This window comes from Salvia splendens, chromosome 5, assembly GCF_004379255.2.
Source record: "Salvia splendens isolate huo1 chromosome 5, SspV2, whole genome shotgun sequence".
NCBI classification, from domain to species: domain Eukaryota; kingdom Viridiplantae; phylum Streptophyta; class Magnoliopsida; order Lamiales; family Lamiaceae; genus Salvia; species Salvia splendens.
In genome coordinates this window covers 31,150,369-31,222,457 of record NC_056036.1, presented here as the reverse complement: position 1 = coordinate 31,222,457, position 72,089 = coordinate 31,150,369, and the positions used below count along the sequence as shown (strand labels likewise).

At 36.4% G+C, this 72,089-nt stretch overlaps 3 protein-coding genes and 3 long non-coding RNA genes across 7 annotated transcripts; 3 read left to right on the top strand and 3 right to left on the bottom strand.

Moving 5' to 3' along the window:
* The first annotated feature begins 23,828 nt into the window (after positions 1–23,828).
* LOC121803049 (heat shock factor protein HSF24-like) lies at positions 23,829–27,494 on the top strand. The gene is made up of 2 exons (XM_042202762.1): positions 23,829–24,398; positions 26,734–27,494. The coding sequence occupies exons 1-2, from the start codon at positions 24,195–24,197 to the stop codon at positions 27,334–27,336; spliced, it is 807 nt and encodes a 268-aa protein (XP_042058696.1). The 5' UTR covers positions 23,829–24,194; the 3' UTR covers positions 27,337–27,494.
* Positions 27,495–29,324: 1,830 nt separating this feature from the next.
* Positions 29,325–36,421, bottom strand: LOC121805372. Of its 2 annotated transcripts, none has more exons than XM_042205191.1 (12): positions 35,929–36,421; positions 35,735–35,836; positions 35,564–35,644; positions 33,924–34,033; positions 33,620–33,755; positions 33,427–33,525; positions 31,591–31,693; positions 31,099–31,505; positions 30,843–31,019; positions 30,566–30,763; positions 29,798–30,127; positions 29,325–29,685 (listed from the first exon to the last, which is right to left on the bottom strand). In XM_042205191.1, the coding sequence occupies exons 1-12, from the start codon at positions 36,184–36,186 to the stop codon at positions 29,593–29,595; spliced, it is 2,094 nt and encodes a 697-aa protein (XP_042061125.1). In that variant the 5' UTR covers positions 36,187–36,421; the 3' UTR covers positions 29,325–29,592. The 2 variants fall into 2 exon arrangements, with proteins under 2 accessions (XP_042061125.1, XP_042061124.1); XM_042205190.1 differs by having other exon boundaries at positions 31,585–31,693; positions 35,929–36,419.
* A 2,360-nt stretch (positions 36,422–38,781) lies between these two features.
* On the bottom strand, positions 38,782–41,252 carry LOC121805373. Its single transcript, XR_006051463.1, has 3 exons — positions 40,725–41,252; positions 39,584–39,646; positions 38,782–39,040 (listed from the first exon to the last, which is right to left on the bottom strand). It is a non-coding gene; the product is annotated as an uncharacterized LOC121805373 (long non-coding RNA).
* LOC121805374 lies at positions 40,014–41,369 on the top strand. The gene is made up of 2 exons (XR_006051464.1): positions 40,014–40,383; positions 41,243–41,369. It is a non-coding gene; the product is annotated as an uncharacterized LOC121805374 (long non-coding RNA).
* Positions 41,370–53,588: 12,219 nt separating this feature from the next.
* On the bottom strand, positions 53,589–55,552 carry LOC121803555. The gene is made up of 3 exons (XR_006051068.1): positions 55,198–55,552; positions 54,966–55,028; positions 53,589–53,732 (listed from the first exon to the last, which is right to left on the bottom strand). It is a non-coding gene; the product is annotated as an uncharacterized LOC121803555 (long non-coding RNA).
* A 6,527-nt stretch (positions 55,553–62,079) lies between these two features.
* Positions 62,080–64,259, top strand: LOC121804101 (protein FAR1-RELATED SEQUENCE 5-like). The gene is made up of 4 exons (XM_042203643.1): positions 62,080–62,310; positions 62,391–62,485; positions 62,637–63,658; positions 63,865–64,259. Exons 1-4 carry the CDS (start codon positions 62,080–62,082, stop codon positions 64,257–64,259), a joined length of 1,743 nt encoding a protein of 580 aa, XP_042059577.1.
* Positions 64,260–72,089: the final 7,830 nt, after the last annotated feature.

The window sequence follows — 72,089 nt, the reverse complement described above, 5'->3', positions numbered from 1 at the left end:
TTTTAACTATAGTAGTTAGAGACCGTTTTATTGTCTGGGTAGGCGGCGCCCAGTATGTGTAGTCCGTGTTATACTATGTCTGGTTAGGCGGCGCTCAGTATTTGTAGTCCGTGTTATACTATGCCTGGGTAGGCGGCGCCCAGTAATTGTTTGAAATTTAATATTAGATATTATATTCACAAAAACTAGTATCACACTCTTCCCCATAAAATATAAGTCTTGTTTTGAAACAAACGCGTCGTCCATCACAATTGTTTGATGCTCCTAGCCTTTTCGACCACGAGTTTTACACCCTCGCGTTTACTCCAAATCTACAAGGTTTAGGCTCATTCATAGATGCATGGTTGACATCGTGTGATGGGGTTGACTTGCTTAAATTATTTTGAGTAGCCCTCGCAACCAGAATAATTTATGGACGTATATTAATTAGATTAATAAACCAAGAATTGTAAAATTGTTGTTACAATTGGCTTGGAGGCCTACCTGGTGATATTATTGTAGTCGTCAGCCCTCGCAGAGGCTGCAATAATATAGACTTGGATCTTGGACCACTAAAATTTATATTAGATATAAATTCGTATTTTATGTTTGGGGGGACATAATATATGTTAAAATTAGTGGGAGCTAATCAATACAATAAACCCTTGTTTGATTAGTGTTGCAATTGTGATCTTTGTATGCTTTTCTAATTTGCTTTTCGTTTTATTTTCTGTTCAGATAATATGTCAAACTTATCTTATGAGTGTATGATGGAAACAAATAAATTGACTAGGTCAAATTTCACGGAGTGGCAGAGAGACTGCCCAAAACTCAAGGCACAAGGTGCAATGAGTGGGAGCTCAGCTATGTTTGTCATTGAGATAAATATGTCTATGAATAACTCACAATCCTGGGTATTGGATACCGCTTGTGGTTCACACATTTGTAATAATGTGCAAGGTTTAATTGACAGCAGGAAAGTGAGGCCTGGGGAAGTAGACCTACGTGTTGGAAATGGAGCAAAAGTTGCTGCCGAATGCGTGGGAACTTATAGATTAGATCTTCCCTCAGGACATAGACTAGATTTACATAATTGTTATTTCGTTCCAGTTATTTCAAAGAATATTATTTCCATTCCGATGTTGGACATCGAAGGTTTTTCCTTCCATTTTGCAAACAGCATGTGCTCGTTTTCTAATAATGGATTATTTTATGGAAATGCCTCTTTAGAGAATAGATTATATATGCTTGAATGCAAACGGGATATTCTCAATGTGCAAAATAAAAGACTTAAGCTATGTAATACGGATAATGCTACTTATCTTTGGCATTGTAGACTTGGTCATATCAATGAGAAAAGGATAGCGAGATTGAGAAAGTTAGACTATCTAAATTCATTTGATTTTGAATCATATGGTGCTTGTGAATTCTGTCTCAAAGGAAAGATGACTAATAAGCCACTTTCTGGGAAAGGGGTGCGTGCTAATGATGTGCTAGAGTTGATCCACACAGATGTGTGCGGACCGTTTCCAACTCAAGCAAAAGGTGGTTATTCATACTTCATTACTTTCACTGATGATTTGACAAGGTATGGATATGTGTATCTTATGAAACACAAATCTGAGCCCTTTGAGAAATTTATAGAGTTTAAGTGTGAAGTTGAGAAACAACTTGGGAAAAGTATAAAAACTCTTCGATCAGATCGAGGAGGGGAATACTTGAGCCGAGAATTTCTTGATTACTTGAAATCGCATGGAATTCAATCGGACTGGACACCTCCCGGTACACCACAAATGAATGGAGTATCTGAAAGGAGAAACTGAACATTATTAGATATGGTTCGATCCATGATGAGTTTAGCTAGTCTTCCTTTATTTCTCTAGGGGCATGCTTTATTGACTGCTATTTACATTCTGAATAGAGTTCCATCTAAATCAGTTGAGAAAACACCATATGAGTTATGGTATGGCAAAAAGCCTTGTCTTAACTATATGCGGACCTGGGGTTGTCCAGCTTTTGTTAAGAAACAAATGACTGATAAGTTGGAATCTAAAAGTGAGAAGTGTTACTTTGTGGGATATCCTAAACAAACTAGGGGATACGATTTCTACTGTCCTGAAAATCACAAGGTGATAACATCAAGGAATGTGACGTTCCTTGAAGACAGTTATGTCTGCAAGGAACAAGGTCAAAATACAGTAGATCTTGAAGAAATTCAAGAACCACAAGTTAACAATGAGGATGATGTATTGTCAAATGGTTTGAACAATAACTCAGTGGGAGTTTTTGATGATCTATTGGGAGGGGAAAATACTATTAGAGGAGACCTTAGAGGGACTCTCGAAGAACCTCCTCAAGACAATGAGATGCATCAAATACAAGATGATACAATAGTTGCATCACCTCTACCTCAAGAAGATCATAGTGATATTCCTGGGCCTACTCACAATCAGAATGAACAGCCCGAGCCAGAAGAAAACCAACTCAATAGGCCTAGAAGGATTCGTCGTGCACCTGAGAGACTGAATCTAATGGTTGAGAACCAAGATGATGAAGTTGATTTAGATGATGATGAGCCTAAGACCTATACCGAGGCGGTGTCGGACACCGATCGAGAGAAGTGGCTTGAAGCCTTGATATCTGAAATGGACTCGATGTACTTCAACTTAGTCTGGGAACTAGTTGACTTGCCAGATGGGGTTTACCCCATAGGTTGCAAATGGATCTTCAAAAAGAAGAGAGATGCAGATGGCAAAGTATAAACCTACAAGGCTAGGTTAGTGGCAAATGGTTATAGTCAGCGCGAAGGCATTGACTATGATGAAACCTTTTCGACAGTTGCTAAGATCAAGTCCATTAGGATATTACTTGCAAATGCTGCATACTACAATTTCGACATTTGACAAATGAATGTCAAAACCGCATTTCTCAATGGAGAATTAGAAGGCGATGTCTATATGACACAACCAGAAGGTTTTGTATCGAAAGAAAGGCCGAATGCAGTGTGCAAGCTAAAGAAGTCCATCTATGGACTTAAGCAAGCTTCGAGGAGTTGGAATATTTGTTTTGACAGAACAATCAAATCGTTTGGTTTTGTCAGAAACAAATAGGACCCATGTGTTTATAGTAAACGCGAGAATGGAAACGTTGTCTTCCTCATCATATATGTAGATGACATCTTGATTATGGGAAGCGATCGTTCCATGATGCAATCCGTGAAAGAATGGTTGTCTAGTTCCTTTATAATGAAGGATCTGGGTGATGCTTCCTACATCCTTGGAATCAAGATCTATCGAGATAGACCGAATAGGATGTTGGGATTATCACAATCCACCTACATAGACAAGTTGCTAAGGCGCTTCTCAATGGAGAATTCTAAGAAAGGTTTTCTTCCTATGGGACATGGCATTGTATTGTCAAAGAAGGATTGTCCTTCTAATGACAAAGAAAGAGACAACATGAAAAGGATCCCGTATGCTTCGACGATAGGATCTATTATGTATGCCATGATTTCTACTAGGCCAGATGTGGCTTATGCGCTTAGCATGACAGGCAGATTTCAGCAAAATCCCGGTGAGGAATATTGGAAAACTCTTAAGACTATTCTTAAGTACCTTAGAAGGACTAAAGAATATTTCTTAGTCTATGGTGGACAACCAGAGTTATCAGTTACTGGGTACACTGATGCTAGTTTTCAAACAGACCATGACGACTATAAGTCTCAGTCTGGATATGTTTTTGTCCTCAATGGTGGAGCAGTGAGTTGGAATAGTTCAAAACAAGGTACAACTGCCGATTCCACCACTGAAGCCGAGTATATTGCTGCATCTGAAGCTGCCAAAGAAGCTGTTGCTTTGTTAGAGTTCGTTAAAGAACTGGGTGTCATTCCGAGTGCCAATAGTGCAATACCTTTGTATTGTGACAACACTGGTGCTGTTGCGCAAGCAAAAGAACCCAGAGCTACGAACAGGAACAAGCATGTTCCCAGAAGATATCATCTGATCAGAGAAATAATTGAAAGATGCGACATAAAATTAGAAAGAGTACCCACTGATGATAACTTGGCTGATCCTTTCACCAAACCGTTATGTATAGCAAAACACACCAAGCACTTTGAGAGCTTAGGTGTTAAGCATGTCGGTAGATGGCTTTGAATTAGTGGGAGTTACAGTTTTATATGTCTTAGAAACATTTTGTGTTGAGACAATATTATTTGATCACATTATATGAAAATTGTATTTCCTATGGGTTTTGTGCACTTATTGGAATAATTGTTTTAAATGTTTGATTTTATTCTAAATATTTGTTCCCTTGAATTATGACTGTCGTTAATGGTGTGAGACATTAATGATATAGTATAATTCTAAAATAGCCCTAACCAATGATCATCAAGAATGGGATATTGGTGATATGTTATAGGTTAGCATGTGGTTTGCATCACATTCTTCGAGAATGTAGTTGTTCTCACAACTATGAGATATTAGATACTCGTGATGGACACATGGTATAATTTGGAGAGTATTGGTATACCATACTATTAAACTGTTTTGTTGAGTGTCTACAGTTTATTAGTACATGAAGTATGTAATAGTCTTTGGATCTGAGGTCATTACACATTTTGTTTGTTGAGTGGTGTACTTTGACCTTGTACAACGCTTTGCCTCCCCTCAGAGGATTAAGACACGGATTTGTGTTGGGTACATCATAAGATAAATGAAAATGGTAGTTGAGCCAAGAATGAGATTCATTCCTCGATTAGAATTTCGAGAGAACACTCAAATTCTCTATTTTACTTGACCATTAAGTCATTGGCCAATGCAAAGATATATTCAATTAAAGTAATTGAATATGATCGAATGGGTAATTTAATAAAGATGAGATAAAGTGATTGAGCTATTTGGATGACACATGACAAATCTTAGGCTCAATCGGGTGGTTCGTGAATGAAAGGATGTTACTATAAACTTTGTGTAAATGATTGTTTACCGAATTCACGTAAACGTCCTTCGTATATCGAGCTACGCTGCCAACGCAGTCTAGGAGTTTTGTGCAGACTTCGATTAGATCGTCGTCGATAATGAGGGCCTAAAGGGTCACACTATAAGTGTATTTTGATCCGCTCAAGGGTACAAAGTTGGAACTGCGTATTATTTCTAATGCTAGTCCAAGTGGGAGATTGAGAGGATATGGGCTAGATTAGATTAATATGGATTAAATAATTATAGTTGGGCTACAATTATAATTAGTCCATAAGCCCAACAATCATGAAACCCTAATGACTCTTTGTCTATATAATGGTTATTTATTCTCCATTGTGGGCGATGAAAAAATATCGTAACATTAGAGAGAAAATACGTAAAGCTTTGTAGAGAATTCCTAGCTTTCTCTATAGAGCGATTGTACCGAGGAATTGTTCCTGCATCGGATCAGAATACACGTGGACCTCGATAGTAGTGGATTCAACTTGCAGGACACAATCGTAGAAGAAAACACAACAACAAGTAAGATTTAGTTCCGTTGTATATTACATGCTCAACTTGCAATATGATTATGAATCTAGATCTGTTATTCTTGTCTGCAATTTCCGCTGCGCTCATTAGATGAATACAAGAATTCCTAACAATGAGAGATTTATTTATTATTGGCATACGATTGGCATAGATATAATCCAAAATGTAGTGGTAGGAATCTAATGTCCTTTTATTGTATATAAACAATGAGAGATTTATTTATTTTTTAATAATTAATTTTTATTAATATAAACAATCAAAGATTCAATCGTCTTATGGTAGAACAACATTTTGTTGAAATTGAAGGCAGACGATTGCATCGGCTCCTCTTAATAGTAATCATTATTTCAATACACATTTTGAACTAAGTTTCTACTTTTGACTCATCATACTTTTGATAACTTGAAATTTCAAGCCAAATTTTATTGACCCTCGATCCTAGTTTTCCAGCTTTTTTCATGGGCAATTGTAATTTTCCCCTAGTATCCGAGAATAAATCTATTATTTATAAATTACAATCAACATATGGTATTTTAAAAATTAAATTACTTGTAAAATCTATAATATGAAAACTGAGAATAGGGATTTTAAGGAAGAATTTTTTACTTTTTTTTATTGTTTAATGACGTGGACTCTATGATTATTTAAAAATATACATAATCCCACGTAAATTACATGTAGCATCAGACGAATCATGTCAACATTATGGGATAGTTCTTGATTTTAATAAATATTAGGGATAGTTTATGATGTTTTACATAAAAGGAAAATTTGTTTGTGATTTGGTGAAAAGTTGTATTGGAGAGGCTGATATGGATGTTGGAATCGGCTGGTGCAACGTCTCGACATGGGACGGTGATAAACACGGATTTTGCATGTTTTTAAGATTTATATTTGGCTCGTTTTAAATGTCAATAATTCAAACTATGTTAAAAATTGTGAAATATGACATTTTTAGTGAACAAATTAAAAAGATAAATAAGACATCTTTTATATATGGGACGAAGGTAGTAATAAAATATAAATGAATAAAACATTAAATTTACTTACTATATACAATAAAAGTAAAATAAAATAAATAAAAACAAGTAGTAATGGCATCGATTCAACAACTTTTCACGGAGTACTTAACATTCTTTCCTTTTCAAAGAAAAGTCTGTCAAAAAAATTTCTTTGAAAACATCAACATAAAAAAAACGATATCAAACATAATTTTATTTTTAACACGGATATAATTTTAAAACTAATTTTTTGACCTAAAATTTAAGTCCATCACAAATTTACAATCAAAATTTTAAATTTAGCCTTAAAGAATACAAAATTCTCAACCCAAATATTTAAAACCCAAATATACAATTCTAGCCCATCAAACTACAAAATTAACCCAGCCCAAATAAATAATTCTGGCCCATCCAACTATAAATCAACCTAAGCTTTCATACAAGATTATATATACTCCTTTGAGTAGGGGTGTCGAAACAGGTACCCGCACCCGATTTCGGCCGAAATGGCAGTCCCGATACCCGTCCCGCACTAAGTCGGGTATAACCCGATACCTGAGTCGGATATCCCGCACCCGACGCTGTGGTACCCGACCCGCAACATGTTTTTTTTTATTAAATCTTCTTATTTTTTATTATTTGTTTATTTTATATAATTTGCACACTTCCAAAATTCCAAAGTTCATATGAGCATCTGTACAACTAACGTGTAGTATATGTGCGGCTGCATCACATATTTAAGTTTATGCATAAATGTAATTAACAATAATACAATATATTAGAAACTGAAATATGCTCAAGACCAAGACAATAGTATATTATAAAACATACAAATTATTCACATGAGCCGCACATATACTCATTTCTTAACAAAAAAACTAAGAAATGCTCGGGAAACTAAAATATCATAAAAACACGCTGAACACAAATTACCAAATAACTATAACTTTTAACCTTCTTGCACTAATGATCCCAAACAAAAAAAAAATAGCATCAGTTGGGACCTAACAAAATATATAATCACAAATAATTTTTTTTAAATGATAACTCTCACGCCCTAAAAAGACATTTATATCAAATTACCCAAAATGATGATGCCGCCCTGCATGCAACCTGAAAGGATATGAGCTAGATTAGATTAATATGGATTAAATAATTATAGTTGGGCTACAATTATAATTAGTCCATAAGCCCAACAATCATGAAACCATAATGACTCTTTGTCTATATAATGGTTATTTATTCTCCATTGTGGGCGATGAAAAAATATCATAACATTAGAGAGAAAATACGTAAAGCTTTGTAGAGAATTCCTAGCTTTCTCTATAGAGCGATTGTACCGAGGAATTGTTCCTGCATCGGATCAGAATACACGTGGACCTCGATAGTAGTGGATTCAACTTGCAGGACACAATCGTAGAAGAAAACACAACAACAAGTAAGATTTAGTTCCGTTGTGTATTACATGCTCAACTTGCAATATGATTATGAATCTAGATCTGTTATTCTTGTCTGCAATTTCCGCTGCGCTCATTAGATAAATACAAAAATTCCTAACAGTGGTATCAGAGCCCGGGGCTTGATTCATAATTAATTTTGTTTCCTAATTAATTCGTGGATGATTTTAGAAATCAAAATTCTGAAATTGGATTTCAAAATTCTTTCAAAATCCTTTTTAAATATACGTGCCCATGCGAATTACCATCAATTCAACGCAATGCACAATTTTGAATTAAGCGGATATAAATTGTAACCTTTAGAAGATTAAAGCATCAATCTGTTCGCCTTCTTTACTAAATCAATTGAATTGCTTTGAGCTCGCAATTGTGATCGGTTCTCGAACAATTGTCGTAATGTGAAGAATCGACCACAACAACTCCGGCGGTAGGCAACGAACAGCAGCTGCGTCGTCCTCAGGCGGCGGCGGAGGAGCTGTCCTCGTTGGACAGCAGCTGCACAGCCACTGGACAGCAGCGGCGATCAGCTCCAGATCTTGGCAGCTGCGACGTCGTCTTCAATCTGCACCACGTCTGACAGCCGTGCTTACCGCCGGCTTGTGGATAGCGGCAGCCCCGACTTCGGTTGGGGCAGTAGCCAAGGCGTGAAGGCAACCCATGGAGGGGGCGACTGTTCTTTTCGCAGAACCCTAGCGGGTTTTGAAGATCCGGGTCGGATCAGAATCGTGGTTTTGTTCACTGTAGATCACATTAATTTAGAATTAATAATATTAATCAAGCCAATAAATTATTTACTATCATTATTTTGAATAATAATAGTAAATGTGTTTTAATATTATTTTAGAATTAATATTAAATATCTGTTTATATTAGTTTGGAATTGATATGGATTAGATGATAAATTTATTAATTGGATTATTGGATTAATGAGCTAGAATTTGTTAATATTATTTTTTGGAATAATAAATAATATATGTGTGCTTGATGATGATTTGGAGTCATTACTTGATTTATAATTAATTTAGAATTAATATAGATTTGATTAATTTCGTTAATTAGATTAACAAATTGAGACATAGTTATCATCTGGAAATGATAATATATACTCCACAGCACAATATTAATTTAGAATTAATATTAAATATATATAATTATGTTAATTTAGAATTAATATAATTAAATCCACATTTAATTAGAGAATAAAATTGGATTTTATTTGTTGAGCATTATTTGATATCTTATGTGATAAGCATGCTATTTGATTTTATGCTTATTTATTTTAACTATAGTAGTTAGAGACCGTTTTATTGTCTGGGTAGGCGGCGCCCAGTATGTGTAGTCCGTGTTATACTATGTCTGGTTAGGCGGCGCTCAGTATTTGTAGTCCGTGTTATACTATGCCTGGGTAGGCGGCGCCCAGTAATTGTTTGAAATTTAATATTAGAATTATATTCACAAAAACTAGTATCACACTCTTCCCCATAAAATATAAGTCTTGTTTTGAAACAAACGCGTCGTCCATCACAATTGTTTGATGCTCCTAGCCTTTTCGACCACGAGTTTTACGCCCTTGCGTTTACTCTAAATCTACAAGGTTTAGGCTCATTCATAGATGCATGGTTGGCATCGTGTGATGGGGTTGACTTGCTTAAATTATTTTGAGTAGCCTTCGCAACCAGAATAATTTATGGACGTATATTAATTAGATTAATAAACCAAGAATTGTAAAATTGTTGTTACAAAATACGCGTTGGCCCCTTAACTGCCGCCCATCGAGCCTGGAGCACACCAAATGCGCGTTCCACGTCTTGCGCGCCGACTCCTGCCGTGCCGCAAAGTAGGCCTTCTTCTCATCTCCTGGGCATCGGATCGTCTTCACAAAGACGGGCCACCTAGGGTATATCTCATCCGCCAAGTTGTAGCCCATATCATGTCGGTTGTCGTTGGCGACAAAACTGATGGCCGGACCGACACCCTTACACTGCTCGTTGAAAAGTGGCGACGAGTTGAGGACGTTGAGGTCGTTGTTCGAACCAGCTATCCTAAAACACGCATGCCAAATCCACAGCCGGTAATCAGCTACGGCCTCGTGGATCATCGTTGGATTCTTTCCCTTGTAGCCGGTAGTGTACATCCACTTCCAGGCGGCGGGGCAGTTCTTCCACTCCCAATGCATACAATCTATGCTGCCTAACATCCCTGGGAACCCATGCTGTTCCCCGTGCATCCGCAGCAGATCCCGGCAGTCATCGGGGGTAGGGCTTCGAAGGTACTGATCACCGAATATTTCAATCACGCCCTGACAGAAATACTTCATACACTCCAGGGCAGTCGTCTCACCGATGTGGAGGTACTCGTCCCACATGTCTGTAGCGCCTCCGTAGGCCAACTGCCGGATTGCCGCAATGCACTTTTGAATAGGAGTGTGGCCGGGTCTGCCAGCCGCATCGTGCCTAAAGCGGAAATACAGATATCGTTGCTCCAATCCGTTAACAATACGCATAAACAGGGACCTGCGCATCCTAAAACGGCGCCTGAAAAGGTTGGCGTTGAACCGCGGCTCCTGTGCGAAGTAGTCTTCGTATTGGCGCTGATGTGCAGCTACGTGATCACGATCAATCACCGCTTGGCGGTGTACCACTGGTCGAGGTCGAGGTACCGCCGGCTGCAAGGCCCTCTGCATCCATTGATCAATCTCACGGTTCGTATAGGCCTCTAGCGCTTCGTTCATTATACGCTCGTACTCCTCAGCATCCCCACCACTCCCACCACTACCAACGGCGTTACTCATTTCTATGTGTTGATCTTGTACAGAAATTAAGATAGAGAGAGTACTCGTTAATACAAGTGGTGCGAATGAAAATGACGGGCAAGTCGCGTATATATAGTGTTTCGGAAACAAAAAAAAAATTAAAAATTCGCGCTAGGCGCTGCGCTAGGCAATCCGGACGCTGCAATAGCGCCTAGCGGATCGCCTAGCGCACCGCCTAGCGCCACGGAACCGCCGAGCGCTAGGCGGTTTTTTTTCGCGAAATCCGCTTGGCGGCTGCAATAGATTGCCTAGCGCACCGCCTAGCGCCGGCGCTCGGCTATGCGGTGCGCTAGGCGCTATTGTGGATGCTCTTATGGATGCGATGACGGGTTTGCAACTGTGCCTCCATCTCGTCCACCGGCGCTCGGCTATGCGGTGCGCTAGGCGCTATTGTGGATGCTCTTATGGATGCGATGACGGGTTTGCAACTGTGCCTCCATCTCGTCCAATAGCTCAGTGGATTTTAGAAATTTTGATTCAGGAATTCAACTTTAGTTCAATTCTCACTTTACCCTCATTTTAGAATCTGGTAATTCAGGATTCTAGAACGTCAATCTGAGCAATGTTTCGATTTTAGTTTTTGGGGTACAGAGTTGGGAGCTAGATTCAGTGTTTGGAAAGAGAAAAAACATAAGCAATTGAAATGGGAAAAAATTGGTGATGTGACGTCTAGCAGACCGAAACTCATTAAATCTATACAACAAGGAAAGAAATGTAAAAAAGTAAGAAAAGGATGGGACCGGCTCCCACCTGCTTCTATTGTGGAGAGGGAGCCGATTGCCACTCCCTTCCGCCTCCACCCCAAGACCGATGGATCTGCCCAGCCGATCTCATCTTAAAAAAAAATTTATTCATCATTTATCCACTATATATATACTCCATTCTCCATTTTACTTTTCTCTTATTTTTTTTGTTTTACAATGTATGATGCTTTATTTTATTTTTTCAATTTTATTGAAATTTGCTTCTCGTCGTATTCTTTTTCCCAATATGGTTACACTGAAGAATTAATTTCTTATGTATAGTTTAATTTAAAATATTTAGACATTGATATTAAAAATAAAATAATATAGTGATGATGTGGAAATGAGATGAGCTTTGAGATGAGCTCTCATTGCAGGGAAATAGGCTCTGAGATGGTCCTGCTGACGTGGGAGGAGAAAATGGAGATAGGCCTTGAGATGGGCTCCAGAGATAGGCTACCATTGCTAATGCCCTAATAATGTGGACCTCATAATCAACCAACGTTGTTTAATAATTTTTTTCTTTCTCTTTTATTTTACCTACCCACTTCGTCCAATCCTAAGCATATTATTTATTTTTTGGCACGAGATTTTATGAAATGTTGTTTTGTAAGTTAAGTGGAAATAATAAAGTAAGAGAGAAGAAAAAAATAGAGACATTGATGTTTTTACTTTTAGAAATGTATCATTTAGATTGAGATAGCGGTGCCCACGGTTCCGGTACCTGCGGTTCCGGTTTTGGAAATTGCCGAACTGGAACCGAACTGCGAGGGTGTTTCGCGGTTACGGTTCCGGTTCCAAAACCGCCGGTTTCGGTTTGGTTCCGAACAGGCTGTTTTCCATCGTTTTTATGGTTTTTTGCGGTTCCGAACTACCGGTTTTTTGCGGTTCCGACATGTATTCACAGTTTTCCATCGGTTTTTTCGCGATTCCGGCACGATTTTGGTTCGAAATTTTTTGAACCGGAACCGAACCACGGTTTAAAAATCGACTGTTTCGGTTCGGGTAAATTCTCACGGTTTCGGTTTTAACCGCCGGTTCGATATACCTTGGGCAGGTCTAGATTAAGACATCATAAAAAGAAAAATAAATCACTTAGATTGAGATTGGAGTACTCCTATTGACTAGTGATGTGAAGCAATTCCACATGGTACTTAATACTCCCTCTCCCTCTCTCAGCCGCGGCCCGCAGCTACCCCGCGGAGCTCCGGGGTTCCGCCGTCGCCGGAGAGCCCTCCTCCAAAGCTAAGTCCCCCTCCCTTATTCCCCTTACTCAATTCTCTGAGTTATGATTTTTTGGGAGGACTTAGCAGTGATGTGAAATTCTTTACTGCAGTGTTTGTATTTCTCCTATCGTTCTTGGTTCAAGCAGCCCCTAATGCTATGTGATAACTTGATTGCTGAGCCTTATTTGCTCCTAAGTTTCATTCTGTGATTTGCTATGATTCTAAGTTCTATTCTTTCATGGTCTTGTTCTATATGATGCAAAGAGGGTGTTGTTGAGGGGATTACCTGGCTTTGATGATTCCTCTTGATTGTAGACCGATGTCCTGCCTCAAAACTCCTTGCTCCTCCTCCACTCCTTGCTGCACTCCTTGAATTTGAGTGAATTTATGGTGTTGAATTGTGGGGCGGAGAAGGGAGATGAGGGCTGCTTATATAGGCCTCAAGCCTTGGCATTTTGCCTGAAATCCTTGGAAAGTGATATGTTATTTCGGGCTAAAATCTTAGCTCGCTTTTGAGCTTTGTGATATTGTTGTTTACTCCAAAATGGTGTAAGCTCTGGGGACTGCTCCCTTGGCAGATTCCCTACTACTTTGGTTCTTGTGGAGAAACAAAATGTTTTCTCTATTTGTGCTTGTGCTTGTGCTGAGGTCATGCGACTTTGTTTAGAATGGTTCTATTTCCATTTTGTAAGATCCTTGGTAGCCCCAAATCGTCCTTATGGAGCAGCCTTTGTGTTGCTTTCTCCAAGATCATTGTCCTCTTTTATCTTACATCATTCTTTCATGATTTATTGTACTTTGACCTCATTCTAATCTTGTGTAATTTCTTTTGCAGGGGTGGGGTGTCCTGGTTGGCGGTTTGAAGTCTTGTGGTTGTGGGAACGAGGAAGAAGAAAGGAGAAAGAGATAGGGGAAGAAGGTCTTTGACCTTACTCCCATTTTCGCACAACATCTAGCATTAGGCCTTTACACTATTAGAGTAGCATGATGTAGCATTTGAATGCATGTGTTGAGATGTTAGACGTGTACTCCCAATTGCTTATATATAAATCGAGCAGCATGTATGCTTCTCTTTCTTTCATTTTCTTTTCACAAGTACTTCATTAATAATCTCCTTTGCATCAACAAAAGTTCTCATGCTTTATTTTCCAAACCAAAAGCTCGTATCAAACAAAAGTTCAACGATTACACGTCTCCTAAAGCAAAATTAATTAAGCTAATAAATCTGATTTATCTCGAAAGAAAGGAACGAAATTCCGGTGCGTCACCCATAGTTACTCCTTTGATTGGAAGTACTACTATCGCCCGTAGGAGAGGTAGGTTGCTCAATCCTTAGCGCGTAATCCAGATCCATGCAACCTAAAGCAATCAGAACATAATCATTCCAATCCATTAAAATTTGACCCGTTCAACACTGACATATTGTTCATGTTGGAAGAAGCTGTAGGAGTAGATATCATGACGTAATAGAGAACCAAAACCAAAATAATTGTCATGCTCACATAATAAAATTTAAATAAGAAGGTAACATCTCGAGGTACCGACACAACATTCAAATCAAAACTTTGGACAGTAATATGAACTTGTAAGTGGTAACCTCTTTGTAGTGATACAATAAGATCATGTCAAGTAAAGTCCACCTTTGGGCATCACAATTACTTATACGAAAACTGGATATTTGTCTCCTATTTATCACCACAGGTATATCTGTATCCCGTGCCAAATATTAATTTCTTTGGGCCGACTAATATCCGCATTAAAATACACACACATCACCATCCTAACATTCGCAATAAAGAAGTCTAGACAAGAGAAGTTACTTTTGCAATGTCTTGCTTCGACTAATCCACTTTAAACATTAGTATAACATAATAGAACATGAGATGCACCATAATTATTGAATTTAAAACTTTAATTAAATTCTCAAAAGAATTCTTGATTCCCAATTAATTTGTTGGGAATGAAGAATACGTTAATTAGTTGAGAGACTTTATGTGAATTAATTATTCAAATTCCTTTCTTAATGTAAATACGTTAAAATAAATGTACATAAAACACATTAAATTGAATCATTAATTCACCATTCATATCATAAATCAATGCAGCAGCCACCTATTACATTCTCATAATTCTCAACTATGATTCATCGAAAAAAAAAACGAGAACCAAAAAAATATTACACTATTATGATTCTTTAATTCATCCAAAAAAAGCAAGAGTGATAAACCCTCACCAAATAAGAAAATATCAATTGCGAAGATCCTTTGCATATACGGAATTAACAAAACACATAAACATAAATTGAATTCTTTAGAATTCACAAATAAATTTTCCGTAGTAAAATTGGTCACCAAAACCAACATGAATTAAAACAATTCATTAACCAAATAATAAAATGGATACAATATCCAGAACTCAAAAGTATAAGATATACGCAATACAATTTTCACAACAAAATTACCTTAATATGCGTTACCTTAATATGCGTGCATACTTAATGAAAGATGCAAATCAAACACCACATATTATAATTGGTAAATTGCAAACCGATTATAATTCCCGAAACATGTTTAAATAAGCACATACAACTTGATGCATATCTTTTGCACAGTTGAGTACCAATTAATTCTCCTTAACCTAAACGCATAGTATAGATCCATATATATATAAACAATCATATATGAACTTGGAATCCACCACGTCAGATAACCAATATGTACATAAACATCAATTTCTCATGAAATCAATATAACTGAACAAATCAATTCATTATTCATATGAAAGTGCATCGGCGGCTACCAAAATTAAATAAATAACCACAAACCCTAATATCAAGAAATTTGATTTCTTGATCCATAAGATAACCGAAAACATAAAACCTTAATTCTTCTTTTCCAATTCTTAGAGAATCATCAATAGAGTGGCTCTCATACCACTTGTTGGAATAATTGAATGAACAATTACATAAAGCACTCTATGATGATTAACCGAGAACGATGGAGAAGGAGCATAAACTGTAGAGCGGAAGCGTACCTTGATCCATAACGAATTGAAAGGAAGAGCGATCTTCCAAACGATCAGAGACGTCATTCACAATAGTCTGCCGAGAGAATACAAAGATATTGAACGTTCTTCTGACGTCTGGCCTTTATTTTCTATTCTGTCTCTCATCAAATAGAAAATCACATATGGTATTACACTTATTTCCATAACAAATAAATACACTTTTAGCCCAAACTTTAATGTTATGTGATCACTTTAATTGGACAACTGAAAGATAGTCATACACATTAAATTAGTCATGTGGAAGCCCAAATTTCTAACAGAAATAACAAAGTAAGAGAAGAAAGCAAATGAGAACAAATATGCCGACTATTACTAAAAAGTGAAATGACTCACTACTATGGAACGTATCAAAATGACAAAATGACTCCACTACTATGGAATGGAGGGAGTAGTAGAATTGACTATTGTGCACAGAAAATAGAGTTACTTAAATTATTAAAAAATATTTTAATATTGTTTATTTTAGTATTATTTTTTATTAGCCTTTATACATTTTCAAGATGTGAATATTGTGATACATGTCATTTGATAATATTCTTCCACATATAAAATTTGGTGATTCTTAGTTAGGAACTAAAAATGGCTTGTAAGCATCATCTATTCTGGATAACAATTTTTACACTACTACCACTTTGATTAGCAACGAACCTAGAAATATACTCCTTCCAGTCCACTATATTCCAGTCCACTATATGTGATTGATATTTGTTGTCTCATTACAAGTAATAATTTCATTTTTAGCAAAAAACAGTACATTTATTTTTCATATTTTATTTTCTATTGTTATTTTTCTATTTTATTCTTCCACTTACTTTATTTTTCTCCACTTAACTCAATAAATATCATTTTCTTAAATTTTTTGTCCAAAAGAAATCCATCACGGGCATGTATTTAAGCAGAGCAAAGGCAATAACATTTAAAATATGATCCCACTAATATACGTCACTATAATCTATATTTGTATAATTATTCTCGTACATTACATCTATTTATAATAATTTGAATTTAATTAATTTAATATAATTTGATTTATCGCGTTTTAACAATTGCAGATCAAATTTTTAAAAGTTATTAACGTCATTTTAATTTATTTCCCTTGTCACCTAATAACACGTAGTATCAATTTTTTGACCAACTAAAGTTGATATATACTGCTAAAGTGTGATTTGGCATTATAGACAAAATTACATCATGAATGTTAATTTCAGCGTCACATCTAGGCAGAACGTTAATTTGGGATGTGATCCAAAATTATCTAAACATTTGGTGTAATTCACCAATAGAATCGTTATAGATCATGAAAATATTCGAAAGTAGAAATAAATGAATTTGACAACAATTCGAAACTGGTAAAAAAAAATTATTTTGCAGTTTTCACAAGCGTTATTGCGTTCGTATCTATTTCGTCACATTTTGACTTTGTGCAAAGGTAGTGATGACATGGTATTTTATTTTTAAAATTATAAACATACATAATCAAAATGGATTGCCACATCAATTCTAATTTGCCGCATCAGTTTTGATTTTGAATTTTGGGGAAAAACTAGAAAAGTGTAAAGTTCATGCATTTATATCAAAAAATAAAATTTTGGAGAAAAATCAGAAAATATTGATAGTTCATATAAATAACCCTAGATTTTAAGTAAAAGTGAGCGCATGTCATCCCATGATTTGAATATCCTTCACTAGGAAATTTTCCACTAAATTTCCATTTAAATTGCACCAATCTCTATATGCCATGTTTATAAAGTGCGGAAAAAATCATCTAGGTCAATTATTTTTTTTCTAGTGTGGAAACTATTCCTTAGTGCAGGTGTTCAAAAAGTGTATTAAATTTAACTTCATTTACCAAAATACTATTTTAATTAAAATGGCATTATTTAGTGTGAGTTGGTCCAGCGATAAAGTGATAATGCATGTAATCAAAGATTTCAAATTTGAGTCGATTTTTTTAAAAAATTTTATTCATTTATCCATAATAAAAAAATGGCATTATTCAATTCTTGTGATGAAAATTTGAAATGAGATTCTTCAACTAGAAAATTAAATTGTTATGGATGCATAACCAAATTAATTAAGGGACAAACGCAATACATGTGTGCTCTACCAGACACGATTCCATTTCTTGTCCATACACTTGACCAAACTTGTAGTATTAAAGAATGTATATTGAAAAGATTATGTCATCTTTATCCTTAACTTCTCAAATCAGTTAACATAATTGTATAAGCTGACACTTACAATAAACACCAAACAACTCACAAAATTGCATGTGATACTTCGTGAATTTCAGTCTTAGAAAATAACTGGAAGTTACATGTATAACAATAATCCCATTTGGCTTGAGCATGAATTTTAAGAATTATAAAGAAAAGTGAGTTGAATGAGTTAGTGGAATTTATGTCCTACGTATATATATTAGTTTTATAATAAAATATGAGTGAAACAAATAGGTGGAATGTGGAGCCTACTTATCATTTATGATAAAAGTAAAATAAAACTCCTACTCTGGGATGGACAAAAATGCTAAAATAAGACTTTTATTGTGGGTCACATGGAGTACAAAATAAGTTGAATGCTTGCGGTGTAGTTGAGCCCACTTTATTATTAACTAAAAAAATAGGAATATTGCTGCCTAAATATCATGCAATTTCTCAAAATTAATTTTTTGCACAACTTTAAAGTTGACTAATAATATCATTAATTTTAATAGTTGTTGAATTTTTCCTATCAGCGACAAATCCAACTACATTTCATTTGTTATTACATCACATTAGATATGGTTACAACTAAAAAAATATACTAGTAATGTGATTACAAAGTCCCTAAAAGCCAAATAATTATCCATTTCATTTCAATGTAGTTAGATTTTGTCGCCGATAGACAAATTAAACAAAGTTTGTAATATATATGCCATGTTCAAAATTCATTAAAATAAATAAATATTCAAAAAGTTTCATCATGTTACTATATGTCAATATCCAATGAGGATCATGAAGAAATAGAAGTGCACGAACAAGAAAGCCTTTTGTGAGTCAGAGAGATATCAAAGAAGATATTAGCAGAAAGGTGTGTACTTCTTATTGAATGACAATGAGGACTGAATTGAAGTTACAACTGCTTGAACTACTTTACAAGAGAGCTACTAACACCATTTATACTCTAGAAAGCATGAGTGTATGAGAGCTACACTCATTGGTTACAATAGAGAGTAACTAACTTCTAACGGTTATATGCCAGCTCATGTATGAGCTTGATTCTTGATTCCATATGCTGCAGCTCTACCTTACTCCCATGCAACCTCAGTTGTTGTGCATGACCATAATCTCCAACAATCTTCACCTTGGTTATCAGAGTAACTCAGAGGTCAGCATTGTGTAAGTTCACCAGCCTGCAGCAGTACTCAAATTTCTCTTTACTCAGTGACTTGGTAAGCATGTCAGCCGGGTTGTGTGTTGTATCTATCTTTGCCACCCTTACCCTTCCACTCTCCACCTCATCCCTTATGAAGTGAAGCCTTACATCAATATGTTTGCTCCTTTCATGGAACATTTGATGTCTTGCTAAACAGATAGCTCCACTGTTATCACCGTGGATTGTAACACCTTCTTGTACTATTGCAAAGTCAGATATGAGCCCCATCAACCACTTGATTTATTTAACTGCCGAGGTCAGAGCTATGTATTCAGCTTCGGTGGTTGACAAAGCCACCACATTTTGCAAGCTGGACTTCCAGCAGACAGCTGATTCAAACAAAGTGAAGATGTAGCCTGTCTGGGACCTTCTTGTGTCTAGGTTAGCTGCATAATCCGAGTCACAAAAGCCCATCAGAGGCCCCTTCTCCATTTTACCATCTCCTGTGAATAGAATTCCTAGCTTATCAATACCTCTCTGGCCGTGTACATATCATCGTGTACATCATACTCCCAACTATGTTGGAGTAAGGAATCAGATCAATTTCCTTTCTTTCTTCCAGACTTTTTGCTCTCTACTCCTTTGAAGGTTTGAAGTGAGCTGCCATTGGAGTAGAAGTATTCCTCAGATTCTCAGTCTTGAACTTCTTTAGAGTTTTCTGAATGTACTCAGTTTGGAACAACCACAACTTCATATTAGCTCTATCTCTGACTATATCCATGCCAAGGATCCTCTTAGCAATTCAAAGATCCTTCATTTCAAAATGTGCTTTCAACTAAGCCTTTACCAATCTTATTTCACTGATGTCTGCTCTAGCTATTAACATATCATCTACATAGAGTAGAAGATACACAGGCTCCTTACCTTTCGGCCTCTTCACAAAAACACAACTATCATACAGAGATCTACAAAAGCCCAACTCTGTCAAGCTCCCACCAAACTTCAAATACCATTGCCTACTACTTTGTTTGAGGCCATAGATGCTCTTCTTGAGCATACACACTTTCTCTTCTGATCCAGGAATCTCAAAGCCTTGAGGATGTGCCATATAGATCGTTTCTTCCAAGTCCCCATTCAAAAAAGCGGTTTTGACATCTAATTGCTCCAATTCCCAGTTCCTTTTGGCAACAATAGATAGCAAAACTCTAATGGGGCTATGTTTAACAATTGGAGAAAAAACTTCATTAAAATCAACTCCTTCCTCCTGATTGAAACCCTTTGCTAAAATCCTTGCCTTGAACTTGACATTTTCTGACTCAGAAGATTCTTATTTCTTTTTGAATACCCATTTGCAACCAATCACCTTTTTGAACTCGGCCTTATCAACTAAGATCCAAGTCTTGTACTTGATTAGGGAATCAATTTCCTCTTACATTGCTTGAAACCACAGTTTAGCTTCTGATCCAGTAACTACCTCAGTATAAGAACTTAGCTCAGCAAACTCCATCTGCTCAACTACGTGCAGAGCATAGAATAACATCTTAGAATCTCCATATCTGGGTTGTGGCCTGATATTTGTTCTTCTTGTCCTATCTCTGGCCAACTGGTAGTCTCTGAGGTCATGGCTTTGGTCTTGATGAATTTGCTGTTCAGGAGCACTTTCATCATCAGAATCTCCTGTAAGATCCATGATCTCATTTTAAATCTGATTTTTACTACTAGATACATTTTCCTCCACCTCAAAATGAGCATCAATAGGATCATGATCAGAACTGCTCTTGATGCCAGATTTCTGCTCCAGAAAAGGTATCTTTTCTTATATGAATACCACATCCCTACTCAGAAATATCTTGTGGTTTCCAGGATCTATAGACCAAAGCATATAACCTTTCACACCTTTCTGGTATCCTAACATGATGCACTGAATTGCTCTTGCATCAAGTTTTCCTTGCTTCTGATGTGCAAAGGCCTTAGTCTACTGTAATCAGACTTTCCCCCATACCACCTTTCATCTGGAATTGCTCCACCTATTCTAGAAGGTGGGTACTTATTAATAAGGTATGCGGCTGTTGAAACTCCTTCTGCCCAGAAGTGCTTGCCTACACCAGAGGAACTCAGCAAGCATCTGACTCTTTCAGGCAAGGTGCGGTTCATTCTCTCAGCAACCCCATTCTGCTGAGGGTTTGCTGGGACTGTTCTGTGACATTTGATCCCTTTTTCTTGACAGAGTTGATCAAATTCCTTAGATAAGTATTCAAGGCCATTATCTGTTCTCAATATCTTTGGTGAAGTACCCTTCTCACTTTGCATTTCATTGCACCATATCTTGAATGTCTTAAAGGCTTCAGACTTTTCTTTCAAGATATAAACTTAGACCTTCCTTGACCAATCATCTATGATCGACATATAGTACTTTCCTCCACCCAAACTTTTAACAGAAGCTGGCCCCCATAAGTCTGAATGAATATAGTCAAAAGGTGAAGTTGAAGTATGTTTACCTATTGGAAATGAAAGCTTCTTGGCCTTTCCTAGCAAGCAATCCTCACATTGCTCCACTATTTCTGATGCATCAGCCTCAATTAATCCCTTCTGAACCAAGGCTTTCAAACTGCCATTGGCTAGGTGCCCGAGCCTTAGGTGCCATCTTCTCATATCAAATCTCATGATGAAGTTAGACTCATTTTTCACCACAGTAGCTTGCAAATAATAAAGGATTCCCATTCTTTAAGCTATCATCTTGATTTTGGAATTCTTGCTGGTCCTCATTTCATCATTCTCTGATGTGAATGAGAAACCTTTCTTCTCAAGTGTTCCCAGAGATATTAAGTTCCTTTTCACCTCTGGAATGAACCTTACACCTGAGAGCATTTTCACAATACCATCATGCATTCTCAAGAAGACATTCCCTACACCCTTAATACTGCAAGCTTTGTTGTTTCCAAGCAGCACAGATCCATCAGTCTCAGTCAGATCTTGGAACCATTCCCTATTGGGACACATATGGAAAGAACAACCAGAGTCCATTATCCGTGACCCTTTTTCTGCCTTCTCCATCACTACTTACCATATTATTATGAGATTGTGATTCTGCGGCCTGCTTTCTTTTCCAAGCATAACACTCTTTCTTCAAATGCCCTGGCTTTTTTACACCAGTGGCATGAACGAGTCTCCTTGACTCCAGAAATCTCAGACTTCGAATCCTTATTCTTCTTCTTAAATTTCTTCTTGTTGAATTTCTTAATATTCAGTGACTCAGGCTGCGAATCAACACGCTTAAGAGCACCCTTCTGCAACTCCTTTGCCATGAGAGTTGCATGGACTTCGGCTAGAGTAATTGCTTTATCTCGACCATACGAGATCGCTTCGCGCATCTGATCATAAGAATCGAGCAGGGCGTTGAGCACCAGAATTGCTTTGTCTTCATCGATGATCTTGACGTCCACAGCCTCAAGATCATCTATGGATTTGGTGAAATCCTCTAATTGCTCGATGATAGATCTATCTTCAGAAAAACTGTAAGAGTAAAGCCTCCTTTTCATATAGAGGTGATTAGCTAAGGATTTAGCCAAATAAACTTCATCAAGCTTCGCCAAGATCTCTGAAGCTGTCTTCTAGTGTTGAACTTCCCTTAAAACCTTATCACCAAGGCATAAAATCACAGCGCTATGGGCCTTCAATTGCATCTCCTCGAGCTTCCCTTGGCCTTCTCATCGAAAGCAGGTGCCTTGCCTTTATTCTCAGGATCTGCAGGAGCCAGAACAGCCGCAAGCCCCTGCTGCACAAGAACCGCGCGCATCTTCATTTTCCATAAACCGTAATCGTTCTTCCCAGTGAATTTCTCAGCCTCTAGCCTAGCCGCCATCGTCTACACTTTCTTGATCGTTCGGAATTCCCACAGACAGCGCCAATTGAAGAAACAGAAGTGCATGAACAAGAAAGCCTTTTGTGAGTCAGAGAGATATCAAAGAAGATAGTAGCAGAAAGGTGTGTACTTCTTATTGAATGACAATAAGGAATGAATTGAAGTTACAACTGCTTGAACTACTTGTACTTTACAAGAGAGCTACTAACACCATTTATACTCTAGAAAGCATAGTGTATGAGAGCTACACTCATTCGGTTGCAACAGAGAGAGTAACTAACTTCTAACGGCTATATGCTAGCTTATGTATGAGCTTTATTCTTGATTCCATATGCTGCAGCTCCACTTTACTCCCATGCAACCTCAGTTGTTGTGCATGACCATAATCTCCAGCAGATCACGTATGACTAATCATACTCCATCTCTTACTGCATACACACAAACATGATAAATGATGATGGGGTCCATCACTCATGTTTGTGTTTGTGTGTATGTAGTAAGAGGTGGGGTAGAATTAGTCATAGATGATCTCATTCGGTCAATATCCCTTACAAATTGTAAGAAATGGAGTAGGATTAGTCATAGATGATCCCATTCGGTCAATACCCCTTACAGTTACAAATGAGTCTATCTCCATCTTCATCAAAGTTTCTGTAGATGCAAGAAGCTATCTCATTATCTAAGAAAAGTATTTAGTCAAAACATCTAAAAATCACCGGCGACACAAAGCGGGCCCCACGTTTCTAATATTTTCTAGAACTCTTCCTCACCTTCTTTACCTCACCCCCACTAGTATATATATATATATATATATATATATATATATGCGCCATGTTTTCTTTGCCTCCCACTATTTATTGATTTAAATTCCCCGAAGAAAATCCCCAAAATGGAAGAATATTTACAGAGGAGAGTGAAGGCATGATGGGTATGAATGATCCATCTCCAATATGACTAGCCAAATGGAATCGGCTGACGACGTCGTTCACTCTCGCGTTTTCCTCTTCGGATTCTACTGCTGGGGATGGGAATTCCTAACCGCCTTGTTGCTCTTTAGTTGCTGATCTCATTCAATCCCTTTTCCCTTCCAATTCCAATTCCAATTCCAATTCCAATTACAATTGTTATCTCTCCACCAGATTTAGATTTTGTTTTTTCCTATTTTTTGTTTCAATTTGGGGGAAATGGCGCAGCGGTCAGTTCCGGCGCCGTTTCTGACGAAGACGTATCATTTGGTAGACGATCCGGCGAGTGACGACGTCGTCTCGTGGAACGAAGCGGGGACGGCCTTCGTCGTCTGGAAAACTGCGGAATTCGCTAAGGATTTGTTGCCTAATTATTTCAAACACAACAATTTCTCCAGCTTCGTTCGACAGCTTAACACCTATGTGAGTTTCTTTTCCTGCTCAACTCTTTAATTGATTGTATTTGAAGTTTTTAGGTATTTACTACAAAATTGGAATTCAATTTGTTTAATAAGTACAACTTCAGACCATCGCGATTTCTAGGATTGGATTCTGGTTATTTTGGGAAAAAAAATGAAGATGGATGTGAGGGTTAAGCTTTTTAGGTGGAAAAGTAGGCTGGATATCAATCTCCAACGTGTTTCAACATGTTACGTTACCCAAAATTTCCCCCATTTATTCACAATACTTGTTGCTATAAACTAGCAATATCCTTTTAATTTGTCCCATAAAAAATGTCATGTTTTATTTTATAAAAAAAACTTCCTCTCATATTAATATTTATATATTATTTTCTCTCTTCATCTAATACACAAAACAACATCTTCTAAAATCTCGACATTTCCTGCTATCTACTATGGGACGGAGTGAGTACTATATTTCCTACTTACTAATTAAGCTGAGTCAAAATTTTAGCAAATAAGAAATTGTGTCCAAAAATTAGAAAGAGGAATAAAGTTAAAGTAGGAATTATAAGTAGAGAGTAAATTAGATGATTAAATAAATTAAGAGTGATTGATGTTTTGTTTTTTTAAAAAAAATAAAATAAACTTAGTTGGAACATTACAAAAAGAAATATGAGTCGTATTCCTTTTTTTGGATTCAACAATATTTTTGCTTTAGAAAAGAGATATAGATGAGTTCAAATTGGTTGGTGGGATATCTAAAGTCTAAACGCGTTGCTCGAATTGTCCAACGAATTCTTCTGCTAATTAAAAAATATCAACCAATTATTAAATACTCAATCTAAAGTCGGATCAGTTTATTTAGGCGGTTGTCAAATTTTCTACCATAATTAAAGTCGTCAAAAGGGGTTGTTAAAAATTAAAATAGTGCATGAGTCTTCTATTTGATGCTAGGACTACAATAATCTCCAACGGCGGGCTAGAATAATCTTGTAGTAATTGCATTGAATATATGAGTACTTCTTTTTGTTACATAAAAATAGATATTTTTAGTATTACTATAGTTTTAGTGCATAATTGGTAGAATGAGAAATAATTATAAAAAAGTAATTGGAGTATATTTAGCTTGTATAATTGATAAAGTAGGAAATAAATGGAAAGAAAAAGTAATTTGAATATTGTTAATAGAGAATAAGGTAAAAAAAAAAGTTATTAAAAATAGAAGTGGATTATTTTTATAAAACAAACTAAAATATAAATTATGTCTATTTTTACGTGGAAGTGAGAGCATTCAGTTTTAATCGATTTTAGGAATTAAAGATTTTGCCTCCAAATATTTGAGATGAATTAATGGAATGCCACCTTGAATAGCAAAAGTGGAGTAGACTATATTATTCTGTATATGTGTTGTTTAAGACATGTATATATTTGAGATGTCCACCTCACCATTAATTTGGAGCGATTAATAATCTGCAAAAAATAAAGTAAATTGGAAGTGTACACATAATGATTGGTTCATGTGGAAGAGCTGTACATTGATGTAATCACGACCAATTATCTAAACACCTTATGATTGGTAATGAGAAACTAATTTAAATTGGAGGCTGCTAGTAATTTAGTGTTTGATTTTAAAATTATGTTGTGTTGATAATAAATAATGAAAAACGGGTATATGAGAAGATAAGAAGAAGAAAAATGGCAAATAGAATATAACTTGGCATAATATTTTGATATTAAAGTTGGTGTGGTCAAGTCTTGATACGATTTAGATAGCACAATCCATGACATGGTGATAGTATTCTAAAACATTAATAGAAGCACATGCATGACTAGTTGTTCTTGTGATGGAAGTAGATGCTTTTCTAGAATTTGCATTTATTCCTTGGCTTGCTTTTTGAAAAACGTTAAACCTAACCTTTATGAGGTTGTTTGACCTAAACAAAAGTGGAATTTATTTTGAATATTTTTCCAACTAGCATAATCTCATCAATGGTCATTCATATTTTGGAAATGATCATGTTTAATGCATGGTTTTAGTTGTCATTGTCATATTAAAAGTTACTTTTATGTAAAGAAAACAAAGTGGATTTTAAGCCAAATGAGCTGACTAATTGGTATCCTAAGGTGGTGTTCGGTTTCCTAGATAAAATAGTAAGTACCAAGATATAATATCTAAGATTAAGTTGTGAGATTATTTTAGTTGAATGGGATTGGTTATGACTAATTATCACATAATTATCCATCTTAAATTGAGTTATGAGATTCAATCTCATGAACCAAACACACTACATATTTAATCCCGAGATACAATCTTGCAAACCGAACCGCCTCTAACTAGACGTGTATATGCTTAGGGTTTCCGAAAATCAGTTCCTGACAAATGGGAATTTGTCAACGAGAACTTCAAACGAGGGCAGAAAGAGCTCCTTGTCCAAATCCGCCGCCGGAAAACCGCAATCATCCAGAATCCAGCCAACGGGAAAGGTGCAGCCAGCGACAATCTGGCTTCCCCAGAAACCTCCGGCGAAGACCTAGGGTGTAGCTCAACCTCATCCCCGAACTCCAAGAACCTGGAGACTCAGGTGGCGACGGCCCAGCTCTCGGACTTATCCGGTGAGAACGAGAAGCTGCGGAAAGATAACCAATTGCTAAGCTCCGAACTCGCGCAGACCAAGAAACAATGCGACGAGCTGATCGCCTTCCTGAAGCAGAGAGTGAAGGTGGCGCCTGACCAGATCAACCGCATTATGAACCTCGGGGATGGGAACACTGATGAGTCTGATGATGACGATGACGATGATGATAATGATGATGAAAATGAGAATTGCTTGAAATTGTTCGGAGTTGTGGTGAAGAAGAAGAAGAAGAAGCGGGGATGCGGGGGTAGCGCTGATTTGTGTGGGGCCCATAAGAAGCAGATGAGGCCGTGGATGGAGAGCAATAAGGTGTGTAACTGAGATGTTGAGATCAAAATAAGAGGAGTTTTCAATTCATTGTTTGTTGTTAGTTAGATCAAAGGAAAATGGGGTTTCCTTAACATATAGTTTATGGTTATGTAAATCTATTGTGAAGACATGAACAATATCATGTATTCTTTCTGCCTATATCTTTCCCAGTCGATGGTGTGACATTCCTCTCATTTCCGAATCTTGTTTTTGTACCATATTTTATGGTGATAGAATTAAAAAACTAAATAAGTTGGTGCTGAAAATTTTATAAAATAATAAATATTAAAATTAAGTAATTATTAGTATAGTTAAATTTGAAAAAATACATAAGAGTGGATTGAGGTGAGCACTTAAGCAACTGTGTTTCCATCATTTGATTTTGCAATGAACTAAATAATTAATGGCCTAAGCCCAATAAAATAACTGATATCATAGGCAATATTTTTTTATTCTAAGATATGATTGTAAAATAATCCTTCCATTTCATTAAATATTAAATATGAAGCATTTACTTTTCAGTATAAGATTTCATATAGTTTATTTTATAATTTAAGTGAAGAGAAAATCAAGTAAGAAAAGACGACTACATACCATTGGTTGTTTCGGAGTTAATTCATAAATTGAGTTGTTGGGCTGTTTTTTCCTTGCTAATATACCCTTTGTTTAATCTATCTACAAATTTAACCTCTATTGAAGTTGGGGGGAACTATATTTAAAAAAATCTCAAAGTTAGATCTTATATGATGATTTTTGAAAATTCATAAGTTAATTAACGAATTTTATATATAATCTAGAATGTAATCTGATAGACAGTAGATCAGATAAATAGATCCTAGGGCATACTCCTACGAATATGTTGGACGATGGTCTGCTACTCTCTCTCGTCACCCCCAAATTGATTCAACCTCGAATCTTTTTGTCAATTACCCTAATTCAAAAATTTGAATATTGCATGACCAATAACTCAAACTTCTAAACTCGAGGTAGAGAAAATATCAGAAGAGAATTTCGGAAATTTCATTATTAAGATTATGAATATTTTTTGAAATCTCAAGCACCGGGAATAGTCTCTTATGATTGAGTCTCCTCTCATTTTTATAGAGCATTTGTTGGACTTGGTTAGGGATTAGCCCTTAACATAATAGACTTCTACTTAATTAAATCAACCTAATTTAATTAAAGTTTTTAAGAAATATCAATCAGTGTCACTATCATGATTAATATGGACTTGCCATTCAAATTTAGATTGCATAATCATGACGACACCTTTATAATTAATTTCATTTTCCGTCTTTAAGATATTCTATAAATTCAGTTATTTAATTAACTTTTGTTTTGAATAATGCTAAGAGTTCTGAAATAACCTTATCTATAGTTGGTTTCTATAAAATATAAACTTCATCAGAACATCTATTGAGGACAACACCCATCTGGCGTAGTCGAGACACAGTTTTAGAAAGTAACAATGTCAATCATTCTTGTATGTTGATAATTGCTATTAAAGATGGCATAGTTATTAGATGGTGAAAAACTCTCATATATTGATAAGCAAAGTAGCATATTGACCAACACTTTATGTTCGATGTTACTTATATAATTAAGAAATAAATAATCATCGAGACCTCGTATTTAATTTAACTAGCAAGAAATACTTAGTCCAGTGTGATTCATTCAATATGCCACACTCTAATATCATCAATCTTCCAAAGAAAAGAAGTAAATTTAGATCAAACAGATTTTCCACATCTATTTTGATTGCGAATGTCAATAACTAACTTCTCCAAGTTATCGAATGAGTTTTCAATGTAGAATAATGACGATTTCTTCAATTATTTATTATTTTCTATAAATTTATTCAATGTAGAATAATAAATGAAAAACTATAAATTACTTGACGATATACCTATGTTACTTGTTATTTCATATTTTATAATCATATCTTAGGGATCAGAAGATATAATATTTTAATAAAATAAGCAATATTTCAAGAGAGTAAATACTTGCAATAGTGGTCTTCACAGAATTGGCAACATCTCTAGCCAAAGAAGTGATGCAGAGTACAGTTTATTCCTATAAATAAATAAATTAAATCCTAGAGGATAAACCAACATACAATTAATTCTCCACCATCACCAAGTCTATTTACAATATCAAACCAGGCACTTTCCCTATCTGTGTAGTTGCATAATTACACAATTGAGGTGCGATGAAATACGTATATAAATAGTCCAATTAAATAACAATGGACTACTTTTTTGTTTAACACTAAGCAAATATTTGCTGGATCACTGTTTCTGCATTTCCGTTATACTGGGCAAGTAGATGAATGGCGTCTCCTCGCGGCAGAGCAAGAAATTCCTGAAATAGTAACAGCATGTGTAAATACCTGTTCGAAACTGCATCGCCTGATCTACTCATGGATTTAAATAGTGGGTGAGGCCGTGCTTTACATATGAAGCCGAGAACTCACCATCACTTTCAGTATTGCATTTTCATCACATCCGATATCGCTAGATGAGATCTGATTAGAACTACTACCATCTTCCTGCATCCTCGTGTTACTGGAGGATATTGTAGCTGGAGAGGAGCCTTGAGTGCCCGTATCAATAGTGGACTTAGAAGAAGCAGAATCTCCTAACAAAGGACCGCCATGTTCTTTTAGCGAATTGATCCACAAGAGCCCCTCAAATTGGTCTTTACACATTTGAAGTTTGAACCATTCATTGTGAGTGTGGAGGCTGGCCCTTATGATCTTCATAAGCTGGGGTTCTTCGATCCCAAACCTCTTGCCAATTGCAACCTTCACTCGAGGTGATTAAGTGTACGTTTCACAAATAAGAGAAGGCAATATAAGCCAAGACATTAAGATATTTTCATATTAAAACAACAATATTGACCAATAATGCTCGATTACTAGATACAATCTGGGTGTACTTCAAGAATAATAAAGAAGAATGAGAAAGGAAAAACTATTATCATGATGACTTCTTTTAATCGGTCCAGGGTTCTTTTTCCATGGTAGGGGAATGCTCAACCAAGAAACCAATCCAAATAGGTCATACAAAATCTAACAAATAGTACACAGCTTCCAGATCATGATTTAATACAAAGGGCTGGACAGTATAGTAATGGCCAAGAAGAAAGGTGCAACAAGATATAACCAAGAGTTGTAAAGAAAATGGATGTAAACTAACAAAAAAAACACACGAGGGAATCCCATACTAAAAGCACACAATACCTGAAGGGAAGTTGCCAGAGCATCTAAGGACAAATGTTTGCTGCTAGGTTCTTCACTTGACCGGAGCAAAGTGAACAAAGTTTCTTTCAGGGGTTTAAGCAAGGCTGAATAATTAGCAGCCAAAGGGCCCAAATGAGATGAGGCAACCTTCAATGCAGCAGAATGATCACCCGCTCGGACAAGCTTAAGGAATTCAATCTGCAACCAAGCACAGGCATGTAAACACCTCCCTCTAATCCGATGTATGAAAGTATCAAAAAACTGCAGAGACGCAAACCTGCTTCAGTTGGAAAAGTAGCGTTGGGTTCTGAGGGAAAAAATCTGGATTGAGAGCATTTATTTCTTCAACAACCTCTGCAGCCATTCCCTCACTAGCTAAATCCTTCATACCCAAAATAATCTCATACTTGTCAGCCATGCTGCTTACATTTCTTATAATGGACTTTTCGAGATCCTGCACAATAATAGCAGTGACGAGAAGTTCCAACATAGTAATTTTTTTTGGAAGCAGAAACCTAATCATGAGAACTTACCAGGTTTGTGCAACCAAGTAAGGCAGTAGCACCACCAACACCATATTTGCAGCAGCTTCCAGTGAAAGCTTCAGAAGAAGCTTCAAAAGTTTCATCTCTCCCCCTCCATCTTTTACGTTTGCCCCGATCCACAGTTCCACTTCTTCTGTTTCTTTGAAAAGCTCTGTTGTCTTCCAGCTGGCGTACTCTAGTGGTACTACAATCTTCACTAAGACTGTTTGGTTCACAGGGATATCGCACATCCATATCAGAACATTGTGAGCTCACTGGATCTTTTTTAGTATGAGAACCTCCCATTTGAGCACTGCTCACTGACTTATCACTGTCGGTAATAATGGAACATTCGGATAAACTGCTGCTAGCTTCCCATTTATCCGCAGTTTCCATTTCAGTTGCAGCATGCAATCCTGTCGTTGACAATGAAATTATTAAAACAATTGCTAAAAGAATATTCAATATATTACTTCCAACTTCAAAGAAACTAACTTTCACCCGGGTTTGTTGGATCAGGGTCCACGATACCCCTATAAATGCAATATTCATGAACAAGTTCATCAAGCACCGAGATGTCTACTTTCATCCGGCATAATTCATTCTGTGATAAAAAACAAAATGTACATAAGCCTCAAATGCAATATCACAACAATAAAGAATTATGAACTCAAAGCAACAAAAAAACTTCATTTCACATTGAGCTTCCACTTTACATCGAGCAATTTAAAAACTGGAAGGATGTAAGATAATCTGGTAACCCACTGTGAGAGATACTCCCTCCATCCCAAGATAAGCGAAGCACTTCTTTTGGGCACGAGATTTAAGGAATTGATATTTAAATAGCTAACGTAGAGAGAGTAAAGTATGAGAGTGCGAAAAATAGGGAAATAAAGAGAGAATAAAGTAGGTCGAGAATAAAGTAAGAGGGGGGATTTTTTGCCAAAAAGGGAAATGACTCACATATAGTGGGACATCCCGAAAAGAAACATGCCTCGCTTATCTTGGGACGGAAGGAGTATCTCATATTCACTTACTGGAAAGTGGGGAGATTTAGAAAAATAATTTAACATGTAATTTTCCATTTAAAACCAGGCGATAAGACTTCACCATAAACTACTTCAGTGAATCGGGATAAAAAGGGTTGCACAACAAAACGAAAAAGCCACTTTTACTTGCAGATTTGCAATCATGAACTTTTAAAATTATCATGTGACAAGCAATGAACTTTAGAAGTTCTCCATTTCATCTGATATCAGGCCCTTGACGCTGATATGGGGTTTGGGGAGGGGGGAGGGGGGAGGGGGGGGAGGGAGATAGGGGTCTTCAATTATTTCCCCACTTCATTAATACTGAAGCACACAAGAAGTAACACCCAAATCCAGTGGTAAATCACATGGTTAAAAATCCTGGTCAAAGTAATTGATAGCATCCGTTTTATTTGTCACCACCACCAACTTGAGATACTTTTTAATGTTAAGACTAAGGACATACATCACATTATGTTTTATGCACAACAGGGTTTTCCCACAAAGAAAGTAGCTTTTCTTTTACTCAGACCTCAAGCCCTAAGCTAAACAAGCACTTAATAATAAAATAATCCATTAAACAATATGGTGCTTAAATGATTAAGTGACATGACACCAGTGTTGTTAGGGTCGCGGGTCGCACCGGGGTGATTGAGTGAAATTTTGGGTCGCAGGGCGATGAGTCGACCGGGTCGTGCGCCCCACCAATCAAACGTGGTAATAGTGCAAAAATTGCATAACACGCTGAACTTTTATTTTTATTGACCTACCATTTCACCCTATTAATATAACTAAGTTGTAGATAGGTTTGTGCTCTTATTATAATATAGGTAATGTATTTATATAACAGCAGCTTATAAAGAAAGAGAGATGCATAATTGCCTATGAAATATTAATTAAACATTTGTTAGAAATGGAGAGCCGAGTAAGACAGAGATGGAGAATGTGTTAAATATTACTCTGTCTATGAGTAATGAGAGAGAAAGAGAGACTGCCTATTAATTACTATAGGAAAACGTGCCAGCAGCCGTGCACCACTAAATCATTTATGTAATCTAGGAGAGTAAAAGTTGTATTCCATTTAGTATAGGAGTATTTAAATATTATAGGGACTGTTCATCTTCTATTTTCTTTCTTCTCCACTTGACTGCGACCCACAGTATCGACTCCGGCTCAACCCAATCGCCCCCGTCGCCCCAGCCGCGCCCCCGTATCTCGATCAACCCACCCAAGTTGGGGCGGTGCTGGCTGCGACCCTGGCGACCGGAGCGACCCAAACGACATTTTGACAACACTGCATGACACTGACCTGAAATGCCTTGTATAGATCACCCTTGGCAAACCTCATGCTATCAATGGCACCCTGTCTGGTTAGCTCCACTGCATGAGCAAGGGCTTGAATGTCCACCTGGTGGGTAAACCAAATATAAGTAAATCCTGAAGAGGCCAATGTGGTTCTTTGATTTTGGATTACTAAACCAACTATCTAAGTGCAACAATACCTCATCAAATGGAGGCGCCTCAAACAAACTCTCTTGTGGTGTAGCAGGGGGGTCACGCTCCTCAAGGAGCAGCCTCTCTGTAAGATTGGCTACGGGTGATGAAACTCCTTGATGAAGGCAAAATCCTTTGTGTATACTGCATATCACCAAACATTCAACAAAGCGACATTAATCTCAAAATAAGACGAGCACGTACGAATTTGTGCAGTACACAAAACTGTGCGCGGTATTTTGAATCCAATTACAATGTGTAATTAAGTTAAACTCCCTACATAATTATATAAACAAAAGACTAAAGACATACCTTATCAAATACCTCAATGTCATGGTAAATATAGGATCATATGCTTGTAAATGGGCCCGTAATATAGAAGATAAAAGCCCTGCAATCTCAAACCTTCTTCTCTCAGACCACTGAAACAATTACAAATATCACATGAGCATTTATACAGAATATATTCATGTCATATGTTTGCTCAATAAATAATACAGATAACTCTTATCGTTGGAATTTACTCAGGTTTAAAATCATGATCCAAACATCACTGGCTTTCCAAACAGCAACATCAGATGCTTGAGATAAAAGAAATTGTTTAATAAGCATGTACTTTTGTATCAGCTATGAAACACAAACCCTCTTCCACGTGATATGACCTACACATGCTAACTAAGCACGATATGACCTACATATTACAACTTTTATCATCAAAATTCAATTTGGAGGTAATACATGAATTTTGTTTGGGTGATTTTGCAGATAACACGTATTCAAGCATCCAAACTGTATAATATGTCAGAACTTTGAACATATACAAGATAATTGAGTTAAACACGCGATTTGGAACTTTACTTTCAAAATTATTATTTAGATTAAAAAAAACAAGGTTTAAAGCTCCTAATACATATTGGATCATTGAAATTAGAATCTATTTTGAACTTGAAACCACAAATGAAAGTATACCAACTAGAAATGGCATGGTCAGCGTGTAGTAAGGACTAATTCTCTAACACTGAGCAGACAGAAACTAGTTTTTATCTTAACAAAGTGCTGCTTAAGTAATGAATAAAACTACTAATCAGAAAGTGAACTTCAAATATTGGAATTTTCTCAAGAGAATTGTTTATAAATTTTCTTATCAATTCCCTGAATATAAGAACTTTCATCCAGCTACTTGTCTTTAGCTATAAGATCATCAAAACAAAAATTAAATATGCAGCCGAAAAGCAATATAAATATTACACCTTTATACAAGAAATTTGCCGATCTTCAGATCAATGATAACAAGGTGGCAGAAAACTCTATACTTCAATTATAACAAGACTAGGCCACCTGAACAGCATTCTGCAAGGCTGCCTACATTTTCTTTTCTTTTTCGTGGATAAAAAATACTCCTAATCATTCTCCATACTTTTTAGAAACCTAAAACACGAAGTATACATCTAAGTACATGTAGTATTACTTCGTGCAATCCATTTTTTTCACATTTTACACTAATTCTCTTACTGATTAACTAAAATATGCAATCCAACGGAAGAGACATGCCACAAGCTCATAATATCTCACACAATTACACACCTTTTAATTAAAAAAAAGCATGTCCCAAAATAAAATGGCTCTGGCTTCAGCCAATCAATAAAAACAAGTTTTAGAGCAACACAGTCTTGGTCATTAAATTTGAATCAAAATTCTAATGGCAGCCTAGCCCACCTTGCCCACCTAGGCAGCTTGCCACATTTTAAGGCCGACTGGGCCATATTTGCTGAGGCTGGGGCTGCCTGGACACATTCTGGAACACTGATTATGCAGAGTACTTGAAGATTTATACATAAAAACTCTTTAAATCAATCTGTCCAACAAAACTATGAACATAAACTAAATAAATAGCATGTTCTGTCACATGAGAGGATGCAGTATTATCATAACGAAATCGTATTTCAGGTTACCTCATTTGCCACAGGAGACATCTGATCATCTTTGTCATAAATAAAGGCGAGAAGAGCATGTTTAAATTCCTCATATGCTTCCTTCAATTAGAAATATAATTGAATCAGCAACAGGCTAACTCCTCAACACTTAACCTATCAGTATTCACTAACACGGATAATAAAAGGTACCGGATAGGCATCCAATGCACATGGCGCAAGAGATTTCCGCGCACAGTCGATCGCAGAATCACGATCACCGGACGTCCCCTTCCTCAACAGCTCAATGAATTTCTAATTCCAAAATAATAAAAAAAAAACGAATTACAAAACGTAACAGCGATTAAAAAATCAGAAGTGAAGCGAAAGTGAGCGCGAGCGAGTGCCTGTTTCTGCATACGGAAGAGGAGGCGGTGATCGTCGAGCACGGCGGGGGCGTAGCTCCGGAGGAGGTCGATAGCGGAGTCGATGTCGCCGGACTCGACGGAGCGCCTGATCTGGAAAATCAGGAGGCGCCAGCGGTAGGAGGAGGAGGACGAGATAGAAGACGGCGGCGGCGGCGAGTCGTCGATCAATCGCTCCGATTTAGCGAAGTCGATGACGAGAGCATCGAGCGCTTCCCAATTTACAGGCGTGGAATCCATCGCATCCAGTAGAATTGCTATTATTCGCGGCGCTTCTACGTCTGAATTGAGTGTGTGTACGGTATCATTTCCCTCTCTTTCTCTGGTGTGTGTGTGTGTGTGTGTGACGATTGAGAAAGGCGTGATCTTTATGTTGAATTTAGATGGATAGAAATGAAATCTGCAAATAGGTTTTCGGATTCGGATTCGGATTTGGATTTGGATTTGGATTTGGATTTGGATTTGGGGAAAATGGAAATTGGCTTCAGTGAGACGGCGCCGACCGATGGATAAATTTGGCGATTGTTGTGCCACGTCGGCATTCAATAACATGAATTAACACCCACTCACAAATTAATACATTTCGTCTGAATAAATTTTTTATTGTTAGTAGGGACGTGAATGTAACCCGTAACTCGCGGACCGGCCCGAATAACCCCATAATATAGGGTTAGGGTTATAATTTCGCAGCCCGAATTTAAAATCGGGCCATTCGGGCTGACCCATTCGGGTTGTCGGGTTAGGCGGACTGACCCGTTCGGCTTACGGGTCGGCCCGTCGGGTTGAAGGATTCTGCACAGCGAGCAGTTTTTGTAACGATCATAACTTTCTCTACAAAGCTCTGATTGAGGCGTGCAATATATCCACGCGAAGCTCTTTCGAAGACGAAGAGAATGATATGCATTAGAGGTTTATCAGACTTCAAAATCGCGAGAAACATTGACTCAAACAAGGCTGCTGCACATCACATATTTTGTGTACATTTTCTAATCCATTTTCTATCATTTCTCAACAAACATGTAAACATACCAAAATATAGAAATATAATCAAAATCATCCAAGACAACCCTCTAAAACCATGCAAAATCCAAATATGTCAACCGACTATATAAGGTCACGAAAAAAATCACTATGTGCTTCATGCATTCATAAATACTCGTATATAAAAACTTTCTTATAATATATTTTCAATATAATAGTGCAAAGTGTTTTGACGTCGCTTCGTCATTGAATTATGCGTACTTTGATGATTCTTAAAACAAAGATAAATTATTATTTGACTTATTTACAGCTGGAATAAATTAAATTTGACCAATCATAATTCAAGAAAACTTAGAGTTACTCCAATTAGCTAGCATCTTCATAATTCACTCTTTAACAATTCAAAATATTTTTGTTACATCTACGATGCACCTCTCATGTTATGAAAATTTTATTCAATTGTCTACGAATTGATTTATGTTTGAATTTTGAAACAAAGTGTTGATTTATGTTTTAAATACATAAACATACACATACTATTGATAGATATTTTGTAAATAATTATGTAATGAATAAGTTATTTAAATTTAAATAACGTAATCTTTTTTAAAAATACTAAAGAAAATTAAAAATACGTATTTCATTGTTGAATGATTAATTAAAAATATGTATATAATTAAAGAAAATTTAAAATACGTATTATTTTTTTGAAAATATTAAAAGAATTAAAAATACGCATTGGCCCGAATAACCCGGTGGGTTAGCCCGAAATCCTAAGGGTTAGGGTTAGGGTCGAACTTTTATAACCCGAAAAAATCATAGCCCGAATAGCTCGTACCCGAATGGCCCAACAACCCGAACGGGTTGGCCCGATTGACATCCCTAGTTAGCAGTGATAAATTAACAAAAAATTGTACTCCTAGTATATACAAAATAAGACATTATAGATATTTTATGTAGAGCTGGGTAAATATACTGAAATACCGCAATACCGCACTTACCGTACTAAAATTATACCGAAAAATATCGAATTTGCGGTACGGTATGATACCTTACCGATAGACTTCGGTAAGGTAAAGGTATAGATTTTCGTATACCACGGTATACCGCACATTCGGTATATACCGAAAATGAGGTATATACCGACTATGTGGTATTGTACCGTTATTAATTTATACCAAACATATGTTATATATCAAAAAATAAGATATTTACCGATTATATGTATTTATATATTTCAATTATATATTAATATAAATAATACTTAAAATTAACAATAATTTAAAAAATAGAAATTAGGAACCCTAAATCTCATATTGGGATCATTGAAGAAAGAGAAATCATTGCGATATGCAGTTTAAAAATAATTTTCACAGAGAAACCTCCTCTAACTCCTAAAAAGAAGCGGTAGCCCATATTGGGATCATTGCAAAAAAGTAAGAACGAAAATGGGTAATGGCAGTTTAAAACTAATTGCTATATGTAACTACTGAACTACTGGACAATTGAAATATCATGTAGCTATGACAGTACAAGTGGATTGTGAAATCATTTAGTATAGCGATGCAAATCAAGTCTACTGTATGGATTTGATGGTTGAAGTTTTATTGATTCGAATCTCATCAACAAGATTTGATTGTGATGGAGTTTTAATGTTTTGGACATAATTTAAATAGGTGAAATTTTATTTTATATATTTGGTTATAAAATAGGATTTTTTTGGTATGAACCACATGTATAATGATATGTCATACTGCCACGACACAACTTTGCTAATTATTACAAGGTTCGATATATCGTGACTAGGGTGGATATTAACAATGTGGGTTGAGTACGAAAAGAAGGATTTAATGGTTGAACTTTATGTCTGTAGAGTTTAGACGGTGAATACATGAATAGAATGGTTCGATCACAATGACTTGAGTCGGGGACCATACAATATACTGGCTAGTTATTAGAGTCTTAGAGACATAAAGGATTTCACTTGCTTTAATACACAGCGGAAGGAACTGAATGCGGTTCCATGTATGAAGACACGAACCTCCGAGAATATTGAATGGAAATATAAGTAGGGCTAGTTTAATTAGCACCCTCCACTCCATCACAGCTCAACCTGCACATTTAGAAATACATGCAGGGTTGAGTACAAAGGTACTCAGTGAACACATTGCCGAAAAATACAATATTACATTTGAAAATATTGTGAAGCCATTATCACAGTAACACTCAGGGGTTTTATTAAAAAGACTCGAGCTTATTAAGAATCATTTGTTTTTTTATTGCATAGTCTAAGTTCTTTCTGTTCTTTGTCATATCTGAACATCTTGTGCCGTAGAGATGGTGTTTTCCTACGGTCACCTTAACATTCATGTGCCGGGAAAGTGGCCACTTTCCACGGGCACCGGATCGGCCAACCTTATCGATGACACACAATCCACGTGTACACTAGTATGATTAGGGACTCTCCCCTTGCTGGGACCCGAATTTGATTTCTTACTTTATTAGGCATAACACTTTCGGTATAACCAAACAGATAAGCATCATTACATAAAACGACATCCTTTATGGCAAGACAACATCATTTGAAAAAATAAATATTATCTCAAATATACTTCATATTTTTATCCACATTTGTATGTAGGATAGAAAAGTTCACCTCATATGCTTTCGACTCCGTATAACAATATACTCTCTTGGAGTTTAATTCCGTGCGATGGACCTTGTCCAATAAAAGATAATAGTCTATTTAGCGTCGAGAAATAATTAAAAGTAAATGATATGCTCCTAGAATATGCATCTTATTTTCTTCTCTCTTTCATAAACCCATTCACTTTAATTAAATCCAAAGATTTAATTATTGGCATTAATTAATCGAGAGATTAATTAATTTAATAAATTTGAGGATTTACTTAAAAACATACAAAGTCACTTACTTAACTTAATTCAAGAGAAATCTTAGCCAAAAGATATTTTTGTAACTTCTTTATATTAGTTCAAGCATAAAACAAAAACCATAGAGAGTTCAACCCATTTAAATAAAGAAGCCCACCTAAGTTAAAAGGGAGGATCCTCATATCTAAGTCAGCACATCCCATTCCTCTCTATTTTCCTCACTGTGTCTCCTTCTCTCTCTCTCTCCTCGCTGAAACTCTCTAATTCTCTCTCTACTTCGTGGTTTCTCTCTATTTGCTCTTTCTTTTCATTTTCACCAAACAAGAGATAGTCTCGGTTTCCTTCAAGATCAGAGGTCCCAATAATGTCCGATTGTCTCGAAATTTTAACCGAAGGTAGATGACTTATAAAGCATCATTTTTACCGAAGGAAATCGAATTTTAAAGGTTAGATCTTCTAAAATTAATTTCGGAAGTGGCTGCCGTTTCCTACAGCAGCAGTGTCGATTTTCTACACGATCGGGGGTACAAACGTTGTCCGATTGTTCTGAAATTTTAACGGAAGGTAAAAAACTCTTCTAACTTCACTTTGACCAAAGGAAATTACATTTGAACGGTTAGAGTTTCTGTTATAAATTTCCAAAGGTGCTTATCTTCCAAAGAGAAAACATTTTAAGAGTTTTTCCTACTTTCTAATCATTTTATTGATTCTAAGACTTTGCATATGTTGTATGTAAATTAGGCTCAGCATAGAATAAAATGGTTTTCATACATGAATTTGGAAAGAATGAATTGAAAGATTATTTATGAAGCATGTTTTGTTGTGATTCTATGTTCTATGCTAACATGACATGCTTGATAAAATCATGCTTGAAAAGATTTAACTTGTAGTTTGAGAATCATTACCTCAAAACAATGATAAGAGATTTCTATGATATGTACTCCAATTTGAAATTCTCCTTCTTAACGAAAACTTGAAAACTTGGTATTGGAAGGTTGCAAAGTTTTCCTTCTACTTGCTTGAAAATAAAATTTGGAGGTGAAAGAGATTTTGGGTAGGCGTTGATAATGGAAGTTGATACTTTCTTTTATACACTAACTCCCTACACAAGTTATGACTACGCATTTTTCTCGGTTAATATTCCAACATCATCATTCTTTTTTTGAGGGGAGTGTTTGTTGGCGGAGCTCCCGGGATGGTGTAGGATTTGGTAAAAAAAACAAAGTCTTGGTACTATTCATCCCTTCCCCAATTCCTATTCTTTTGCCCATTAGGTAGATATGCATATGTGATGACTTCTGGTCGTTTTCAGTGAATAGTGTCATACTATTCATATGTTGACTATGGTTGAAGATGGTAAGAGTTGTTTTTGTTACTGTATTATTATTGCTCTGTCGTTTCTGACTTGTCCCATCATTTGTAGGAAGTTGGGGTTTCCTGAAGATAGAATACTAGCTTTGCGAAGAAGCCTTAGCTCATTTTTGTAACATCATAAATTAAATACAACTAGTACATTTCTCATTTCAAGAGAAATGACTATATTTTGTAAATGGACATTTAATATCCACCTGATTTATGTACATGGACAATTATTTTATCGCTTCATGTATCTTCTTGCACATCAAAGTCCTTGATCAAAATTAGTATCACATTGGCGCTTAACTATCAATTAAAACTCATCAAGGATTTAAATACAACGAAACATATGAGTTTAAAATACTACTTGCTTTAATACATTCATTTACTCTATAGACGTTTAATGACGTTAATTTGAGCAGGATATTACATTCTACCCCTCTTAAAAGAAATTTTGTCCCGAAATTTGCACGATTTAATTATGAACAACAGTGGACCTTGTACTTTCACAGTGCTCTCACTGTGTTATACGATTTCGTTCTTTAACCATTGCAACTCTCCCAAAGAGCTTCTGGTCAAAGATCATTACTCAGATTTAATCGTTTCCTTTTTACAAATAATCGTGTTCATTTTTCATGGTTTGATAGTAATATCAAACGATCACTCCTTCGATAGCTCTTTTACTTTTGTATTTTAATGTCTTATCGATCATAGTTATTCTTTCGAGGAAAAGAGATACTTATAGGAATCTTAGCCTCCTTTAGTAAAAGGTAACTTAGTGCGATGAGCATAAGGCATGTTTGTTATTAAAACCTTCTGCTAGAGGAAAAAACAATGGAAACTCTCGTTATTTGCGGGACTTCGCATTGAATCTTCATAGGGGTCATGCCTCCAGATTCTTAACACATTTACTTCCTAAGTTAAATCTAGTTCACATGAATTTTTTTTTTGTCTAGGTTGTCGTCACGATTAGTGACATTTTAGTCCAGTCTTTGATGTAACGGTGTAGGCACCCTAACTTGTTTCTTGTACAATTATCGTAAATATTAGTACCGTCGTCCATTTCTTCTTGAAAGCGTTCTTCTTTTTACAGGGTCCATGAGAATATTAGCGCTCCTAATTGTTAGGTCAGGCCTTGCGTTTTTTTTTTTGTATTTTCGATAGGGCTAACTATACTTAAGAAACCTTGAATTTATTCAGGTATTGGTGGTCTCCAAAATGGCACGACTCCCCCTATTGATGGTCCATTGGGATTTTATCAGTTGCTAGCGGGTTCACTTTGTTTGAATCATGATTCGTACTTGTAAAGCTTAGAGTAGAGCCTTTTCGCACTTATTTGTCAACGTTTTCCTTTTTATCATCCGGGTAGGTAGGTACGTCATCTATGAAGACGAAGATAAACTTGTTGTGTACGCATTTCCTAAATTTCACATATACTGTCAGTACATGTGATTACCACTTATTCCTTATGATCATATCAAGATTGAAAGGGCGCTCCAGGATACGTTATTTGGTTGTATTTATAGTTGGTGACAGTCATATTTAAATTTCATCTACGAAATACGTCAGCTCTCTTCAGTGGATCGAACCACTTCGTCTATGCACGTTATCAACGTTCTATTTTGTCCTTTGTAGCAAGTACAGATGATCTTCCGGGCAGTACGTTAGGTTTGAGAAAACCTAAATTTAGAGGTCTACCGAATTATACGTTGTGTGATTTTATTTTCCTTTGTCTGGTATGGTTTTCTAGAGGTCGAAGGTGAACTCTGATTGTTAACATGATGGTCAATTGGGTAAAGTGTTGAGAAATAGGCTTGGACATTCACATGGTATTTCAATTTTTGATATTTCTTTCTTCTTTCGACTTATTGGTTTGGTTAAACGAGGTAAAGAAAACATCACTAGCATGGTGCTTGCATGCGTATTCATGGTAATCTCGTGGGATCTTATTTTCTATCATAAGGCTAGGAAAGCAATTTGTCATTCCTTGGATTGTGACGTGATTTTCAATCATCTCATCCATTCGTAACATGATGTCCATAATTCTAAGTCTTGAGTTAAGACTTTACGCTCTTCCCCTAACGTGACTCTTAAGCTTTTGGCGTGTGTAAGAGGTCTTTACGATTCATCCTACTGATGGAGCTACTCTTATTTTTCGACTCAAAGTATCATATTGTGAGTCATAAGTTATTTGCAAATCTTTCGTGTCTCTTTTCAGGCTGCTTTTGCCTTCGTGCGTACGTCCCTGTTTATGACATGACTCTTTAACGATGTCGTCAACGAGGTAGTTATTGTTGGTTCATCTAGAGTTGAGCTTAGAATGCTTCCAGCTGTTGACACGGATTCACTCTCGCTCATACTTTTGGAGGTTTAGGTATTTTATTAGAAATGATAATTCTTGATAAAAAACAAGTCCCGATTCTATAGTGGTTCCTGTTATATATAGAACACCAGGTAGCATTGGGTTAAGAGCATCTGCAACGGTGGACGGACAACGTCCGTCCGTCCGTGCCAGCGGCACGGAAGATGTAGTCTCCCGCTGCGCTCGCGCCGCTGGCACGGTGCTGCTCGATGCATCGAGCACGTCCGTGCCAGCGAGCAGGTGACGTGGCAGGGTGTGATTGGCCAACGGCATTTCCGTTGAATTTTTTTTATTTTTTTTTAAAATAAAAAATAATACCAAAAAATAAAAATAATATTTTCCCAATCCCAATAAATGCCCTTTTTTTGCTCATTTTTCTGTATTTTTTGTTTTTTTTTATTTTTTCCCCCAAAATCATTTATAAATACACACATTCATCATCCATTTTTCACATTAAATCATCTCTCATTCATCTCTCATTCATATTTTTCATACAACTTATCTACACCTTCATCTCTCACTCAAAACCACAAATGGATTTCACCCATCTCATTGCGGAAGCGGAGCGCGAAGAACAAGAATACTAAGAACAGCATCGTGCCGCTTATGAAGCATATGTCGCAGCGAATACCCCTGCCCCTCCTCCTCAACCAAATAGATCAACTTGCCGCTACATCCATCATGACCGGGAGGGAGCTCACGAAAGGCTCGTTGTAGACTATTTTGCCGACCCGCCGCGGTTTCTGGCAGATTACTTTAGGCGCCGTTTTCGCATGTCAAGGCGCTTGTTTATGCGTATTGTCAACACATTGTCCGTCCGTGTTGAATTCTTCCAAACAGGTCCAGATGCAGCCGGTCGGCAAAGTATCTCGGCGTTGCAGAAGTGTACGTGTGCCATCCGACAACTCGCTACTGGGTAAACGGCCGACCTCTTCGACGAGTATTTGCATGTCGGTGAGTCCACTGGAATCCTCTGTCTGAAAATATTTTGCGAGGCCGTTCGTACAGCTTCAGTGATAAATTCCTTCAGGTACCCACCACTGATGATTGCCAACGGTTGCTTCGTCTTCACGAATCAGTCCATGGCTTTCCCAGAATGCTTGGCAGCATTGACTACATGCATTGGAGGTAAAAGAATTACCCGACTGCTTGGAGGGGGCAACACTTAAGCGGCCACAAAGGCGGCGGCCCAACACTTATCTTTGAAGCATTCGCCGACTACCGCCTATGGATTTGGCATGCATATTTCGGCGTTGCCAGATCCAACAACGACTTGAACGTGCTCTATTCTTCACCCCTCTTCAATGATGTGTTGAATGGTATAGCACCGGCGATCGACTTCACCGTCAACGGAAATACATACCACATGGGTTACTATCTCGCCGATGGTATCTACCCAAGGTGGTCGACTTTCATGAAGACGCTCAGCAACCCGCAAGATCTGAGACGGGTTCTTTTTGCGCAACGTCAAGAGTCCGAGCGGAAAAGACGTCGAAAGAGCCTTTGGGGTCCTTCAAGCCCGATTCAACATTGTGAAGGCCCCGGCTCGGCTGTGGTACTTGAATAATATCGCCGACATCATGTACATGTGTATTATCTTACACAACATTATTATAACCGACGAAGGACTGAGGGCGGCTAGCTTCTACGACGAGGATGAAGCCGGAAGCTCAACCGCGAGGTCTCCCCCACGCCGAGGTGTGCATACGACGGTGGGTGAGAGGATAGAAACAAGGCACACAATGCGCGATACCCGAACCCACATTGAGCTACAAGAAGACCTAATCAAACACATGTGGGTGAAATTCGGCAACGAGTAGTGGGTTTTTTTAATTTTACGAATTTAATTATATAATTTTTAATTTTTAGGAGTTTAATTATGAAAATTTTAATTTTTAGGATTTTAATTATGTAATTTTTAATTTTTAATGTATTTTGTAATATTATTCCGGGAATGTGTAATGTATTTTAATTTTGTGGAAATGTTTTTATTTAAATTGAATAATGGAATGGTGGGACCCTTGTGCTCGTCCTTGCGGAAGAGCACAGTTGTGGGTGTTGTGCTCTTGCCTAAGAGCAGGTAGAAAAAGTGGCACCGGGCCCACAACCGTGCTCGTTGGCAAAAGCACGGTTGTGGGTGCTCTAATAATCCTCTCCTAATTCTTTCATTTAGTTCTTTCATGGTCACAATTCCCTTCGTTATTGACGTCACATTTTCTTCCACTCCCTCTTGCTTCGAGGTTCTGGTATGAGTATTTTAATCAATGTTGGTTTTTCTTCGGGTGTGGGCGCCTCGATGCCTAAACTTGATAGAGGGCTCGGGGTATGATAATCCTACGTAGCTGGTTAACGTCATTCTCGTCTTGCGCATTTTTTATGTATCCACTTGAGTGGGCATATCTTGGTGTGCAGGTCATAGTTGGTTACTGAAATTCTTCTGCGTTTCGGATCGTAACAATCTTTATTTATTTGTTATTATTATCGTGATATGTTTTAGTAATGTACTTGTCGTACAATCCTCTATTGGCTTGCTCCCAAGTCATGTCTATTGGTTGCACGATGTCATTATCCTTCTACGTACTTCCCATCATAACTCTGATCTAGTTGGTTGGAAAGGTACCGTACGCAGCCTAAACATTTCTGGTTTGTGTAACATAGAAAGTAGAATATACACTTTAACTCGTGTAATCTACGTATCGGTCTTAGCTGGGTTTCTTATTTCATCGAACGTTGATAGTTTTTTTTGTAGAGTAAGTTCATTTTTATTCGACTATTGGAAACGGTTCAAGTAGTAGTGGTAAAGACCAGATGTTGTAATCTCATGTCTCTCTTACTTCAATTATTATTCTTTTTCATGTCTTTACTCAAGGATTTTGGGTCGTTCGACTCTTTTGGATGGTGTTTTGTTTTGTTCAAAACCTAATTGATAGTGTACTTGAACGTTAACATGAAATCGTGGACGATACTTATGGTCTTTTAGATAGCAAGATACGATATCCTTATATAGCTTGCCGAAAAGAAAGACAATAATGAAAAGAGTATAGCCGAATAGATATAAAGGAAACTAGCACAAATGGGATGGGGTCTTATCATATCAACTGGTTACAAGGGGACAGATATCGTGGTCACAACTAGGAAACACTCTGAGATGTCAATGTTCTGGTGCAGGTTGGGTGGGGTTGATGTCTGGATTGCCGTTAGGATCTTCTTCGGAATTCTCATTCTCGGAGTTTTTATCGGCATTGGTCATAGTCGTACTACTTCTTGTACGTGCCATTTGGGCTTCAGTTGACTTACGCTGGTGAGGCTCCATGTTTTCATTAGAAGCAATCTCATCGAGATGCTTCGTTTCCTGCTTGGAGTTCGAGGGTGCATTGAGTTCTGGTTCAAGGAGATCCGTCCAAGGGGACTGTGGTCTAGACTTTCTACCAGCAAGATTTAGGGAGGCATCCTTCTTGTCCAGCTTCATCATGTTGCCCACCGATGTCTCTTCCGAAGGCGGGCTGGGCCTTGCTCGAACTAGGGAGGGGCATGGGTTATTGAGGATACGTAAAGGCAACATTCCAGTGTAAGTGGCTCGTGGGATGGAATTCTTCTTAGGCTTCGACTTGACAGCGGCCTTGCCCCGTCCGTGTGCCTCGCATATAGCCTTCAGTCGTTGATTGTTTGTCGTTATGTCTATGGACTCATCACTATCGGATGAAGTTGATGACGATGATGATGATGAATCGATGATTAACTCTATGTTCCTTGGTCCTGCTTCATTCGTTTTCTTTATTGGTCGTATTTAGATGGTTGTTGAAGGTTGCTTCTGAGTTTGAGGAGTAGGCTGCTTTGCTGCTTGTTTTTCTATTGCTGGGACTGGATTTTCAGGTCGAGCGCGGGGTCCTTGGGGAACCCGACCGTATACAATGTACGTATAATGGACTTCCTCGAGGAATCCAAGCAGGTCTCCTATTAGATCAAACTGGGGGTCCATGTAGCCAATGTATCGGTGGGCGATTCCTGCATCCCATAATTGTCAATCCACTGGTAGTAGAAGGATAAATCGATAAATCCCATCAAAGCCTGTTACTCCGTACTGATGGGCATCGGCCCACAGTCGGTGATAGTGTGAAAGGAATTCCCCTAAATCATCATTGGGACTAGGAGCATAGTTCTGGTATCTTGCGATCACGCGGGCAACTCGTGCAATGTTAAGTTTTCGTTCACCGCTTTCCTTACTAGTCATCTGTAGAAAACACTCGTTCACCATATATTGTATATAGAAGAAATCTAAGAGGGCTTAGATTCTTAATCATTTATTATTTTCAAGCATCGGAAAATGCTTGGGTGATACTCTAATGTATCATATGTGGTATTTGCATTTAGATAATAGTCGATTTGAAGTATTCATATGGCAAGAATACTTGAAGCGTGTCTAGCAACGCCGTTCACTTACTTTATTCATCATTTGTTTCGCGCTCAGGAAAGCGGAAATGAAATCTTTCTATTGCAGATAAAATCTCTAAATAGTGTGACGAACCGATTCATAAATTCCTCAAGTTGATTCGTCAATCTCCTTGATAGAATTTCCATTCCTGATAAAATCTCAGGAAGAACTGGAGGGGTCACGTCTGTCCCACTTAAAATCCAGACTCCTAGGCAGAATTTATCAGCACGGTGTAGTTATCACTGTTAAGGCCCATGCAGTAAAAACACACTACTTCATTCAAGGATTCACTTTAAAGAGTACGGGTTACTTCATTCATCTATCAAGCACACAATTAGAGCAAGAAGTCTCTACTACTCACATGTTCGAATATCAACGACTTTACCTTGGAAGAGGAAATTACCTCTTTCTTGGTTGAGCGTGATGAGTTAGAGTGCTGAGACCTTATTAGGATACCGGGTTAGTCTAGTAAAACGAGTCTAGACTATGGCTGAAAGAAGACTCTCGGGTTCAAGCTAGAAAAGAACTGCCTCTGATACCACTCTGTCACGACCCAACTTTGCTAATTATAGCAAGGTTCGATATGCCGTGACTGGGGAGGTTATTAACAATGTGGGTTGAGTACGAAAAGAAGGATTTAATTGTTGAACTTTCTGTCTGTAGAGTATAGACGGTGAATACATGAATAGAATGGTTCGATCACAATGACTTGAGTCGGGGACCATACAATATACTGGCTAGTTATTAGATTCTTTAGAGACATAAAGGATTTCACTTGCTTCAATGCACAGCGGAAGGAACTGAACGCAGTTCCATGTATGAAGACACGAACCTCCGAGAGTATTGAATGGAAATATAAGTAGGTCTGGTTTAATTAACACCCTCCACTCCATCACAGCTCAACCTGCACATTTAGAAATACATGCAGGGCTGAGTACAAAGGTACTCAGTGAACACATTGCCGAAAAATATAATAATACATTTAAAAATATTGTCAAGCCATTATCACAGTAATACTCAGGGGTTTTATTAAAAAGACATGAGCTTATTAAGAATCATTTGTTTTTTTACTGCACAGTCTAAGTTCTTTATGTTCTTTGCCATATCTGAACATCTTGTCCGTAGAGATGGTGTTCTCCTACGGTCACCTTAACATTCATGTGCCGGGAAAGTGACCACTTTCCACAGGCACCGGATCGGTCAACCTTACCGATGACACACAGTCCATGTGTATACTAGTCTGAGTAGGGACTCTCCCCTTGCTGGGACCCGAATTCGATTTCTTACTTTATTTGGCATAGCACTTTCGGTATAACCAAACATGTAGGCATCATTACATAAAACAACATCCTTTATGGCAAGACAACATCATTTGGATAAATAAATATTATCTCAAATATACTTCATATTTTTATCCACATTTATATGTAGGATAGAAAAGTTCACCTCGTACGCTTTCGACTTCGTATAACAATATACTCTCTTGGAGTTTAATTCCGTGCGATGGACCTTGTCCAATAAAAGATAATAGTCTATTTAGCGTCGAGAAATAAATAAAAGTGGATGATATACTCCTAGGATATGCATCCTATTTTCTTCTCTCTTTTATAAACCCCTTCACTTTAATTAAATCCGAAGATTTAATTATTGGCATTAATTAATCTAGAGATTAATTAATTTAATAAATTCGAGGATTTACTTAAAAAACATACAAAGTCACTTACTTAACTTAATTCAAGATAAATCTTAGCCAAAAGATTCATTTGCAAGAAGAAATGAGATTACTTTTCTCTGCTTCTTTATATTAGTTCAAGCAAAAAAACAAAAACCATAGAGAGTCCAACTCATTAAAATAAAGAAGCCCACCTAAGTTAAAAGGGAGGGTCCTCATATCTAAGTCAGCACATCCCATTCCTCTCTATTTCCCTCACCCTGTCTCATTCTTTCTCTCCTCGCTGAAACTCTCACTAATTCCCTCTCTACTTCATGGTTTCTCTCTCTTTGCTCTTTCTTTTCATTTTCTCCAAAAGAGAGATAGTCTTGGTTTCCTTCACGATCGGAGGTCCAAATAATATCCAACGTCCCGAAATTTTAACCGAAGGTAGATGACTCATAAAGCATCATTTTTACCGAAGGAAATCGAATTTTAAAGGTTAGATCTTCTAAAATTTATTTCGGAAGTGGCTACCGTTTCCTACAGTTGCAGTGTCGATTTTCTACACGATCGGGGGTTCAAACGTTGTCCTCGTTCTGAAATTTTAACGGAAGGTAAACAACTCTTTTAACTTCACTTTGACTGAAGGAAATTACATTTGAATGCTTAGACTTTCCGTTATAAATTTCGAAAGATGCTTATCTTCCAAAGAGAAAACATTTTAAGAGTTTTTCCTACTTTCTAATCATTTTATTGATTCTAAGACTTTGCATATGTTGTATGTAAATTAGGCTCAGCATAAATAAAATGGTTTTCATACATGAATTTGAAAAGAAAGAGTTGAAAGATTGTTTCTGAAGCATGCTTAGTTGTGATTCTATGTTCTATGCTAACATGATATGCTTGATAAAAAACACATGCTTGAAAAGATTTAACTTGTGGTTTGAGAATCATTACCTCAAAACAATGATAAGAGATTTCTGTGATGAGTACTCCAATTTGAAATTCTCCTTCTTAACGAAAACTTGAAAACTTGGTATTGGAACTTGGAAGGTTGGAAAGTTTTCCGTCTACTTGCTTGAAAATAAAATTTGGAGGTGAAAGAGATTTTGGGTAGGCGTTGATAATGGGAGTTGATACTCTCTTTTATAAACTAACTCCCTACACAAATTATGGCTACGCATTTTTCTCGGTTAATATCCCAACATCATCATTCTTTTTTTGATCTTATCACATTTTTGCAGAGGTAGAATTAAGGGGAGTGTTTGTTGGCGGAGCTCCCGGGATGGTGTAGGATTTGGTAAAAAAAACAAAGTCTCGATAAGGTATAGGTTTGACATTTTATCTTACTGCAATTTGAGGTACGGTATGCGGTATGACATTCTCGATGCGGTATACCGTACCGCACCACCCCTAATTTTATGCTGAGATAAATTTATAATGATTCAGGAATTTATTATATTATATATTTACCGTTAAATGACCATTTAGCAAAATATTAAGCTTCCAAACTGAATATGAACAAATTTAGGAAAAGATTAATTAGATCTTTCTCATTGGAATGGTGTAGGCATTAATTCGTTATTCGATAATCTCTTTTTTATCGTTATATTTTATAAAAAATTAACTATTTTATTTTCAAATAATTATTATGTTTATAAAATATAAAAATGACTATATATATATATATATAGGGATGTGCTCAAATCCTTTTCACCTATTAAATCCAATCTCCTTTTTAATCTCCACCCTTCATTTTAGCCGATCCAATGGACAACATAAGTTATTCTAATAATCTGATTGCATGCCCTTTTTACGTGTGAAGGGTAAAAAAGAAATTGTGTTTTGTAGTTAGTTATGGAATGTGGCGTGAATTACTCCCTCAACGCTTATTGATTTTCCTCAGCAAATCTTGTTCAGATTTAGTTTAATGCGTTCTCCACAATCCCTTCTTTAGCCGAGTTCACACTGATAATCGACGAATATTTCGAGTGTAGAATCTAAATCTCACGATTACGGTTCCTCCCCGGTATTTCGAGTGTCAATGGAAGAAGGTAATATTGCAATTTTTGGAGAAGTGTACTGAAATAATTCTGTCAATTGTTAGTATCTGGAAAAGATATGTCGATTATCAGTGTGAGTTGGTTGATTATCAGTGGTTTAATATGCGAAATGGTGCCATCCGTTTACTGTTTGGTGTAATATTGCAGATCCTTACAATTGTAATTGTTAATTCAGCCGCACGACCCAATAGGTGAATTAATCATCGAATTCACGTTTCATGTTTGTGTGTTTGGGTATTGGTTTATTGAATCATTTTAGGCGTTTAGATGTTTTGTTGTTGCTACGGTTTATTCAAGCTTGTAGGTGTTGTTATTTCATGTGACATTGGCTTTCAATCATTCCCGTAGGGTTCCAGATTTCTGGGCCCAGGTTTGTGGTATAATATGCGATTCAAAACATTTACGTAGGTTTAACATTGAATGAGTAGTTATAAAAAATTATACTTGTAATGTATAATTTTGATTATGTAATGCACTGGTTGATGTTTTATAATGTGTAGTATATATCATATAATGCATCTATAGCGTAACATGTATAATGTTTCGTGTTTGTAACATGTCTGAGTTGCGTCAGAATTAACTAAACTCAGGAATTACAATTTTATTGACAGACATTCTGCCCATTAGCAATCTGCAATTTCATCTGGGCCCCAGTGCCGACACATGTACTTAACGTACCAAATAATGCTGTAATTTCGAACACATGATGAACTAAAATAGCATAATAATGCATATGATATGTACTTATATTCAGCACCGAGGACAGAAGGCCCAGTATGAAAAATGCATTATGCATTTAAAAGTCCCTCTAATGTAGATTTCAAGCCACATAATGCCCACAATATAATGATGTAATTTTTAACACATGATGAACTAAAATAACCTAATAATGCATATGATGCGTACTTATATTCAGCACCGAGGACATAGAAAAACATAATGCATTAAAAAGTACCTTTAATGTAAATATCAAACCAAATAATGCACACAATGTAATAAAGCATGTAAATGGCTATATAATGCATGAAAATGGCCACATAATGCATAGAATTGCAGTTAAATTCATAATGCATAATGAATGGCTAATACGTATAATTCAATAAGCTCACCTTAGTAATGTAATTTTTATCTAGCATAATGAATGGACTTTAATATTTAATGCAGAATGCATAATGCATTTAATTGTCCATGTAATGCATGAAAATGGCTATGTAATGCAGGCCATGGCCATTTAATGATTAACGCAATGTGGGCATCTAAATAATGTATTTATCCTGAAGCATAATGTATTGTTCAAGATATAAAAACACAAAACAATGGCACATCCCTTTGTGTCCAAAAATCCATACTAATAGACATTCGAAGAACTGTACTTTACAAAATGCTTGTTAAGGATAAAATTCTAAAGTTTGGTTAAACACAAAACAATGGCACATCCCTTTGTCTCTATCAACGCATTTTCCAACAAGAACATGAAGAGCTTCTTGAAGAAGTCGCCTCCATTAACCTCCTGCATCATCAGATGGGAAATGTCTTTCGGGGTCATTTTAAAACGCCCCTTCCCACACCGGGCAGCAACCAAGTCGTTGAAGGTGAAGTTGCTTTGATGTTCCATAGGCCGTGAGATAGGTGTTCGGCCACGAGGAAATCCTAACGTCAAATGGACGTCTTCCTCATCCAGATCTAAGGTTCCACCTCCTGACAATCCAATCTGGCATCGCGCTAGATTGAAGGCGCTTAACACCCAATAGGCCAGTTGGCCAGGAATCTCCCTGGCATCGAAGCACAGGATAGATTGAAATCCTAGTTCGGCAACAGATTCCTTTTGCGGCGGAGTAAAATTCTTCAGGCGGGACAAGAACTCTGTAGGTGTTCGACGACAGTACAAGTAGTCCTCCCTCCGGCCTTTGTTCTTCTTGTCTTCGCATTTATTTTGGGCAGAGCTGGTTGAAGCTTCCGTAATTCGTTCGCGGAATTTCCTGGCTATTCCAACCGGCAGAAGATCATCCACTGCATCTTCTATGTTGCGCCTCACCAGCTTTGTCCCTGTCGAGCATCACCAACTTGCATCATTAACCGTGCAATACATTGAATAACAATTTAAAAACAGAATCCAACATAATGCAATCAAATTATCACATAATGCATTCACATCAGCAAATAATGCAATCACCTATTGGAATAATTTAGTCACAACACAAGCATGCTGTAGCATACAAGATATGAATACATGTAACCACTTAACCATCCAATTAATGCAATGACATTATCAAATAATGAAGATATTATAACAAGTAATGAAAAAACACATTTACAACGGATACAACATAATGCAATTACATTTTCAAATAATGGATTCCCATCAGCAAATAATGCAATCACATAATGTAATAATTCACTCACAACACAAGCATCCTGTAGCATACAAGATATATATACATGTACCTATTAACCATCCAAATAATGCATTCACATAAACAAATAATGAAGCTATTATAACAAGTAATGCAAAAACAGATTTACGACAGGAACCAACAAAATGCAATCACATTTTCACATAATTCAATCACATCATCAAATAATGCAATCACATAGTGTAATAATTCACTTACAACACAAGAATGCTGCAGCATACAAGATATATATATACATGTACCAATTAACCATCCAAATAATGCATTGACATAATAAAATAATGAAGCTATTATAACAAGTAATGCAAAAACAGATTTAAAACAGGCACCAACATAAAGCAATCACATTTTCAAATAATTCAAACACATCAGCAAATAATGCACTCATATAGGTGAATAATGCAGTTATAACAAAAGCATGCTGCGACATACATGATATGTATATACATGTAACCACCTAACCAACCACAATAATGCACTCACATATTCAAATAATGTAGGCATATTTTACAAATAATGAAAAGATCCTATCTTGCAATGAACAAACACACTTTCAATTTAATTAATCACAATCTAAGACCACAGCAACAACATTAACAATGTACTCATATAGGAAACAAAATGCACCCACATACTAAAACAATGCATAGACCATGTGAATAAATGAATATACAAACATGCTTTCGTTATCTGCCAATTGAAATCACATATGCCCAAACTGCATTCACATGCTAAAATAATGTAATTATTTTGTCAAATAATGCAGATTTAATATCGAGTAATGCTGGAACAAGCCAACATTGACTGATTTTACAATCCAAACATCCAAGGCAATTACAGTTGAACGCGAAACACAAAAGCTCACCATCTTGCTGGGTTTGCTGCGAATTGCTTGGCCGTCCTCTTTTCGGCATTATAAGATCTGCGTCTGAATACAACCAAACAACAGGGATTTAGATTGTAATATCAAATCCGGTCGAATGGTGGTAATCGGGTTAATTGTGGTGTGGGTGTTGTGTTCCTATAGATTATTGGAGAAAGGGTTATTGAAACTCGAAAATGCCGAAGCAGTTGAATACCAATCGGAAAAACCCTACCTCTACTTAGAACGCGGCGGAGTAATGTTCGGAACCGACCACGAGAATACAAATCCACTGAAAAACCGGTGTAATCGTCGCCAAAAAAGTCCACGGCGGCTAGGGTTTTGCAAGTCCGATGGATTTTGAGATGGATAGTGGAGAGATTAGTGGAGTAAATGCGGTTTGTGAAGAATGAGGCGGCAGATTGTAATCAGCGGGTGTATCCCGCTAAATTCGCGACCCCTCGTGTTCTCCAAAATTTCATACTATACAATTACTAATTCACCCCCGTAATGAACGAAATAGTCTAAATAATGAACTTCGGGGTGCTTAATTACTACTCAAATCCTGGTCGTTCATCTCCTTAATCCAATGACCCTAATCGAATTGGAACTTAAATCTAATGATACAAAAGGACATTAGCATGACCCTATATATATATATAATATATATATATATATATATATATATATATATATATATATATATATATATATATATATATATATATATATATATATACTTTTCTGAGTATACTCTATATATCTACTCAAACATTTGAACAAATTTCTGGGTATACTCTATATATCTACTCAAACATTTGAAACAAAACTAAACAGAGAGTATGTAATATTTAGTTATGCATGTCAAATTATTTTATTTTAAATAAATTTTCAGATTGTAAATTATAAAAACTTATACATACATGTATAGTATCACCAAATTAATTGATGATCATTGAGTCAATTTCGTTGTATACACTACATCTTCACGTAAAAATCATGAAACAAAATTACATGAAATAAAAATAGAGAAAAATAAATTAAATTGATAATAGTCATTCTTGTCCAATTATTTTATTTTTAAGTAAATCTTAAGATTATAAATTATAAAAATTACTATATGTATGTATATTTAATTTCTCAGTAGGTATCACTCAACTAATTGATGATCGTTAATTCGATTTCATCGTATACTCTACATCTTCTTCACACAGAAACCATGAAACGTATACAAAATTCGTAAAAAGGAATTAGCTATGACATATATAATTATTTGAGTCCAATTTATTTAATTATTAAATAATTTTTATGAGAGTGAATTATAAAAATGACTACATGTACATAAACTTAATTTTTCTTAGTGATATCACCCAAATAATTAATGATCATTAAGTTGATTTTCTTATATTCTATATCTCTATGCAAAAAAGACGAAACAAAATTAGATACTATGATAATAATAGTAATAAATATATTAAAATGATTATAGTACGCCTACAACTATTTTATTTTAAATAATTCTCAAATTGTAAATTAGAAAAATGACTAGTACTACTTATTCTTTTAGTGTTATTACCTAACCGATTGATGTAAATTAAGTTGATTTCCTTGTATTTCTATATCTTCATGCAAAAATCTTTAAACGAGATTAATATTAGTGTAGAATAATTTATAGATGATTGTTAAAACGATTTTCTTCTATACGCTATATTTTCTCGCGTAAATAATGAAATAAAATTTGATATGATATAGTATAACTAAATAAATAAATTAAAATGATAATAGTTAGGAATTTTAGATATTTATGATATTACTTCCATTTTTAAATGATAATATTAGTTAGATAGAAATTATAGAAGTCAAAATTAATGGAACTTTTTATTGCCATATTAAAAAATTTAGTTTATGAAATTTGCTATATTAATGGAACGTTTTAATTCCATGATTGTATATATTTCATACTACCGTATATATTTCTTGTAATTTAGTAGTGATTTGACTTACAATATAATAAAAGGGTAATTCAGTTAAAAAATAGTAGCAGTAGTTAATGAAAAAACCAATTTGACTAAAAATCATTTTAAAATTTGAGGTTATTTTGTATACACAAATTTTGTTAATTTATCTTTTCTATTTTAATAAAGAACTTTGTATTTACTAATTTAATTTACTCATATTTATTATAAAAATAACAATCAAGAATCATATGTCACTAACTTTTTCTACCAGCTCTTATGGGTCTTAATTATCCGACCTTTCGAAATTTGGGATAAAATTCTATGACTGAAAGAATATGGGATCAAGGCGTGCGGATTTTACGGAATAAGGATTTATTGAATTTTTCTCTTATTTTCCTTATTATTTATCTCCCAAAATATATGAATGGACAATCTTTCTCCTTCTTCCCTTTCTTCCCTTTCTTCATCTCCTTCTCGTTAATTCAATCACCTTAACTGTTTCCTTCAATTTTTTTTGCATAATAGAGTGACTCCACACTTCGCGTTTTCTACCAATATTATTCTCCCTCTATTCCATAGTGGTGAAGACATTTCTTTTCGGCACGGAGATTAAGAAATATTGTGTTAGCTGAGTTAAGTAAAGAAAAATAAAGTAGAAAAAGAAAAAGGTAGAGAGATAAAGAGATAATAAAGTAAGAGAAGGTAAAGTAAGTGAGAAGAAATATGTTAACTTTTACTAAAAAAAGAAATGACTCCATTACTATGCAACGTACCAAAATGACAAAATGACTCTACCACTATGGAACGGAGGGAGTAATTTTTCTTTTCTCATGGATGCTTCCACAACCCAGATGCTAGGCTCCTCACTTTTTCTATTCATTTTTATAGATTTGGTTTCAGTCTTCCTTCTTTTAATCTATCGAGCATTTGCTATGGTGGGTTTTTCTTTTCTTTTTTATTATTATTTTTTTCAAAATCTCCCCATTTTTTTATGGTGATTATCTGTTTTTAATTTTTTATAAAAACAATGCTTGTTAGTGAGTTGTCTAAGTGGGATATGGTTCGGTTTATTTATTAAGGCTGTTTATAATAAATACTCCCTCCATTTCATCACAAGTGATGGATTTCTTTGGACATGAGATTTAAGAAAATGACATATATTGAGTTAAAGTAGAGAAAATAAAGTATGAGAGAGGAAAAAGTAAAGAGATGAAGAGAAAATAAAGTAAGGAGTAGGGAATAAAGCAAGAGAGAAGAATTAAAGTAAGAGAGAGTTAAAGATTTGTCTTTTGTTGAAAAAGTAAATTGATCACTTGTGGTGGGATAACTCAAAATGGAAAGTTGATGACTTGTAGTGGGACAGAGAGAGTAGTATTTAAGATGATGGAGATTTATGAATTATTTGTGATATTAGGTAATTTACAGAATTCGAGTTTACAGGAAGGAGATAAGTTAACGGGGATGGAGATGAAGAAATGGAAAGAAAGAGGGAGAGGAGAAGATGGTCCATTCATATATTTTATGAGATAAATAATAAGGATAAGAGGAGACAAATCCAATAAACTCTTATTTCGAAAAATCCGCACGCCTCAATCCCATATTCTGAAAGGTCAACGAATTTAAAATTTCCTAACTTGTGTCAAATCCAAGTGGGGTTTATTAATGAAAGAAAGGAATATTTCTTTTTCTATATGAGGTTTATTATTTTTTAGTATGTTAAATAGATATAATAAAATATAAGAAAGAATGAAACACAAGTGGGGTGTTTTCATTTTTATAAGAATGAACTTCAAATTTGGTCTTTGAAAAATGAATTTGCACATTTTAGGTCTCTGAATTTAAAAAAATATCACCACATGTCTCTGAAAAATCATTAATCACGTTTCAGATTCTTCTCCACTTATTTTTCTCATTTTACCCTTGAATTCCATATAATGCTCAATTTCTATGAAATTGTAGTGTAAAAACAGGATAATAATTTAAAAATCATGTTCAGTACTATAATATTACTTTAATAGACTAAAAGTTGATGTATTTACTGGTTATTAACCAAAAAAACCTACGTAGAATGCTATTATTATATTTATTTATATGTTTAATTAATCATAAAATAATAATAAACTTATATTAGTTATGTATATACATTAAATATATTAGCATAACTATCAGTTATAACAACAATAATAATAATAATAATAATAATATTATTATTATTATTATTATTATTATTATTATTATTATTATTCGTGAATGTGATGTGTATATATATAGTAATAATATTTATTTTTAAAATTTATTATATATATATATATAGAGGTCCATGATCAATTGAGATTTTTTAGGCTAATTGAGAAATGAGATGCAACATCAGCCACTCATTTTTATTAAATGAGTGGTCTAGATTTTGCCACACAAAAAATATTTTTAGATTAATTTATTATGAAAGGGTATAATGGTCATTTCGTGGTTTAGTTTAGGGTTCTTCAGCCTTCAATCGCGATTTTGGTGAGATCTCTCTGATTCAATTGATTCCAATGCTTTCTGATTCAATTGATTCGAAAATTAGAACACAGACGATTTCAATGATTTCAGCGATCTCTAATTCGACGATTCCTTAGTATATCAATTTTTTGAAAAAAAGCGACTAATTCGACGGACTTTGGTTGAATCTGAAGTTTTTAGGTTGATTTTATCGACTTTGATTCTATTTTTATGCTTTATTTGTTGATGCCCAGTCGAATTTGTTCCTAATCAGTTTTTTTTGCTTTTTCATCTTTAGCTTCGAGTTCAATTCGTAATCAATACCTAAGGTGTTATCGGATGGATTCTTCATCTTATTTTGAGTCGACGTCGACGAATGGTGAAGGTAATTTGGATTGGTTTTCATTAACATGACTTTTTTATACTTTGTTGGTGAATTATACTCTGTTGACATAAATGCACAGCTGTTGATATTTGAATTGATGTTCTGTTGACATAAATGCAAATCTACTAACACGATGTATGTTACCTGTTAAATATTCTATATAGTTATACTCTTTGTTGACATTTTGTTGACATACAAAATAGTTGTATGCAAAATGCACTCTCCCCTGGCTGAAGAGCCCCTGCTGTGGTGTTTGTTGGTGGAGGAAGGTGTTATGGGTAGGGTTGACAGTCCATGATAGGATGTCTAAGATGTTGGTTTGGGTGTGTTGGTGCTGCGTATTTTGAGATTTTGATTCTGGTGTGGGTCAGTTAAGATATGCTAGTTGACATTATGTTCTGGTTCGAATTGATGTTCTGTTGACATAAATGCATATATGTTGACATGATGTATGTTACCTGTTAAATATTCTATGTAGCTATACTCTTTGTTGACATTTTGTTGACATACAAAATAGTTGTATGCAAAATGCACCCTCCCCTGGCTGAAGAACCCCTGCTGTGGTGTTTGTTGGTGGATGAAGGGGTTATGGGTAGGGTTGAGAGTCCATGATAGGATGTCTGATATGTTGGTGCTGCTTATTTTGAGATTTTGATTATGGATTCTGGTGTGGGTCAGTTAAGATATGCTAGTTGACATTATCTGTTTTAGGTTGTTGACATATTTTCCCATTATGTTGTAGGATCTGTTATTCCAATTTGCAATGCTGAGTTGAGGCCTTATGAAGGTCAAAAATTTTCTTCACTTGAGAAGGGAATTTCATTTTATGAAAAGTATACTCAAGAGGCTTGTTTTGATCGTCGAAGATTTGGAAATAGATCTAGTGGTGGTGTTATTACTTTTCAGTATGTTGTTTGCAACACACAAGGTTTTCATACAGTTGATCCATTGGATGTCGATGTAAGTATATCTGAGGATGTGAACGTGTCAGATGATGATTGATAAGACTCATTTCATGCATTGGTTTAAGGATAAAATGTACTCTACTTGATCGGTTTATCGTGCAAAGCAAGTGTTAAATGTGCAGGAATGCCGCTTGACCAAGGCAACAAGCCAAACTGATCAAGCGAGTTCAATAGGAGAAAAAGGTCAGATTTCGGGGGATGTTGATCAAGGGGAGTAATCAAGCAGTTAAGGAGGGGACCACTGGATGTCAGAAGAAGGACACGCGAGGCTATGAGCTGGATGGTGCGCAACATTCTGTTATCAAGGACAACGTTCTAGAAGGGGACACGTGCTGAAATATGAGACGCAAGGACGGAGCTGAGTCACGATTCTGTTGCTGAAAAGCGTCGTCATTCTAGAAGAAGAGCACGTAGCAATCAATGAGTCGCTCATTCTCAGCATGAGCAAATATTCCCTGCCAAGATCGTTATCCAGCTGGAGGTCGTGCCGAGCCTATAAATAGAGGATGTGCCACCACATGAAAAGAATCCGATCCTTTACTTTCCGTCTTAGTTTAGCTTAGTTCTTTAGCTTAGTTCAGTTCTCTAGAATAGCTTAGCTTAGCGTAGATAGAGTTTTGCTTAGTTAGAAAGGGCGATTGAAGAAGCGCTGCAGAATACTTGTTATCTGTCGGCGTATTCTTAAGTTTCCCGCCGAGGACCTTCTCGGTTTTACTTACTTTCGTAGTTTCCAGAGGGTTAGTTTAGTTTAAATTTCACGCTGTACTATTCTAGTTTAATCGAAGTTGTTTTCGTTTTCATCATCGCATTTACTGCTTTAGTTTCAGTTTCGTTACGATGCGCTTGACCAGTAGTTAAATTTACATTGTTCAAGTTAGTCAGTTTAATTTTGCCTAGAGTGAAATCAATAGTTAAAAACTCCCAAGTTAAAGCGTGACAGCAGCCAATCCCCTGTTCACTATTCACACACTTGATACACCAACTTATATGTGGGATCGACCCCGAACTTGCCGCTTTACTGTTAAGGTAGTGCAAAATTGAGAGTTATAAATTACTTTGGTAGGAATCGAGTGAGAGCGAGATTGCATCGATCAAGTGGCAACGACATTTGCTAACTGGTCCAATAGGTTCGGTTATCTTCCATATAACTTCCATTTCACGCAACCTCTCGTTCGAGGCCGTCCAATGATAAAGTAACTTCAAATAAGAAACGCAGACGTGGCACAAAAAGGTGTGGATATGGAGCAAGGATCAGTTTCAAGTTTTTTTCTGATTGTGGTGTTAAATATTATCTTGTGCATCAATTCATTGAGGAACACAATCATGCTATGGTTGACAAAGATCATAAGCGATTTATGAAAGGAAATCGCAGTATGAATGATATTCATCACAAGTTTGTTGAAGATTGCACCAAAGCTAACATCGGTCTTACTTCAACTTTCAACTTATTAAAGGAGTTTTTGGGTGGTTATGATGTTGTTGGGTGTACATTGAATGATGTTAGGAATTGTTCTCGTGATATTAAAGAGAAACTGAAAGAAGTGGATGTTCAAATGATCGTAAATCAGATGCAAGAGAAGAAGAGAATTTGTGAAGGCTTTTTTTTTACAAATATCAATTATCTCCCGATGATAATAAGTTAGTGAGCTTATTTTGGTCTGATGCTGAGTTTCGGAAACATTACCATATGTTTGGAGATGTTGTAGCATTTTATACAACATATTCGACAAACAGGTAGTTTATTTATTATACTTGGTAATTGACATACATAGTAGTTAGTTGACTTAGCAGTTGACATAGTAGTCAACATAGGATATATTTGTAGTTGACATTGGTTATTATTAAAAATTTGTTCATGTTTTGTGCTGATCTATTTGTTCAATAGGTATCGTATGGTGTTTGGTCCATTTACCGGGAAAGATAATCACGGGTGTCCTATTGCATTTGGAGCTGGTTTCGTATCCAGTGAGAATTGTGATGCATTCTCATGGCTTTTCACTGTGTTTGTTGAATGCATGGGTGTTGCTGCAAGGATCATAATCACAGACCAAGATTGGGGAATGAGGCTTGCAATTGAGAAGGTATTATCTGGTACAAGGCATCGTTTGTGCATGTGGCATATTATGAGCAAGTTGTTTGAGAAAATACCTAAATCTTTTTCTGATAGAGAAAAGTTTAGTAAGGAGTTTAAAGCTTGTGTTTGGTCAGAATTGTTAGATCCAGATGAGTTTGACATATTATGGACTGGTATTGTTGAAAAATATGGCGTGGAAGATCATAAATGGTTTAAGGACATGTTTGCTATTAGACATTTGTGGATCCCAGCCTACTTTCGAGATGTTCCTATGGGTTCTTTAATGAGAACAACATCTTTTTCAGAATCTGAAAACAGTTTTTTTAAGAGGTACTTGAAACCGTTGTTTAATTTTGCTGACTTCACTCTTCAGTATAATAATGCCATTGATGCTCAAAGGAATCAAACTGAAAGGCTTGACTATTATGATTCTATAATCTCTCCAAAATATACCACTGATTTAGCATTTGAGAAGCAATTGGCATCTGTATACACAGATAGGATGTTTAGAGTGGTACAAGAATTAATTTCTGAGGCTGATAAGAGTTGTCGGATGATTAGCATGTCCACTTTGGAGAACATCGAGGTCTTTAAAGTTCCTGATGCTAGAAAGAAGACCTTCATAGTTACACATGAGATAGAGATTGAGCCATTTGATTGTGAGTGTAAACTATTTGAAAGGTGTGGTTATCTATGCAGCCGCCTTTGCTTCGTCCTCAGAAACAAAGATGTCAACAATATTCCAGAGAAGTATGTTGGAAACCGGTGGCTGAAAAGTGAATTATTGAAGGCAGTTCATGGTCTCACGAGTGATGAAAGTGCGTCTGACAAAGGTATGTGAACTGTTTCCTATAGATATTTCATTTTATTTGTCATATGTTGCTCAAACAGGATGACGACATTCTCTGTATCTAACAAAAACACTCATGTTTAGTATATTTCAATTTTGTGTTGACATAAACTATATAGGCTGTTGACATGTTACGGATTTAGTGTTCATATAATTTATATAGGATATTGACATGTTATATGTTTGCAGGTTCTAACGAAGATGGCAAGCTACAGATTGGTAACAGGTGTCATGGACGTTACTTTGGTCTATATCAACGCGCTTTTAAGAATAAAAATCATCTGATTGCATTGGATAATTTGCTTGCGGGTATTGGTCCTCAAATTTTTACTGATGACACTACTGGATCTTCATCAGTTGATAAAAATGATTCCATCAAGAACATATATGGTATTGTTGTACCTGAAGAAATAACTGCACATGCTCCAGATGTGGTTAGTACAAAGGGAGGTGCAAGTGACAAGAAAAGCAGGATTAAGTCGAGCATAGAGAAAGCAATTGAAAAAGCAAGTAAACTTCATAGGCGTTGTGGAAAGTGTCATAAAGTGACTGACCATAATTCCAGGAGTTGTGGCAGAAAGTAGACATAATTGTTCTTTTTTAACAAACAGAGTTGTTTTTTAGTTTTAACATATGCTACAAGTTATTGACATTTTCTTATTAGTTGTTGATATTTGATTTTGCACTCTGACTTTTGGCACTGGAATCAAATCAGTTTGAGATAATTGTTTTACATATCCATCTAAAAAACATGATAAGATCAAATATCCAAACCACTTCTTGTTCAAAATCAGAATAAAACAGTTATTTACTTCTTGCTTCTACAGCTAAACCATTCCTTAAACTTGTTCTGTAACTCAGGCAATCTGTGCTTGTTTGCTGTCATCCAGTCGTCAGCGACACGTACTATATCCATACACTTCTTGTTGCTCCCTGATGTAAGCACCTCTTCGCAATATCTTCCTCTGAGTATCTGTAGAATCTTTGTGCCACGGGGAAAAAATCCAATATTCCATTCACTTCCCTTTCTGCCAAAGTAAGTTTCCATGTGTCTCATCAAATATATACCACTGTCTTCTTTATTGGTGCTTGTGGCTCAATCTAAAGGAACAACTTTGTATGGAGACTTCTTTATATTTTTTGATAGCTCTGGTTTAAAATGAAACACAATAAATCTATATCAATAATAAGTTCAGGCATTAAGTATGTTTTGTTAATAAATCCAAAATGAAACACAATAAATCTATATCAATAACTCTTTTTGGTTCAATCTACAGCCATCCTAACAGCCATTCAAACAAATCCTTAACTGGTTATTATAGCTATGTCTATAGCTATGTCAATAGGTATTGTATGAAATGATCCTTAACTATGTCAATAACTATTATAGCTATGTCAATAGCCATGTCAAACAAATCATATACTCTGTTCAAACAAGCATATACTCTGTTTTATAGTTATGTCAATAGTTATTGTATGAAATGAAACACAATAAATCTATATCAATAACTCTTTCTGGTTCAATCTACAGTCATCCTAACAGCTATTCAAACAAGCATATACTGTTATTATAGCTATGTCAACAGCTATTGTATGAAATGTCAATAATCTTAAAAATTTAAACAAATCCTTAACTGGAAGGTGATGCTTCCAATTGCGATTCTACCATGGCTAATCAACAAAAAAATTCAGCAGAAATCGAATTCATAAGAAAACAAATCCAGATTTGTTTTAATACACTAAAATTAAAGCAATATACTTAAAATTTGAATCAATTGGTGAACCTGAAGAAGTCGGAACCATCGCTGATGTGGAACGCCGATTCTCTTCGACCGATTCTCTTCGAATTTGGTCTTCAATTGTCATTGTAGAAATTTATGTTTGAAGGTTTACGATTTGAATTTTGAAGATTAGAAAAATTTGTGTTTGCACAATTGTATGAATTATATGAAGATCAGAAGATATTTCAGCGAGAGTTTTAGAGAAGGTTTTAGAAAATGATTTCAAATCTAATTTTATTCTTTTCCGCCATTTGATTAATGAAATGACACTTATACCCCCGTGTTGACATAATGTGATAGCTGTTGACATTTAGTTAATCTTGTGAATTAGTGGCTGATATTGCATCTCATTTCTCAATTTAGATAAATAATCTCAACCTAATAGGACCCTATATATATATAGGGATTTATTCATTTCCTTTTTGTATCTTTTGTTCTTTGTTCTTTTTAATCTCAGCCCCACGATTTTGTCATCCGACGGTTAGATTGGTGCCACGTGACATTTAATAATGCAGATTTTCAGTTGAATAATGCACACCGACTAATAATGCACCATTATAGTGTAATAATGCAGATTTTCAATTGAATAATGCACACCGACTAATAATGCACCATTATAGTGTAATAATGTAGATCATCTGGACCGTTGATGAATGAGATCTAACGGCTCATATTAAGAAGAATAAAGGATCTAAGGGATGAATAGGAGAATGACGCCCCTATATATATATATAAATTACTTATATAAATTTGAAAATTAAAATGGAATATGTAATGTTAAATTTGGATTCCTAAAATATTAATGAATTTAGATTAAGTATGCTATCAAGGGATTTATGGGTGAAATGGGAAAAAAAGTAGAGAAGGACTTGGAATGTGATTAATGGTTTTCCACGTTCGGGGACCTAAAATGTGCGATCCTCGTAAAACTAATACTATACAAAAGTAGGACTCATATTACACTAACATTTTCAATTCATTTTTTATTACATTTCTTAAAATCAGCATTAGGTTAAAGTGTTACATCTAATTACATGAAATTAGAATGCCATTACTTGCAAATGATTGTGTAAACATCAGATAAATCACTAGCACATATGAATCATAATAACTTTTCAATTTACTAAATCAAAATATCAGATAGATATAGCACATATGAATCATCACAATTTTTCAATTTACAAATTCTATCTCTAAATCTAATTTTCACGTCGCTTCACTCTCTCAGACTAAATGAAAAAGAAACATTAATTAAATTGAAATCTACAACCATGATTTCACCTTATAAGAATAGAGGGCTTAAGCCTCTAACACATAAATATTTTTCTCGTTTTCGTTCCTTTAATTTTATGGAAAATTTCCGAGATCTTCTTTGATTTTAACTAAATTGACGTAAATGAAGAGCAATTGTTTAATTAGAAGGGACTGAAATTAAAGAAAGAAACGAAGAAAAAAAATGCAAAAAAACGATTGGAGAAAGAAAGAAGAAAATATTTAAAAATGAGGAGTAGAAAGTAAAAGAAAATGCCAAAAATATATAATTGGACTATTGTACTACTCTTAAAATCTAATAGTAATAAATATAATTGTTATATGATATATACCCACTCAGGGACGGATCCATATGGGCATAACAAGGGGCAACTGCCCCAGCTGAAAAAAAATTATTTATACTATTTTGATTATTAATTTTTAAATTTTTGAAATATCCTCTATATATGCTGCACCTTCTCTAATTCTTAAAATATCTTTATATGTATTTTTGCCCCGCCTATATAGAATTCCTGCCGTCCCTGTACCCACCTACCTATTTACTCCCTCCGTCCCGGACTACTTGCACTTATTTCCTTTTTGGGCGTCCCAAGTTATTTGCACTCTTTCCATTTTTAGTAAAAATTTTCATCTACAGCCGTAATATTTGACTTTGCTATACACTCATTCCTTAATCTCCGTGCCGAAAAAGAAACGTGCGAGTAGTGCGGGATGGAGGGAGTACTATTTAACTATGAAAGTAATCTCAATGAAACCTCAATCAACATTTTTTGTCCGCTAATGTATCTTTTTCTTTGTTTAATTTGTTTCAACTTTCAATGTACTATTAATGCAGATTACATGGATTAACCGATGATATCAGTTTTATCTTAAATCAAATGTTTACATAATTTACATTCGGATGCTTATAATTTAAGAAATTAAAAGAGTACGGAATGATGAAAGACAAAATAAAATAGATATAGTTTATTCCATTAATTTCAAAACACCTTAACTTTAGTTGGGACAAGTAAGGTACTTAACACAAGAAGATGATGAAGTAAGTCATCACAATTTCAGAGACAAATCCAAGTACTGGTTTCCCGGAACATTCCTCGTATTAGGGTATCCGGGCTGGGCTGGATGAGGTATTCTGCGAAGCCCAGGGGCTGAAGGCGTTCGATGGTCCGGACATGGAAAGGAGGAAGGCATGGGGCCAACATTCCAGAGGGGCGGTGGTGGTAGGAACTGAAGAAAGGGGTGGGTGGGCACAGCCATCATCATAGTAGTTGTTGTCCTGCATTTTCTTCTCCAGTGCCTGCTTGTTGCTGAATTTCTTGTGGCAGTACCGCCATCCGTACTCCCTATCTATATCTGCCACCGCCGCCTGATCTGCAACGGCCATCTTGCTCTGCTCCTCCGAGGGGCTGCCTTGCTCCTGCTTGTTGCCGTCCGATTGTTGGAAACGTGTGGATTTATGGGAGCCTTTTGGCTTTTCATATTTTGTAACTACCAATTCCTTATTGTTATGGTTTATGAGCCTTTTGGCTTTTCATATTTTGTAACCACCAATTCCTTAATGTTATGGTTTATGGTGTCTTAATGCCATGACCTTCCATATCCACCTTTTGTGCCTATAAAAGGATGGAGTTGTAGAGGAATGAAAAATATATACCACAATATGCATTCTCACTTCTCTCTCTAGTTATCTACATCATAGTGTGCATTTTAGGAGCATTGTCTACCTCGATTCTCGGAACTCCATCAAGTTCGTCGGTGCCTAGCTTGAGGTGCTTCTACACGCTAGGAGGAAGTCGTTTTATCTTTGGGGGCAATACGTCATTCCGTGAGCACTAGTCGGGGCGTAATTTATCTTGCAGAAAGACGGCTTCCCTCGACTCGACTTATTGTTGGTTTGTTTTATTTTATTTCCGTTGTAATTTCCATGCCCCTTGTTGTTGGTATTTTCCTTCTATTATAATTGTTAGAGTACCGTCTGTACACGGCTTGTGAATTTTATCCATTATTTTCTAACAATCGCAAGACAAATTATTGTACTCTTCTGAGACAAGATTATGCCAATCGAAGTTGGACTTTAAAATGAATCTAAAACTTTCGAAACTAATACCTTAGCGTGGAGATGGATCACGTCGCTGAGTTCCCCGTCGCCGCTTTCCCTGACTCAAACACCGACGTGCCCACGGTTCCCCGTCGGGTCCCCGCCATGACCACGACTCCCGTCGAGTCCACATCATTACCTATGACTGCCCATAACGCCATGACCAATTACTAACTCGTTTGGGTTGACTGATGTATCCACCTTTAGTGGCACCGATGGTTACACATTAAGTGGTTCAATGGGATCCTTGATAGGATCGAGTGTTGGACCTTTCGATGTCAACACGGGTGTTGGGGCCTTCGGAACCAACACGAAGAATGATGGTTCCACTTTTTGTGGTTCCGCGAGATCCTCCAATGGATCGTGTGTTGAGGCCTTTGGGATCAACACGAGTGTTGGGGCCTTCGGCGCCAACACGCAAATTGACGGTTCCACTATTAGTGGTTCCTTGAGATCCTCCAACGGATCAAGTGTTGAGGCCTTCAGGATCAACACGTGTGTTAGGACCTTAGGGGCCAACACGAGAACTGGGGGTTCCATTTTTAGTGGCTCCGTAGAATCCTCTAATGGATTGAGTGGTCGGGTCCAACACGAGAGTTGATGCCTTTAGGATCAACATGACTGACTCCAATGTGGGGGAGAGACCTCGTGAATGTGAATGGTCGGTAAGTCCTACGGGACGTCTCCCGTCGTTCCCATGGATAGGGTCGTTGGGTGTGTCCCATTGGTCTTAAGGGACGTCTCACGTTCGTCGGGAGACATGGGAGACATTTTGCTCCCATCTGTGCCTTAGAAAATATTCGAAGACATTTGGCACTCATTGGTCCCAAGGGACGTCTCCCATTCGTCGGGAGACATGACAGACATTAGACTACCGTCTGTGGCATGGAAAATGTCGGGAGACATTTCTCACACGTCCGTGCCTTCAAAACGTCGGGAGACATTTCTCACCCGTCCGTGCCTTAGAATATGTCGGGAGACGTATGACACACATATCTTCCGTGGGAAGTGTCGGGGAGCAAATTTTGCACTCGTCGGTCTCCTGTTTGTCGGGAGACATGGGCTCCCATCCGTGCCTTAGGAAATGTCAGTAGACGTTTTGCTTCCTTACATCCCATGTGAGATGTCGGGAGCAAATTTTGCACCCGTGGGTCTCCCGTTCATCGGGAGACATGGGGAGACTTTTGGCTCTCGTTTGTGCCTTAGCAAATGTCGGGAGACATTTGGCACACGTCGGTCCCTTAGAAAATATCGGGAGACGTTTGACACCCGTCAGTGTCTTAAAAAAATGTCGGGAGACATTTGGCCCCGCCCATTCCATGAGAAATGTGGGAGACATTTGGCACCCGTCCAGATGTCGAGAGAAATATGAAGCCTCCAACCAAGAAGTTTGATGGAACCAAATTTATCAAACATGCCAAAGGCAACATTGCCGATGTGGTAACTGAACAAGTCAACCACATTGAGAACAAAGGTGGTTGGTATATCGACAAGGGCGTCACTGCCCACGTGTGTACCGATAGAAGTAAGTTCTACACTTACAAGACTGTTGAGGGGAGGAAGCTCAACATGGGGAACCAAGCCTCGTCCAAATGTGTCGACTTTGGAGATATGGTCCTCAAGATGACGTCTAACGTGACAATCACTCTGAAGGAAGAGCTACATGTCCCGGACATACACAAGAACCTAGTTTTGGATCAATACTTGTAAATAAGGGTTTAAACTTGTATTTGAGTCTGTTAAGTTCTATGTGTATATAGTTTGGAAAATCCATCGAAAAAAAATGTTATGTAACCGAGGGCCTTTATAAACAAAGTGTATCAGCTATTCGTCGTGTTGAAAAGCCATTGGCTAATAATGAAAATGCAAATACTTTCTCCTATTTGTAGCATTATAGATTAGGACATGTGAATCCTAATGCTATAAAAGTTTAGAAAATTGGATTTACTAAAGACAAGAGAAGTCAATACCCAAAACAATGTGAGATTTATCTTGAGGCGAAAAATGACTAGATTACCGTTTCATTCTGTTGAACGGAACACGAAACCTCTTGAATTAATTCACACTAATGTATGTGATTTAAAATTCGTGCAAACTAGAAGTGGTATAAAATACTTTATCACGTTCATAGATGATTGCACATGATGTTGCTATCTTTATTATTTAAGAAGTAAAGATGCAACAATTGAAGTGTTAAAAAATTATAAGAACGAAGTCGGGAATCAACTTGGATTGTAAATCAAAATGATTCAAAGTGATAGATGAGGCAAATACGTAGCCTCGTTTGAGGAATTATGCAACACAAGTGGTATAATTCTTCAAACGGTTGCACCATATTCACCACAATCTATTGGTGCTACATAACGCAAAAAAACTGAACTCTTAAAGAGATGATGAATGCGTTACTAATTAGTTCGGAGATGCCCCAGAACATGTGGGGGAAACTGTTTTGACAGCCAACTACATCCTAAACAAAATCCCACTCAAAAGTAAGGATGTTACTCCTTATGAGTTTTGGAAGAGAATGAAGTCATCCTACAGATACCTCAAAGTGTGGGGGTGTTTGACAAAGGTGATGGTTCCTCCGCCGAAAGAAGTTACAATCGGTCCTAACACGGTTGATTGAATCTTTATTGGGTATGCACTTAATAGTAGTGCATATCGATTTGTTCCACAAGTCTGAAATACCGACTATGACCGTGGGAACAACAATCGAGTCAAGAAATGCTGTATTTCTTGAAAATATATTTCCTCGCAAAGACAAGGAAAATATTGCACCCAGTTCTGAGACGAGAATTGAGGATGAAGCCACTAGTTCTGAATCAGCGGATGAAGAGCAAGAATCGCACAAGCGAACAAGGCCCGATCCAAATGATACAATACTAAGACGTGATAGTAGGGTCAGTACACCAAAGACATTTGGTCCTGACTATATTGCTTTTATGTTAGATGAAGAACTAACATCGATAAAAGTAACCTTTGCTGGCCCAGATGGGCTGCATTAAAGAGAAACTGTTCAAAACGAAATTGATTCAATTTTGCTAAACCACACTTGAGTGTTGGTTGATCTACCTGAAGATGCTAAACCTTTAGGATGCAAATGAGTCCTTAAAAGCAAGTTTAAGGCCGTTGGAACAGTTGAGAAGTATAGATGGTGACTTAAGATGAAATCTATATGGAACAACCTGAAGGTTTTGCAATACCTGGACAAGAGAGAAATGTTTGCAAACTGGTTAAGTCCTTCTATGGATTGAAACGAGCGT

Excerpts from the sequence above, each read along its gene's own strand:
- LOC121803049 (XM_042202762.1), top strand. The coding sequence starts at position 24,195 with ATGGCGCAGCGGTCAGTTCCGGCGCCGTTTCTGACGAAGACGTATCAT. Across the intron at positions 24,399-26,733 it reads TTCGACAGCTTAACACCTAT|GGTTTCCGAAAATCAGTTCC; the intron begins GTGAGTTTCTTT and ends GTATATGCTTAG.
- LOC121805372 (XM_042205190.1), bottom strand. The coding sequence starts at position 36,186 with ATGGATTCCACGCCTGTAAATTGGGAAGCGCTCGATGCTCTCGTCATC. Across the intron at positions 33,526-33,619 it reads AGGCGCCTCCATTTGATGAG|GTGGACATTCAAGCCCTTGC; the intron begins GTATTGTTGCAC and ends TTTACCCACCAG. Across the intron at positions 31,020-31,098 it reads TACTTGGTTGCACAAACCTG|GATCTCGAAAAGTCCATTAT; the intron begins GTAAGTTCTCAT and ends ATTATTGTGCAG.
- LOC121804101 (XM_042203643.1), top strand. The coding sequence starts at position 62,080 with ATGGTTGACAAAGATCATAAGCGATTTATGAAAGGAAATCGCAGTATG. Across the intron at positions 62,311-62,390 it reads AAGTGGATGTTCAAATGATC|TTAGTGAGCTTATTTTGGTC; the intron begins GTAAATCAGATG and ends GATGATAATAAG. Across the intron at positions 62,486-62,636 it reads ACAACATATTCGACAAACAG|GTATCGTATGGTGTTTGGTC; the intron begins GTAGTTTATTTA and ends TTTGTTCAATAG.